Genomic DNA, 71,028 nt, shown 5'->3' with positions numbered 1-71,028 from the left:
GAGGAGACCTTCTGATTCTCTACAGCTCCCTGAAAGGAGGTTGGAGCCAAGTGGGGGTTGGTCTCTTCTCCAAAGGAACAAGCAACAGGGTGAGAGGAAATGGCCTCAGGTTGCAGCAGGGGAGGTTTAGATTGGAGATGAGGAACAATTTCTTCCTCAAAAGGGTGTCAAGACCTGGACCAAGCTGTCCCGGGCAGTGGTGGAGTCCTCGTTGCTGGAGGGGTTTCAAAGCCATGGAGATGTGGTGCTGAGGGCCATGGTTTAGTGGTGACCTGGCAGTGCTGGGGTCTGGGGGGGGGGATCTGAAAGGTCTCTTCCAACCAAAATCACTTTAATAATCTATTAGCAACAGGGATGTACCTTCAAAACAAGCAGATCCACAGCTGATGAGGTACAAGCAAAAGCCCAGATGGTGAAGCTGTGATCCCACTTTTCCATGTTTACCAGGACAAAGCACAATGTTGGAGCTTCAGCATCTCCCCAGCACCAACCAGCAGCTGCTGGGGAAGGTCACTGGGAACCAGTGGCTAGGATGCTGCAAGCCTTCAGCACTGGCAGCTTGTGGGAACTGCTGAATCTCCCTGGGAAGAAGATGAATTTTGGAAGAACTCTGCACACTTAAAGAATAATGCAACTGCCAGGCACTTAACAGAGCCCAGAGTAATGGAAGTGACAGCTGGAGCTTACCCAGGTAAAACTGCCAGAGCAGAGGCTCTGGGGACAGGAGAGCAGCTCCAGGATAAAGTAGGACACTTTCAGACCCGAATCTGTGAGGTCTTGCCCTGTGTGGGTGTGCAGAGGGAGTTGTGGCCCTGGAGATGGGGCAAGGAGGGGAGATAGGACCTCTCTCACCAGGCTGAAGCTCTGCAGCATTCACAGGTCAATGGCACTTGTGGGACCAGGCTGTGCCACCCTGTCCTTGCTTCCCACTCCATCACAGGCACTCCTGGTGATACATGGGTGATAAAAGATCCAGAAATATGCAGTTTTAGGCCACCAAAGTGGCAAAGCACCCTCCAGCAGGCAGCCTGCTACCCTAGACTAGCTCCTTGCTAACGACTGCAATTAAGATTAAAGTCAGAATTTTTGCAGCAAAAGCATTTTCACCTTAAAAATAAGAGAGAAGGGGGGGGGGGGGGGGAAGTGTGATGGAACAACCCTGCTCTCTTTCATCTTTACAGTGAGTTTTCCCCACTCTGCCTCTCCTCCAGTGCTGACCTCAGCTTCCTCCACATCCCAGTACATCAGGAGCCAGTTTCTCTCCAGCACCTCTTGCAGGGCACCTTATAAATTCCCACCCAAAGGCTCAGCACCAACACAGATCACTCACAAATGAAGGAAACAACAGCATCTGCCTGGGGGTTAAATAAAGCCCCAAGTGTCATGGGGCTGCAGATCGTCCTCTGCCAGCCTCAGCTGAGCCCCCCAGCCCTGCAGGTTCTCCATGAGGTCCCTCCTGTCCTGGGTAACAGCTGAGATGTGTTATCCTCCTTGATGGGATCTTGGTGAGGGCTGGGCACAGCCTTGGGTTTGCATCCTCAGCTGCACAAAACTCCTGTCCCTTTCCCTGGGCTTCCCTCACCAGTGGGGAGATGGCTTAAATCCCTCTGGGTGCAAGGTCAGTGCTGAGCATGGTCCCTGCTGGGCATGGGAGAGGGTTTGCAAGGAGAAGCTACAAGAGGCTCAAAGCTCCCAAAAGCAGAGGTGTGTCAGCAGATTCCCATTTATCTCACACTCCTCTCTGGAGAAATAGTGGAAATGTGGAATTCAGTGTGACCCTCTGCCTCCTGCAAAACAGCCACCCTGCTGCTGTCCCAGGCTGGGGTGCTGCAGGGCAAAGGTGCCCACAAAGAGCATCCTGCAGCTTAAAGCCAGCATGAGAACTGGGAGCTGCCCAGTCCCAGCCAGCCAAGCATCCATGTGGCAACCATTACCACACACACAGAGAGAGACAGACAGACTCACAGACAGGCTCACACACAGACATTCTGTTCTCTCCCCTGCCAGCCTCCTGCCCTTCTAGCTCCTAACCAACCCCACATGCTAACCAGCAGGCAGAGGCAGCCTGCCTGCCCCTGCTTTGCCAAAAGGAGCCCAGCTTGAGCCCTCCCAGCCAAAGGACTGCTCAGCCTCTCCCTGCTCTGTTGTGTGACCCAATTCTCAGGGACAAACATCCAAAAGCTGCTCTCTGGACCCTGGGAGCAGCCCTTGTGAGCTCCCACTCTGCCAGGACAGGGTTGGAGGCTGCAGTGGTGCAGCCAGGCAGCGTGTGGGGTGGTTTTGTGAGCAGAGCCAGCAGTGCTGGTTGCAATTAGCACAGCACAGCCCTTCCCATTACAAGGTCTTGCCTCTGGCCCTCAGCAAACTTCAAAGCCCTTGGCTGGAGTTTGTTGGCACCTGGTGAATTTTAACCCCTCCTCTCCAAGAGCCTCGTTGGAGAGGACTCTGCTGGTGGGGCTGAGGGCATGGAGCAGAGGTGAGGGGGCTGGATGCACAGACAGGAATCCAGGAAGTGAAATAGCAGCAGTTACAGAGCTTTGGTGGGCAGTTTCACCTAGAAAACACCAAGCTTTGCACAACCCACCCCAGGCTGCACATCTCCATGTACATTGCACCAGTATAGGGGTGGGGCTGACCTGCTGGGGAGCAGCTCTGCAGAGAAGCATCTGGGAGTGCTTCTGGGGGGTAGCAAGTTGCCTGTGAGCCAGCAATGTGCCCTCATGGCCAGAAAGGTCAATGGTCTCCTGGGAGGCATGAAGAAGAGTGTGGCCAGCAGGTCAAGGGAGGTTCTCCTCCCCTTCTGCTCTGCCTTGCTGGTGTCCTGGGTCCAGTTCTGGGTTCTTCAATTCAAGAAAGACAGAGAACTGCTGGAGAGAGGTCCAGGGGAGGCTATAAAGATGCTGAAGGGGTTGGACCATCTCTGTGAGGAGGAAAGGCTGAGAGCCCTGGGGCAGCTTAGCCTAGAGAAGAGCAGCCTGAGAGGGGATCTGAGCAATGCTCAGCAAGAGCTAAAGGGTGGGAAAGGAGCTGGAAGCCTTCTGCTGTGAGGCCAGGCTGAGGGGTTGGGTTGCTCAGCCTGGAGAAGAGAAGGCTCCAGGAAGACTTTCTGGTGGCCTTTCAATGCTTAAAGGGGGACAGACTTTTGAGCAGGTCCTCCTGTGACAGGACAAGGAGTGCTGGCTTGAAAGTAGAAGAGGGAGATTCAGACTGGAGAGAAGAATTTTTTTCCATTGAGGGTGGCGAGACCCTGTCCCAGGTTGCCCAGAGAGGTGGGAGAGGCTCCATCCCTGGAACCATTCCAGGTCAGGTTGTTTGGGCCTCTGAGCAACCTGCTCTAGCTGCAGATGGCCCATGGCAGGGAGGTTGCAAGTAGATGCCCTTTAAGGTCCCTTTCAACACAAGCCATTCTGTGATTCTATGATTCAAAGGTCTCAAGACCTGCTGTTGACTCATGGAGGAGGCTCTCCAGACCTCTGATCCTCTTCAGCTTCCTAATCCCCATCAGTGATGTTTTTCCTGGAGATATTTATGGCTCTTTCATGTTGCTTTCCATGTCCCACTGAATATTGCATGTGCTGTTGTTCCCCAAGGACCAATAGTCTGAAGAAAGCTGAATCTTTGCAGGCTTTTCTCGAGCTGCTAAGTGGCACCTCTCCTCTTGCCCAGCATGATTATAGCACTGCATTTACCACTGATTATATTTGCAGGCACTTTGGGGTGTGATTATTAGCTGAAACTTGTCAAGGAGTCAAGCCCAAGGAGCATCTCTGGGGGCTGCAGTTGGAAAGCCAAAGCAGCTTCTCTCCTTCTCTCAGGGGCAGGTGTTGGAGGCTCAGTGGAGCTGGATGGTGGCAGGGATCTAAGCCACCCTTGAAGGGGTCTGAGCCATCTGACCCATTTTTTTCCCCATCCCCACTGTCATGGGATATTTAGGTGAGATCCTGACCCAGACATGGACAACAAGAAGCAAACCCAAGCACAAATCCAGGCTGGCCCTGCAGAGAAGGACTTGGGGGTGCTGGTGGATGGAAAGCTGGACATGAGCTGGCACTGAACGCTGCCAGCCTGGAGCCAGCCTGTCCTAGGCTCATTCCCAGCAGTGTGGGCAGCAGGGGCAGGGAGGGGATCTGCTGTGCTCTGCTGAGACCCCACCTGCAGTGTTTGTGCCAGCTCTGGAGTCCTCAGCAGATAGAGGGGGCCAGAGTGGGGCTGGCAGGGCTGGAAGCCCTCTGCTGTAAGACCAGGCTGAGAGAGTTGGGTTGTTCAGCCTGGAGAAGAGAAGGCTCCAGGGAGACCTTCTGGTGGCCTTTCAGGACTTAAAGGGAATGATCAGAGAGCTGGGGACAGACTTTTAAGCAGGATCTGTTGTGACAGGACAAGGGGTGATGGTTTGAACTGCAAGAGGGAGATTCAGACTGGAGAGAAGGGAGAAATGTTTCATGCTGAGGGTGAGAGCCTGTCCCAGGTTGCTCAGAGAGGTGGGAGATGCCCTGCCCATGGAACCAGTCCAGGTGAGGTTGGCTGGGGCTGTGAGCAACCTGCTCTGGTTGCAGATGGCCCTGCTGACTGCTGGGGGGTTGGACTGGATGACATTTAAAGGTCCTCTCCCACCCAAACTGGTCTGGGATTCTGTGATCCTGAGCAAGTACTAGAAGCTAAAAACAGGGTGAAAAAAAGGCAAGAAACAGGCAGGAAAGGAGATGTGCAGGTCCAAAGGGAAGTTGGGGAAGCTGTGCCATGACACAGGGGCCTTGCAAAGCTTCATTCCATACAAAGTGCTTACAGAGATCATTATCCTGATTTATGGAGATCCAAACTCACACCAGAGGAACTTAGGAACTTATTAAAGAGTAGCCAGAGAAGAGCCTTGGCCTCGACTTCCACCCAGAGAGAAGAAATTCCTGGGAAGAAGCAGTTATGTCCCAAGAGGGAACTTGGCTGCTGGAGTGCTGCTTTCCTCTATGAGCTGCTTAATCTTCCTAGAAATGATGGGAAATTTGGGATGATTTTCTGGAGAACAGGGAAATGAATCAGCTCACAATCCCTGGAGCTCTCCCAAGGCAGCAGCCTGAGCTCTTTCAGCTTCTCCAGGAGCCAGAAGAGGTCCCAGGGGAAGGGATCAGCTGAGGAGCAATGGGTTTTGACACCACATTAAGCAGAAGACTTGGATTTGGTCTCCAAGTGACTGTGTCTAGATGAAAAGCAGGGGATAAAAAAGGAGGAGGTGCCTTGTGGGAGAGTAATTCACCAACCCTGCTAACAGGGGCAGGGCTCTAACAGGCAGGGAAATAATTAACACTCTGCCAAGGGCTCAAGTGGTGATTTTATGAGGCCTGCTGAAGCCAAGCTCCCATAGGAGCATCAGACTGGGGTTGTTTTTTTTCATCCTTTTGGGACTATTTCCTGATCTCACATCCAACTATTGATTTTTCTTATCTGTGGATTTACACTGAGCTGCCTGAGCAGCACTGAATTAATTGACCCCTCCTGCCCTGTGAGGAAGGAGCTTCACCACACCCCACCTCTGGGACCACCTGAGCCTTGTGCTCACACCACCAGCCCCTGCAGCAGCTGAGGATGTTTCCCAGCTGATGGTTTCCTGAAGTTACTCAGCACTTGCTGAACATCTGAGGAGCTTTTCTAGGTTAATCATGCTGTGAGCCTGCACAGGCAGGTGTGCAGGGAGAGAGAGAAGACTCCTGACCTCTTACAGGAATTCCACAGGAGATAAATACCAGGAAACATCCCCCAGATCTCACCTGTGGGGATTCACCACCTTTGACCTCAGCTGTCCTCTGGGCTCTTCCAAGGAGCCACAAAGATGACCAGAGGGCTGGAGCACCTCTCCTATGAGGACAGGCTGAGAGCGTTGGGGTTGTTCAGCCTGGAAAAGAAAAGGCTCCAGGGAGACCTCAGAGCAGCATTCCAAGATCTGAAGGGGAGCTACAGGAAGGCTGGGGAGGGATTGTTTAGAAGGGCCTGTGGGGACAGGATGAGGAGCACTGGAGCAGGGCAGGTTTAGGTTGGACATCAGGAGGACGTTCTTCACAGTGAGAGTGGTGAAACACTGGAACAGGTTGCCCAGGGATGTGGTTGAGGCTCCATCCCTGGAGGCTGTCTAGCTGGAGGTGTCCCTGCTGCCTGCAGGGGGTTTGGATAAGATGACCTTCGAGGGTCCCTCCCCACCTGATGCAGTCTGTGACTCTGTGTGGGGCAAGTCACCCTTTGCAGAGCTGATCCCCAGTCAGCTGTGTAAGAGCAGCAGGATCCATTCACCTCCACACGTTCTCCCTTGACCAAGGAGCTGAGATGCCTCAGACAGTTGAAAGGAATCATCCTCTTGACATTGCCCTGGCCCACAGCAGACCACACAAAGCCTGTCCTGCCTTATTTCCCACTCCCCTGCACGTGCCCAGGGAGAAGGGATGCAAGCCTCCAGCACTCACATGTGGCAGGGCTGGGCTGGGGCTGGAGCTCCTGTCCTCACTTGCCCTCCAGCTGAGCAGTTGATGCTCTGTGCTGCAGCTACCAGCAGACAGGTCTACACCCACCTGGATGATGCTTCCTCCAGAAAATGGGCAAGAGCAGTGATGGTCCCTCAGGGTCCAAAGCTGTTTGGTTTCTGCCAGAGAGCAGAAGGCTGTGGTGAGGGTGAGGGAAGGTAAAGCCACATCTCTGCAGAGGATCTCTGCCACAGCAGGTCCTACCCTGAGGGATCAACAGAAGACTTTGTTTTCTTTAGCCCTTCCAGTAATTAATCAATTTTACTGCTAAACAAAGCTGCCTCTTTGAAGGGGAGGTCTCTATTTTAAACCTTGTTTCAGAGGAAGCAGGAGATGATCTTAACCAGATATCCTCTCAAAGGGATGCAGTTGCTACTGCTCTGGCTGAGGACTCTGGAAGATCAAATGGTGCTCTGAGAATTCACTTCACTACATCACATTGCCCTGGGAAGACACCATTTACCAAATTCCATCATCCAAAACCACATATTCCCAGCTTGTCCCATTGATGAACCTCACACAAACATCACCTTCATGTCTTCTTTACTATGAGGGTGGTGGAACACTGCAACAGGTTGCCCAGGGAGGTGGTTGAGGCCCCTTCCCTGGAGATATTCAAAGTGAGGCTTGATGAGGCCCTGGGCAGCCTGATCTAGTTGGGAATGTCCCTGCTGACTGTGGGGAGGTCAGACTGGATGAGCTTTGGAGGTCTCTTCCAGCCCAGCCCATTCTATGATTCAATCTGGGTGACAGAAGCCACTAGGGAGGAGGTGGGCAGCAGCACCTACCAGAAGCTCCCTCACCCCACCATAAAGGTTGGGATACTCCAATCACTTGGGTGTCAGTTAAACACAACACCTGAAATGATAGCCAAGGCTCATGGTTAGGAGGAAGTTTTTCCCCATGAGGGTGGTGAGACACTGACACAGGTTGCCCAGGGAGGTGGTGGAAGCCTCACCCCTGGAGGTTTTTGCAGCCAGGCTGGATGTGGCTGTGAGCAACCTGCTGTAGTGTGAGGTGTCCCTGCCCATGGCCCTGGATGATCCTTGAGGTCCCTTCCAACCCTGACAATTCTATGATCAACTCTTTCTGCCATGCCAAGAGCCTCCAGCTGGGGTGGATGATGTGTTTTGGGGTATTACCATGTTATGCTCCTCTTGGTCACCACCACAAGCTCTTTGTGGTTAGGAGTGGACAGGGATAACTTTGTCACCATCTGTGCTCAGGTCCAGCCCTTTGCTTTGCAGTTCTAGGGGCAAATCTCTATTTTTATCCCACCTGGAAGAAGGTTCCTTGGCTCCATGAGCAGAAGCTCCAATCCAAGTTTATGAAGGTTTTCCCTTTGTAGTAGATGTAGAGTCATTTTCCACATCCAGGCAGGACCAGAGAGAGGAAAAACAACCCAGGGAGAAACACAGGGAAGGTGCTGCTGAGCTGGGAAGACTAATTAGGTTAATTCTCTGAGCACGTAGTGCTGGCACAGAGTAAGAAGGAGGGGGGGAAAAAAAATCCATTTCCTGGGGAAAACAAGAAATAAATCCAAGTTTCAGTTGTTGTGTTTCTTCTGAACCTGTTTCTTCTGAGCTGCTTGCAAAGTTTTTCCCTGAAAACCAGAGAGCAAGACCTCCCTCAGCCCGCAGCCAGCAGCGGAGACGTGCCTGGGGAAAGGGAAATTTATATCTGAGCCCTTCTCTGGCCTTTCTCAATTCCACCTCTAAGAGAGATGAGCTCAAGACGGTGTGAAAGCCACCTAGAGACTCATTGAACAGTTGTGTGGTCCCACTTGGTAAGGCAGAGGATGTGCCAGAGCTTCCCTGCTGCCAGGGATGACACAGCCCAGAGCCTCCTGCCCTGCCTACCAGAGCGGAAAAGCTTCATTCCAGCGTCAGACTGCTGCATGAAGAGGAGGCTTCTAGGCAGCCCTGACCCACAGAGCTGCTGCCTCCCAGCACAGCCACAGCCCCAGGCATGGAAGCCAGCTGAGTCTGGAACTACCTCAGAATCATTAAAGTTGGAAAAGACCTCCAAGATCATTGAGTCCAACCATAGCCCAGCTACCACGACCACTAAACTCTATCCTGAAGCACCATATCTACAGCTTCTAGAACAGCTCCAGGTGACTCCACCACCTCCCTGGGCAGCCTCTTCCAGTGCCTGACCACTCCTTCTGAAAAGACATTTTTCCTAATATCCAACTCTTTGTTTGGTGGTTTTTTTTTTTTGTTAGTTGGTTTAGAGGGTTTTGTTTGTTTAGGGTTTTTTTTGTTTGTTTGGAATTTTTTTGTTTGTTTGGAGGGTTTTGCTTGGTTTTTTATTTGTTTGGGGTTTGTTTGTTTGGGGGGTTTTACTTGGGGTTTTTTATTTGTTTGGGGTTTTGTTTGTTTGTTTGGAGGGTTTTGCTTGGTTTTTTATTTGTTTGGGGTTTTTGTTTGTTTGTTTGGGGGGTTTTACTTGGGGTTTTTTTTGTTTGGGATTTTTTGTTTGTTTGGGGGGTTTTGCTTGGGGTTTTTTGTTTGTTTGGGGGGTTTTGCTTGGGGTTTTTTGTTTGTTTGGGGGGTTTTGCTTGGGTTTTTTTTTGTTTGTTTGGGGTTTTGTTTGTTTGTTTGGGGTTTTTTTTGTTTGTTTGGGTGATTTTCTGGTTTTGTTTTGTAACACTTAGGTAACCTGAGACAACTCAAGCACAGAGCTGAAAGAGAGATCGGACAACACTTTGTGGGTGGAAAAGCTTCTTAAATGAACATTGCTGCAAAAAGCCATTCTGGCCCCAAAGGACCCACCACTGGTGACATGTGGGGACATAAGCCTGGAAGTGTTGAAAGCCAGCTTGGGTGAGAGCTTGAGCAACCTGGGCTAGTGAGAGGTGTCCCTGCCCATGCCAGGGGGTTGGGACTGGATGATCTTTCAGGTCCCTTCCAACACAACCCAGTCTATGATTCTATGTTCAGACTGACCCTGGTGAAAGCACAACCCTGGATTTAAGGACAAATCATACTGCAAATGCAACACCCACACAACTGAGGGCACTGGTGCCATGCTCTGGGATGGGAGCTGGTAGGGAAAGGGTTTGTTGGGGGGATGCCAGAGGCCCCCCTATGCCAGCACCTCAGGGCTGTAGCATGGACACTCTTCTTGGACAAGACTTCAGTGTGTTTCTCAGAGGAACAGCTGGAAACGTTCCAGCAGCAAATGTATCCATCTCCAAAAGGGAAAAAATATATCTTGCTTACATTAACAGTGTCTGGGTGGTGAATAATGCAGAGAGGAGAGAGCATCGTGGGGTAATTCATAAACTGAGCTGTGCTCCGTGGCAAGGATGTAAGAAAGCACCAGGGAAGTGGCAGTGCAGCTGCTTTGCTGAACCCTCCGAAGCAGATAAGGAGGAGAGGATGGGTGGTCACTTGTTTTATCGTGCAGGAGAAGCGCTGCACAGGGTGGAGATGATGCTCCTCCTCCTCCCCCTTGCTGGCTCTACCCTCATCAGACACATTTGCTCCTTTGGCAAACGTTCACACCAGCGTTAATGAGAACAAAAGAGCTGCTCAAAGGGGAGCTGGAATCTCTGTGCAAGTCACCCAGACCCCCATGAGCAGGGCAGGTCACAACTTCCCTGACGGGAAACCAGCAAAGAAAGGCAACAAGTGAAGGTTCCTCTACATACCTCACTGCAGAGCTGGGGATCGCTGTCCTCCACGGGGCACAGCTGCTGGAGGGGAGGAGCAGATCGAGGAGGATGAGCAACATGAGGTGGAAGAGGTCTTTTCTGGAGGTCCAGGCTAGGTGCTTCACCCACCTGCTTCAATGGAGGGTGTGCAGAAGCAAGCCTGAAGTTACAGCTTCCAAGCTCAGTGTAACTGGAAGGGTCTGCTGAGCCTCTGGGACAGGCAAAGTGTAAGGAATTTTGCTCCGGTGGCTTGAGCTGGGCTGAGGGGTGATGAGAGATGATGCTGAAGAATGATGCAATGAAGCAATGCAGGGGATATGTCCCTTCCACCACAGGTTGTCTTCACCTTAAATCAGAGACCCCCAACCCCACAAGTGGGTGTGCAAGACTCTCTGGACGCTTGTGCAAGGGCCTTGGCACAAGGAAGGAATCAGCCCTGAGGAGGAGCATGGTCAGAGCTGACCACAGAACAACTCCAGCATCCAAAAAAATAAACAGGAGGTTTTTCCTGGCCAAGGAGAAATATGACTTGGGACAAAAAAATTCCCTCTGCCTGAGCAGAATAATCTGCAAATGTAATCAGCCATTTGGGTGATTAATGCACCCTGCACTGCTGAGGCTTCTCCATCAACATCTTGGTTCAAAAAAAAAAAAAAAAAAAAAAAAAAAAAAAAAAAAAAACCAACAAAAAACCAACCAAAAAAATCCTTCTGCAGAGAAAGGCAGCTCTCACAAGTGGAAGGACACATGAGCAGCACACAGCCCCGAGGGACTCAGCAGAGCAAGCAAGAAGTGATGTTCCCCAGCGTGCCAGGAGCACCCCAGCTCACCAGGCTGGGAGCTGATCATGGTAACAACAGCAAACAGCTCCTGGGTTTAAATAGAAGCAAAAAAACCTTGGAAGGGAAAAACCAATGAGAGCCAATGTTTACCCTGATGATGGGAGAGTTTTGAAACAATGGCTGGGAGCCAGCTCACCAACATTTTTAGTTTAAAGCTTTGCTAACCTCAGGCACTGAAGGCGATCTGCAGCCTGGCGTCCTCCTGCCCAGCTCTCGGTGGTGTGCTGCAGGTTGCAGCTTCAGCTCCTCGCTCTGTGAGGATCACAGAATGGTGGTGGTAGGAAGGGACCTCTGGAGATCATCCAGTCCAAGCCCCCTGCTAAAGCAGGCCACCCACAGCAGCTTGCCCAGGATCACAATGTCCAGGTGGGGTTGGAATCCCTCCAGAGAAGGAGACTCCCCAGTCTCTCTGGAGAGGCTGCTTGAGAACTCCAGCACCCTCACAGCAAAGAGATTTCTCTCTGAGTTTTAAGTGAAAACTCCTGGGTTTGATTTGTGCCCATTGTTCCCTAGCCTACCCCTGGCCAGCACTGAAAACCACCCACCCCCATGACCTCCACCCTATAGAGGAAAGATTCCCAGCACCTGGTTTGGGGGGAAAATCAGCTGGAGGGCACAGCCCACAGCGTTCTGTAATTTATCAGCTAATTACAACTAGGGCAGATGCAAAGGACCAGGTGAGTTAATGAAAATGGTGATAGGGACACCATGAAGCCCAGCAGGCCACTAAGGAAAGGTAAAGAGACACAAAGACTCCAAAATGAGGACAGGCTGAGAGAGTTGGAGTTGTTAAGCCTGGAGAAGGATCCAGACAGACCTTCTGGTGGCCTTTCAGGACTTAAAGGGGATGATCAGACAGCTGGGGACAGACTTCTGAGCAGGGCCTGTTGCGACAGGACAACGGGGATGGTTTGAAGCTGAAAGAGGAAGATTCAGACTGGAGAGAAGGGAGAGATTTTTAGCACTGAGGGTGGTGAGAGCCTGTGCAAGGTAGCCCGGAGAAGTGGGAGATGCCCCATCCCTGATCCCAGGTCAGGCTGTTTGGAGCAACCTGCTCCAGTTGCAGCTGTCCCTGCTGACTGCAGGGGGGTTGGACTGGATGAGCTTTAAAGGATCCTTCCCACCAAAACCATTGTGTGTCTCTGTGAGAATGCAGCTTTACCACAGATTCACGCTGCTAACACTGTTTGCTAGCTTTAAACACTCGGATGTGGAAGCTGCTCTTGGAAGACAGCAGAGTCCTGGGATTGGCTGCAATAGGAAACCATTAGGGATTACCTGCAGGGAGCCTACAGGAAAGCTGGGGTGGGACTTTTTGCAAGGGCTTGGAGTGATAGGGTAGGGGAAGAGGGGAGATTTAGACTGCATTTTAGGAAGAAATTCTTGACAGTGAGAGTGGTGAGACAGTGGAAGAGGTTGCCCATGGATGCCCCCTCCCTGGGGGTGTTCAAGACCAGGTTGGATGAAGCCTTGAGCAGTCTGGTCCAGTGGGAAGTGTCCCTGTCCATGGCAGGGTGGTTGGAACTAAATTATCTCTAAGGTCCCTTCCAACCCAAACCATTCTATGGTTCTATGACTAATGTCAGCAGCAGAGGACAGCCTGGAATCAGGGCATCAGGTACAGCCTCAGTGGATGATGCTGGCCAAGGCTGCTGCTGTCCTGTGTCCAAACCATGGAAAGCTCTGCCTGATGAAAGAGATGAAGGAAGAAAACACTGCCTGCTTCTGACTGCCAGCGTCAGGGGGAGGAAAAGAAGAGGACAAACCTCTATGCTGACCAACCCACCCCCCTGACAACCCTTCAGGGCTGGGAGCACACACAGTGGGGTCAGCCCCAAGCCTAGAAAGCAGCAGCCAGGTTGGAACTTATATTACTTTTATTCACATTTCCAGAAGGAAGCATCAGTGGAGCACAACGTCACGGCCAGTGTCAAAACCCTCCAGCATTTGTTTGGCTTAGAGCAGGCAAACATCTCTGAGGCTGGACCCAGGGGATGGGAGCACGTTCCTGTTCCATCCACGTGTTCCCAGTTCAAGTAAAGAGGAATTTCAGAAGTAAGCCAGCTCCTCACATGACTAGGAGGATGTCAGAAACTTTAAAGCTTTCTGTGGGATAAATCCCTAAGCAGGGCATGAAAGCAGCAAGCAGGAAATCTTCTCCAGCTGAACTAGCTTATCCCCCAGGCTGGATGGTTCAGGGCTTTAGGGTTTTTTTGTTTGTTTTGGGTTTCTTCCCCCTTCCCTTGGGTTGTAGTTTTGTTATCAGTGGTGCCAAACCCTTCTCTCCACCTCTAATGCGATTCATTACCCAGAGCAGAAATTTGCTGCTCCTGGATTACAAACTGAGCACTGGTGATGCCACTGAGACATTTTTAAACAGGAGAATTTCCACCCAGTAGGAAAGGAGGAAATTTGTGATCCTTTTGGATTTCAAACCCATGGATACAGGAACAACACCACCACAAATACCCAGGAGTAAAGATCAGTTTCAGCTGAGAACTGAGACTTCCCCACCACAGCTTAGATTTACCTAAGTGACTCCTGGGCTCTCTTTGGCCAACGCCTGACTTCTGCCACCATTCAGCAGACAACAAAAGCCTCCCAAACCCAGGTGGCATTAACCAGTTTCAGCTCTGCTCACCACACAGCTACAACTTTTGGCTTTCTGCTTCAAAGTGCATGTTTCAAATTACAACAACAAGGCATCAGACAATCAAAGGCATTTGCAGCTCAGCCCAAGGCAAAGGCAGAGGCTGGCAGCAGGGACACGGCCCCGAGCCGTCTGCGACTGCAGCGCTCCCGATGCCAGCACAACCACCTCAGCCAGCAAGGAACTCCTGAGTTATGGGGCTAGAGCTGAGCTAGCTGCTTGAGCTGGGTTTTGTGTCTTCTAAATTTTAGGGAGCTGTATAAGTGAGGCTGGTGAAGACACTGGCAATGCTTCTGCAGACACTGGCAATGCTTCTGCCCCTGCCTGGCAGTGCAGCCGCTGGGTTTTGGCGACTGCAGCTATATTTGGGAAAGGAGTTGCTAATAGATGTGTGCACATTCTTGCTTGCTCTGCAAAGACAATTATTGGGTTGCAAAAAAAGGCACAAGAAGCACATTCCTCCTCCTTCCAGCCCTAAAAAGGTTCCTCCTTCCTCCTTGCTGAGAGCACTACACTCTGTCACTGAACACCCTCCAAGTACGCATTTTCAGCTCTGATCCAGCTGGCTTGGAAGCCTCAAGGATTAAAGATTTCTGTTTGAATAATTTCAGTGACTAGAATCTCACTGCTTGTTTCTCTGATTCTCTTCATCCTCTATCTATATATAGTAAAAGAAGATGAAATAATCTCCTATGTTGCTTTATTGCTGGAGGTGATCTGCTGTCCCCCAACTCACTCTCCCAAAGGAGGGAGGAGAAACAGAAAATCTGGCAGGACCTGCTTGCTAGAAACAAGAGCAAAGTAAAACTACCCTCACCCCACCTGGCTGGGTGTCACAGCAGGGGACACTGGAGCAAAGAAGGACTCAGGGTTATTTAGCATAATACTGAAAAGCCAGGAACAAAACAGTCCAGCCAAGGATCCTCTGCTCCAGTTGTCAGGATCCGATTTAGCTTTGCCTAGAAGGCAACTTGTGTCAGAGGCCAGAACATGCCACTGCTGATTCCACTCTGTACACTGACACTGGAGGTGCAGAGGCAAAAAGGAACCTGACTCTTTGGTGAACATCCTGGTTAGCCTACCACAATGTATTGCAATAAATTAAATTCATACCTTAATTCATACCTTCAGTCCTTAACACTGCATTAAATAGTCTCCTGCAGCTGCCTGGCTGATGTTTAATGTCTCAGCTATTAAATATCTCCCCCCACCCCCAACCCTATCTCCTCTCTGTGGAAGGCTTCAACTCCTCAACACCTTATACAAAAACACAATGCCTGGAGACAAATTGCTCTGTACATGAATGCAGGGCAGAATGGACATCAGCAGTGTGGATTCTGCTCTATTGACAACTTTAAGGAGCTTACTGCCTTAGGCAAGTCACAGAGAGCTCCTCAGCAGCTGGAAGGCTGGACAAAGAACATGGAGTGATGAGGGAAGGAAGGCCAAGGATGTTCCTTGTGTCACTGCACAGTCATGGACAGTGTGTTTGTTCTGTTCCCAACTGCTCCTGGAGGAGCTGCAGGGCTGGGGCTGCAGCAACAGCACTGGTGACAAAGATGCCAACCAGGAAGGAGCTTGAGGTCCCCACAGATGGGTCACACCTCATCATGCAGCACCTAGAGGCTGATGGCAGCCCTCCCCTCTAGCAGCACTGGGTACACACACTCAGGGTTCACACACACAGGGTTCAGCCTGGCAGCTCTGAAGGAAGGGGGGAAAAGGCTTCCCTAGCTCAGCTGCTTCTAGCTACACTCCAGAAAGCCAAACAGTCATCAGGGAGAGTGGCCAGGGGAAGAGTTATGAGCTAGCCAGCTGCCAGGCATGGACGGGAACACTAAGCACAGCCTCAGCAGGGCTTCCACTGGGAGAGGAGGGCTCTGGAATAAGGGTGTGGAAATCCCCCAGCCAGGGCATGGCAGCCCCAAATGCATGTGCATGAAATGGTGCTCTGAAACATTCCTGCTCCCCTCCGGCCAGGAGAGCACAGGCTGCATGCACAGGAATGCAGCCGAAAGCTTTGCTTCCTCCCTGACACAGCTCAGCTCTCTTTGAGCATTCTTAGCTTGTTTTGCTGTCTGCTCAGACCCAGCTCCCCTCCAGTCTCACTCCCCTGCGTGCTCTGCCTGCCTGGCCACTAGAGAGACAGAGGAGCCCTGCTGTGACAGCTCACTGACCCTAGGGTAGCACCGACCAAAGCCCACCTGGAGCCTGACAAGGCCAAAGCACTGAAGTGTTCATGAGTTTTGACTGCTTAAAAAGCAAAGCCAAACTGTTTCTAGGAGCTGTGGCTGTAGCTGCAGGCAGGTGCTGGCCACTGCTGGGGCTCCAACTCAACTTGGCTGGCAGGGAAGAGGACAAGAACAAATCCACCAAACTCCCAAGTGCTCCTGATTGTGCCATTTTGCCATAAGGTGCTCCTGGTCCAGCTGCACAAAAGCACTGATGGGAGAATTACAGCTAAAAGAAATATCTCAATGCCCTGGGGGAGACATCTTCATGAGAGATCTTTGCCCACCCATAGCTTATCTACACAGTTTGTTTCCTGCTCTCTGGTGACACACATGAGAACATTTTGCAGGACACAAGCCATTGATGATGGAAACCATTTGCCTGTGCCATCCTTCTGCTGTGGTATCAGCAGCCCAGTAGCCAAAGGCATAAGGACCAGTAGGAGAAGCTGGAGTTGGAAATCAGTCCTGCAAAGGTCTTGAGTCACAGCGTGGAAGGACACAGGTGAGTTGCTCTGAAGTGCATCTTTTTCCTCCTTCCTTACACAGAGAGGATAAATTACCAGTGCTGGTGATCAGTCAGTCTCTCTTTCAGGCACTATCATTGCACACACAGCAGTACTCAAAGCTTTCCTCTTGCCATTGCAGCTCCACCAATGTTACACCCTGGATTCCCCTTAGAACTGGAGGTTTCTTCTAGATCTCCAAAAGAGATTGATATAGCAAACCCAAATTACAAAATATAATAATAATAATAATAATAATATCCTCTTCTTGGAAGTGAAGCTGCGCTGAATTCCAGACTGTGGCAGGAGTTTTTCATGGCCTCAAAATACTTTTATTAAGTCCTACTTAAAAAGAAAAAAAACCTCAACATCTATCCGAGTCCTACTCTGTCGGTGTTGGAATGCTCTCAGTTGAAGACCTGCCAGTTCCTCCTGGGCTCTGCCAAAGGGCTCTTCTCAGTTGTCTTCTGCAGCCTTGAACATGAGGATGGCATTGTAGATCTTCAAGGCAGGACCCAGCTTGATACCAAGTATTTTAACTAAGTCACTCTGGTTCAGGAGCAGGAAGGCTTCACCATCGATCTGCTAAAGGTTGGAAACACAACATAGGAGGCAGGTTAGGAGACAGGCAGGATCCTCACTGCTGGTGCTTGGCTTAAACAAGGCACTTGGAACTGAGGAATCCAAGTACAAACACAAGTCTGAAACCTTCTGCTTTTCCCACCCCTATATGAACTCCCTCCCAGCCATGCTGCTTTCCAAGAGTCTTTGACCTCATCCACAGACTGCATTGGAAGGGACCCCCCAAGGTCATCTTGTCCAAGCCCCTGCAGTGAGCAGGGACATCCCCCTCTAGATCAGCAGCCCTTTTCCTCTAAGTAGAGAAGCCTGAGTGTGGGCAAGGCTTATGGAGAGACCATGGGGAAGATGCTTGTTCATCAGATGTTCTGTTCCCTGTAACTGCTCTAAAAAGCCAACAACTCTGTCACAAATCCTACAGCCTGTGCACACTCTGTGGCCAGAAATTAGATCAGAAAGTCCAGAACATGAGTCTTCAGGAGGCAGCTATCCAAGAATTAATAGATTACACTGATGTAGGATGACTAGCAACATAGAATCATCATCCCCTGGTGCAGTCACACTGCTATTGCAGAGACTCTTCAGACCCTCTTAAAGCTGCTCCAGCTAAAACTTAAAGCCCAGCACCCTTTTTCTTCTCTTTTTTTTTGGGTCAGCTCTGCTAAAAACCTTACAGGTGAGAAAAATTCCTGAGATGTGAACTTCTGGCTGCTCTCCCAACTAGGAGATGCTATGTCCACAGACAGCAAGCCTCTGTTTAAAGGAGAAACAGGAGGTGCTTGTGAAATTGGTGTCAATGACACTAAATCAGTGTTGATAAAGATGTGCAGGGCAGTGTCAGGAGGACACAGCCAGGCTCTGCTCAGCGATGTCCAATGATAGGACAAGGGGCACCAGCTGCAAGATGGAGCAGAGGAGGGTCCACAGGAAATTAAGGAAAAGCTTTTCTCTGAGAGAGTGACAGAGCCCTGGAACAGGCTGCCCAGAGAGGCTGTGGAGTCTCCTTCTGTGGGGACATTCAAACCTCACCTGGATGCATTGCTGTGTGACCTGCCTGAGGTGATGCTGCTCTGGCAGGGGGGTTGGACTGGGTGACCTTTTGAGGTCCCTTCCAACACCTGACATCCTGTGATTGTGTGAAATGAACTTGCTCAGCACATGGTAAAAGAGATCATGTGCTATATAAGCCAAGACATACAGAAACAATTTATCTATCTGGACTGACACTCTCTTAATCCATCAGCAAGGAGAGAACTCAATTCGATTCAAAGTAGGCAAGGGAGAAAGCTACTACCTGGTGAACATACAAGATGCTCTAGGTTGCAGTGAGTGAAATTGTAACATGTCCTTTTAAGAAGTTAAATTTTTCCTTGGCTTGACAAGAACATCCACACAGACATAAAAAAATATAAACCCCAAAGGCTGCAGGGAAGAAGCCAAAGATGAATGGACACAGACAAATAGTTTGTGTCTCCCTAAGTGATTCCACTGAAGCCCATTTGCAGAGACTGACAATGATCAGGGGGCTGGAGCATCTCTCTTCCAATCATGGGCTGTGGGAGTTGGGGTTGTTCAGCTTGGAGAAGAGAAGACCCAAGGGAGACCTAATAGTAGCCTCCAGTATCTGAAGGGGGCTACAGGAAGGTTGCAGAGGGACTGTTTGCAAAGGCCTGCAGTGATAGGATGAGGGGCAATGGTTTGAAATTAGAGTAGATTTAGATTTAGGAACAAGTTCTGCACCATGAAGGTGGCTGAACACTGGAACAGGTTGCCCAGGGAGGTAGTTGAGGCCCCTTGCCTGGAGATATTCAAGGTCAGGCTTGACAAGGCTCTGAGCAGCCTGATCTAGTGGAGGATGTCCCTGCCCACCACAGGACTGGATGACCTTTGGAGGTCCCTTCCAACCCAAACCATTCTGTGATTCTATGTTCACCAGAGCAGCAGACAACACAGGGCACTCAACTCAGCCAGAGTAACAATTCCTCTGGTTCTGTTGCCTTCCCAGCTAGAACTTGTTTGGTGGAAGAGGAAATGCTGAATAAACCTGAGCAAACATGTAATAATTAAAGCAAAGAGCTGGCAGCCAGGAGATTGGGTTTCCCCTTCTCTAACCTCAAAGGGTCTGTTTGGTAAGCTACTCAACCTCCCAGTATGTACCCTGGAAATGACAGCAGTGCTCCCAGTCCACAGAGGGCCACACAACATCCTTGCATCTTATTCAGGAGTCCTCACTACTGCAATGGGCACATTCAAAACAGCTTCAACCACATGGACTGCTGCTTAAATTCAGCAACACAGACTTGAGAGCAGCAGAATACTGCTACAGAGTTGAGAGCAGCAGCAAACTGCTGGAAAGCAGCCCTGCATTTCCAAATGCTATTGTGTCCAACGTTATTACTGTGATTCATTTTCACTGCATTGCCTCAAAGATGCTTATTTTAAACAGACCTTCTCCAAACTGGACCTTAGAAACAGGCAGAGGATCACTGCCTGCACTTCATTATTAATTTCTTTGTTCCATCTTTTTTGGATGGGTTTTTAAAAATCCTGTGCACAATTTGTTCTCTTCATTCCTAATGTAAGCAGTGACTTGTCCTGCTCCCCACCCCCTGCAGCAAGAGAAGTCTGTAAGGGATTTATTTATCCTAAACACAAGTACTCAGAGGGCTGATGACAAGCTAAGGGGCAGCATGGGTGGAGCTCAGCAGTCCTGTCACTCACACCTCAATTCTGGCCAAAGCCAAACTGCTAAAAGGGTTTTCATTCCAAACTGACACTTTGGTTTGAGCATAAATCTGAAAAACAACCCAAGCCCTTCTCAGCTGGTGTAAGAAATCATCTATTGGGGCTGCAGAAGGTCAGCTATTGAAACAGAACATGGCCAGGGTGCTCTCTGAACCAGAATGCAGCCACTCTGTGCAGGACCTGCTTGAATTGTGGCTAGAAGGAAGCAAATCCACTGTGAATGGTTGGCTTTGCTATTTACAGCTTGCCTCCCAAACTCTCACCTCTGAAAAATCTTCACTAGAAATCAGGATGCAGCTTTTACTCTCAGCTACACTGGCAGATTGGCTCATTTGGATAAGTTTCACTGTTCTCACTCTATTCCATGAAACAGCAGTGCACTGGACTTACATCAACTGCTCTGGTCACAAGCCTCCATTTTTTTCATTTTTATTTTCATAGAATTGTTTGGGTTCAAAAGGGCCTGAAATATCATCTATTTCCAACCACCTGCCATAGGCAAGGACATTTCCTACCAGACCAGATTGCTCAAGGCTGTCCACCCTGGCCCTGAGCACTTGGAGCCTCCACAGCTTCTCTGGGCAACCTGTTCCAGTGCCTCACCACCCTCATGGGGAAGAATTTCTTCCTAATGTCTAAAATAAGCCTCTTCCAGTTTGAAGCCATTGCCCTTTGTTTTATCACTCCAAGCCCTTGTTAGAAGTCCCTCCCCAGCTCTCCTGTAGCCCTCTTCAAATACTGGAAGGCTGCTTGAAGGTCTCCCTGCAGCCTTCTCTTCTCCAGGCTGAACAGCCCCAACTTGCTCAGCCTGTCCTCACAGCAGAAGGATTCCAGCACTCTGACTAACTTTGTGGCCTCCTCTGAACCCACTCTAACAATTCCATGTCCTTCTTGTGTTGGGGGGCTCAAGGTGGACCCAGCATTGCAGGTGGGGTCCCAGCAGTGTGGAGCAGAAGGGCAGAATCCCCTCCCTTCACCTATTTTGTCTGTGTGTTCTTTAAAACACAGGAAAACAAACTACAGCTACATAAATCCCATCAAGTGCATCACAGCCTGATTCATCCTGAAAGGCAGCCAGCTCTGGGGAGCAGTCATCTATCACAAACCTGCCCTTTACAGTCACCACCATGTGCAGAGCCTTGCCTTGGTCTAAACCAGACAATCACTCATGGGCTGTGCTCTGCTGATGCTGTGGAAGCCTTTGTTTCACTGCTAAATTGAATTACTTTCAATTTAACTCCAAAACAGAGAGAATTGGGCTTTATTTTCCTCTTTTGCCCCTGTGTGTTTTAGGAGTTTGACCTTGAGTTAGTGCTGATTTTGGAATGTCCTAAGGTTCTGGTTAAGGGAGGCACCACTGCACTGCACATGAGGTCCTTGTAGATTCCTGCCATCAGAGCTGTAGATGACAGAGGGGGAGGGATGTCTGTGTGAATTAATCAGGGGCTAATGAAGAGCCTTCAAGTCATGCCTGCAAAATAACTGGAAGCTGAAGCACTCAACAGGGACTAAGTGTCTATGATCCAGGCAAAGAGGTGTGCTAAAAACCAGGACAGCCACATCCTGTTCCTGCTGAGGCTTCTCAGTAGCCATAGGTTCACCCTAATCCTAACCCCCACACAGTCCAGCCCAGCACATGGCCATGCTGACAGCACACAGGGGCAAGGCTCCCCTCCTGCTCTCACCTCACCCATGGGGGAAAAGCCAGCAATTCCTGGGAAACCCTAGGAGTGCCAGCCTCACCAAGAGAAGCAGGCATCTGTGCTCATCAGAGGGAGCAGATGAGATCCTCACTGCACCATTCCAACAGGACATCTTTAGAAGGATGCCAAACCCACTGCACAACAGTCCAAGACAGGATGTCAAGCATAAGCTCAGTGATTGGAACTGCAGGGGAAATTTAAAGCAGCAGAATGCAATTAGCCGTGCTGGAATTCAGCTCCATGCTGAAGCTGCCTCCTAAATGCCACACATAGGCTCCTTAATGCCAAATGCCAGCCTGGCTCTGCTCTCTGTACTGTAACTCCAGAGTCATGGGGCCCAAGGCCACCTCACTGCCATGGGACCTGCCAGGGGCAGGGCACAGGGTTGGGGCAGGGCACAAGGTTGGGGCAGGCTGGACTTACCTCCTCCCTGAAAACAGAGGCATGCTCTTTGCAGCCAGGTAAACGCTGGATAAAGCTGACCACCTGGAATGGCAGAAAGATGGAAATGGGACAATTAAAATGGGACAGCAGCAAGCAAAAAGGGCTGATCTCTGTATGGGAGTTCTACAGAGAGTCACAGAATGCATTGGGTTGGAAGGGACCCTCAAAGGTCATCTTGTTCAACTCCCCTGCAGTGAACAGGGACATCCCCAGCTAGATCAGGTTGCTCAAGGCCACATGAAGTTTGACCTTGAATGTCTCCAGGGATGGGGCCTCCACTACATCTCCCTGAGCAGCCTGGTCCAGTATTTCACTACTCTCATAGTAAAGACCTTCCTGCTAATGTCCAACCTAAATCTACCCTGCTCCAGTTTCAAACCATTGCCCCTTGACCTGTCACCACAGGCCCTCTGAAGAAGTCCCTCCCCAGTTCTCCTGTAGCCCTCTTCAAATACTGGAAGGCTGCTTGAAGGTCTCCCTGCAGCCTTCTCTTCTCCAGGCTGAACAGCCCCCACTCTCTCAGCCTGTCCTCACAGCAGAAGGGTTCCAGCTCTCTGACCATCTTTGTGTCCTCCTCTGAACCCACTTTAACACTTCCAGGCCCTTCTTGTGTTGGGGGCTCAAGCTGGACACAGCACTCCAGGTGAGGTCTCACCAGAGCAGAGGGGCAGAATCATCTCTCTGTTTTCATGAAGATCTAGACCTGAATCAAGTTGCACCACCAGAGGTTTAGGTTGGACATTAGAAGAAACTTCCTCATTGAAAGGGTTCTCAAAGACTTGAACAGGCTGCCCAAGGAGGTTCAATCCCCATCCCTGGAGGAGTTTCAAAGAGGCAGAGATGTGGTGCTGAAGGACATGGTTTGGCCCCAGCCTTGGTAGAGTTAAGAGAATGGTTGGACTCAAAGGCCTTTTTCAATCAAAACAATTCTCTGAGTCTCTGCCTTTAAGAGGCAGAATAAACCAAAGGAGCACTGCTGGTTTAGCGACACACTGACGGCAGGGGAGCTGGGAAGGGAAGGAGTCTGGGGTTTATTTAACCCCTGGTGGGTGCAGAGGACCCAGGGAACCAGGAGGACTAGAGGTCATTTTTACATTTCACATTAGGGGAAAAAAAAAAAAAAAAACAAAAACCAAAAAACCTTTCTGAGCAGGAAATCTTAACATTTGGAATCATCTCCCCAGAGCCATGCAAGCAGCCCTGGGATCCCATTATGTAACTGTGAGTAGCGTGAGGAGCAGTCCCGAACTGGAGCACTGGAGGATGACTTAATGTGCATTGTCTTCTCCAGCTGTAGCTTCACCGGCTCAGAGAAGATTTGTATATTGAGGCATAATCAGATCAAACATCTCGTGCTAATTGGATGCTCCCTTGCAGGAGCAGCTCTTGTTTCACAAGGCACATTGCTCTGAGTTAGAACAGATGTGACATTTCTTCCATGAGGAGGGGTCACGAGCTTCCCTGCGACTCAGCGTTGGCAGGCGCCCTTCTAAATCATGTCACTGCATCTCCAGCTGATCCCACCACTTGACTAATATTCATCCCCTTCCCCCTGCTCCAGCCACGCAGGAAGAGCTCTCAGTTTGCCCTCTGGTTCTGCTCTACCCTGGCAGAAGCTGATTTTTGGTAAAGGATTCCCTTGGTTTGTTATGTAAGCTGCAAGCAGAGCATCCCTCTTGTCTGTTGCCCCTTTTCTCATCCGGCAGGGACAGCTCCATTTTAAAGGGAATCCCTAAAATCCACAGCTCCATCAGGCAGTGACTCCAAATTTTCTTCTGCAACTCCTATTCTAAACAGATAACAAAATACTTGCCTTTGGAACCCCACCCCCACCTCCTCGTAATTAAAGCACAAACGAAATTCCTTCTGCAGGGTCTGCTGTCTTCCAGAATGGAGTCAGTTGGACCCCTCAGGACAAGCTGATAAGGGCTCTTTAGTGTCTGTGGTTTGGAGAGGCTGCTGGAAATCTCCAGGGAATGATCTGAGCTTGCCTTGCTCCTCTGTCCTTCCATGCACTACTGCTGCTGGCTACTGTCACCAGCACCGAGTGACAGGCCTTTGATCTGTTCCAGATGCCATTTGTAGAGACATTGCAAGCATCCTGTACCACAGAAGTGGCCTTTTAAACAAACAGGAGTCCTGGGGCTTGCCAGAAATGGAAAAAAGGGGGAGAGAGAGGAAGCAAGAGGAGAGAGAATACAGCAGAGAAGGTCCCCAGGATGTGAGCCAGGCCTGTGCTCCATCGAGCTGCAGCAACCTGCCAGGCCCATCACTGCAGCTGGAGGAGAGTCCCCAAACCAAGATGTGGCAGTTGAGGAACAAGAGAGCATCAGGTGTACAAGGCCAAAATACACTGGGCTGGAAGAAACCAACACAGCCCCACAATGGTGGCAGTGAAGCCCTAAACCAAGAGAAAGGTCAAGCTGGACAGGGCTCTGAGTAACCTGCTCCAGTTGCAGATGACTCTGCTCACTGAAGGGGGATGGGACTAGATGAGCTTTAAGCTCCCTTCCAATCCAAAGCAATCTATGACTTGATGAAAGGACGAGGCCAGGGGGGCTCCAGAGGAGGATGAGAGAGGTATCAACAGGTTAGGAGCAGAGAGGGATTGAGCAGATCAAGGCATTCCCTGTGAGGAGGTGAACACCTGCCTGCCCTTCCTGCTGGTAACAACCTCAGTGCCCACGGAGCTGCTTGGTGGGAGCATCTCACACCACGACTGCATACTAATAAAGGGCTGAAAAGAGAGCTTGATGTCACTCTGGGAACACCTTAGAAACTCCACACAACACACATGGAAGGTGATGCTGCAGTTCCAGCTGTGTGGTGTACTGAAACTGCTGGAACTTTTTGGTGCAGTTAGGAGGTAGCCTCATGCAGCACCCCATTAATATCAAGCTGTAGCAGAACTAACACCTCCTGAGACTATACAGAGTGGAGCTGGAGTTAACTGGGGTTTAGCAACAGACCAGCAATTAGCACAAGAACAGGGAAGTGCCCATGCAGAACTTTCCCAGAACACCTTCTGTGTCTGGATTAACCAACCCAGGCTTACGGTTTGACTTCCTGGTCAAAACCACCCCAAACCATTACTGACTTTGTGTGTTCACCCTAAGCAAAAAAACCCAAGAGGATAGGATGAGAGGAAAAGGCCTCAAGGTGCACCAGTGGAGGTTTAGGTTGGAGATTAGAAGAAACTTCTTCAGTGAAAGGGTTCTCAAAGACTTGTAACAGGCTTCCCAGGGAGGTCTTTGAATCCCCATCCCTGGAGGTGTTTCAAAGCTGCAGAGAAGTGGTGCTGAGGGTCATGGTTCAGCACCAGCCTTGACAGAGTTAGAGAATGGTTGGAGTCAGTGATCTTAAAGCTCTTTTCCAACCAAAATGATTCTGTGGCAGCCACCCCCCTTCAAGGTATTAGCACCCAAGTGCAGGATTAACTAAGGACCAGCACATATTCATGTTCTTGTGTGACTCAACATCCTTCCCTAGCTCTGAAAACACGACTGGAAGCTTTCAATAAACAACAAAGCTGCACTCATGTAACTGCTCTACTTGAGTGTTCAGTGTTACCAAGAATTTCTTAGCTGGAGGGCCCCTAAACATTGCTGCTGCTCTACCACTTCAGCTCTTTGCAACCAACAGAGAATTAAAGCAACATTTTTTTTTCCTTAATGTGGGTTTTTCTAAAATAAAACCAGTTCTGCACTCTGAAACCAAAGGAGAATTTTAAACCCCCCCCTACTGCTCTTGTTTCAGATCAGCAGAAAGGCCTCCTTTGTGCAGCAGAGTTCAAAGCACAACCAAAGGCAAATGTTTGCCCTGTAGGAAGATGCTAGGAGCACGAATGCCGACAGACCAAACCTACTTTGGACTGAGTAAAACACCAAGGCCTGCTGCTTTATCCTTCCAGACTTGCAGCTACATTTCACTGCACATCCTGCCCCTGCAAGTGCTCACAGAGAGGCCTAATCAATTCCTAGGGGAATTCCTGATGATGGTAATTTGCACAACCAGAGCCACTCGCTTTACTGAAATTCAAGCCCCGAGCTCTAATGACTTTGGCCAGTCCATCGTGGTGCCCAGACTGATCTCTTTAATGTGCCACTCACACTCCTATGGGCAGCCAAAACTTCACCAAGCTGCAGCACAGAGCACAGCTCAATGTATTCTGGGTTTGGAACTGCTATAGCCAGAGCTCTGCACTCATGGCCTGTGCTCCCTGCTTACCTTCAGCAATTATCAAACCAATACCTCAGTTAAATTTACCCAGCAGTCACTTTAAAGGTCAACTGCAAAGGACAAATTTTATTTGGCTTGTATCCTGCCTCTGTTCTTCCATGAGCCAGCCTCCATATTTTATCCAAAATAAAGAGATTCTGATTTTCATGTCAGAGGATTAAGTGCTTCTGCCTTTAATGAGTTCCTAAAAGGCCTTTTGGAAAAATCATTGGAAGCTTTTTCTGAAGAAGGATCCAAACAGCAAATCAAATCTTTCAGAGGGATTTTTTTTTTTTTTTAACCTTCCTTGCTATGAATTTAATTCAAATTCATTTTGATTACCTGAAAAGAACAAAAAAAACCCCAAACCACCAAAATACCAAAAAACAAACCAAATCAAAATAAGAAGGATAATGATGATGATAATAATGACGATGATGATGATGATAAAATGATGATGATAATGATGATAATGATAATAATGATAATGATAATAATGATAATGATGATAATGATGATAATGATGATGATGATAATGATGATAATGATGATAATGATGATAATGATAATAATGATAATAATGATAATAATGATAATGATAATGATAATTATAATGATAATGATGATAATGATAATAATGATAATGATAATAATGATGATAATGATAATAATGATGATAATGATAATAATGATAATAATGATAACAATTATAATAATGATGACAATAATAATGATGATAATAACTATGATAATAATAATTAAATGAATAAATTAATTTAAAAATGGTCCCATTTTCAACCCAGCAACCCTAATGGCTCTATCCCCTTCACCACTGCTGGGGTTCCTGTCTCCTGGGGCACTGCAATCCCACCAGTCTCCAAGCAGCTCTCTGGCAGGAAGAGCAAAGTCAAGACTGGATTTATGTGATGCAAGAGGCACTCAGGCAGAATGCACTTTGGAAAAGTCTCTGAAGATGCTCTGTGCCTCATGAAGAACAACACTTCTCCCTGCTTTGCAGTTTACCTCCAACCTTGCAAGCACATCACAGCACATTTCTCTGGAACAAAACGGCCTGCGATTAAGCGCCGGGATCCAAGCTGTCACCACTTCCCCAGAGGAGACACAAATATTATTTATGCCCAAGGCATTGAGGCAAAAACCAACTACTCAGCACACAAAAGAGCTCAACTTTTTTACATGCCACCTAATTACAGGAGACAACTCAAGAGCTAGGACTGCAGAGACACATCCCCAGCCATGCAGCTACTGCTGTCAGAAACCAGGTCAGGCTGTGGGCAGTTTTATTCCAGGGGAAGCAGGCAGAGAGAGGCAGGAGGAGTGGGCACGCACAGAGCAGTGTGGAATTATCTGCAATGTAAAAGTGAATCAGCAGCAAAGTCAGAGCAGAGGGGGAGGGAGATTGGAGAGAAAGGGATCAGCTGTCAGAAGCAAGATTCAGGCCGGGGGACTAAAAGATCAAGGGGTAAACAAAGTACAAGAGGGAATCTGATTCAGGGGAAGAAAAGTAATCTATGGACACCAGAGGGTTAATAGGGATCCTTCCCTTCCCTTACAAAGGGACTTGAGCAGAACTTCCAGCTGAGTCAGCTATGGCATATGCAAAACAAACAGAAGAGCATTGCCTAGGAAAGGGAAGAAAATAAAGATGTCTTCCAATTGCCACTCCAGAAGTGGAGGGCTCTGCTATTCCCACACCCCAAGAAAAGAGGGAACAGATAACTCACCTCTTCCACAGTCCATTTGGCCACATGTTTGGTTGTGAGGCCTGAGACCTCTGGCAAGATCTTGCAGTGCTTCTCCCAGTTGAGATGGAGGCGGTGGGTCGAGTTAGATGCCAGAGAAGGCATGAAAATGGACTGGTGAAGGGCCTGCTGGAGATCCACACCAGGGTCTGGAAAGGAAAGCAAAAGGAGTCAAAGAGAAGCTCCAAGCAGGAGCAAGCACAACAAAGCAGGAATAAGGGTCACAGGCTGGAGGGATAAGCAAAGTCAGGGTGAGCAGACAGCCAGACACAGCTACTGCATGGCAGACTGAGCTCTCAGGGTGCTCTTCCCACTCTCCCAAGAAGGAGAAAGCAAAATAATAGATAAGATAAGATTGCCAGGCTGGCTTTCTCCTAGCTTCTTCCCTGGAAAATGATGTCATGCTGCTAACAGAAGATGTTTGCAGCATTTTATTGACAAGGTGGAGGAGTTCTGGTAACAGCATCTTCGGCTGGAAGCTAATGGCATGGTTCCAGCTGCCAGCTGTAGCCAGCCTGTGAAGAGCCCTGTGTGTGCCAGCTCCCCAGGAGGCTCCCAGGCCAGGAGAGCTCCACATTACCTGCAGACATCAACTCCCTCCTCATGTGACAAGTGATGGAAGCTTTAAAAATCAAGGCAAAGGAAGGCAGAAATCACCCCTCCCTGATGAGCTCACTGGAGGAGTGCAGAGTCATGGTCCTACAGGGACTTGCCTGGTTATACAACAGGAAGCAAAGCAGAGGGTGGAAACAAGATGGGAAACATTCCTCTGGTTTACAGCACTTACCGTGTGCTGCCCCCTCACCCCCAGCCTGCCAGGCTGCCTGCAGGGTGTGCACCATCCTGGGGCTGCACAGAACTCCCATTTTATCCCTGCTTTCAGAAAGGCTCAGCGTGCCCAGCACCGCTCCCCTCTGCTGGGTTTGCTCAGTGCTAGTAGGCTGGTGTGTGAGGATCTGTGGGGTGTGCCAGTCACTGTGTAAAGCACCAAGGAAAGCAGCATTCTATTACTATTTATATTACTACATGTAGTAATTGCAGTCTGATTTGCCTGCTCCCTAGCAGTCAAGGGGAAAGCAGAGCTGGAGGTAAAGCCTTATCTAGTGAAAGGCCACACTGCTGTCCCCAGCTGTGTCACCTTACCTCACCTCCACCCCCATAAAGCACCTGAGACAGCATCAAATACAGACTTCTATCACTATATGAGGCCAAAAAAGGGAGGATTTTAGGAGTAAGAACTGCTGAACTCAGGAGCTGATGGTCCTTGTGACAACAGGGCACAGAACACTGCCCTGGGGAAGGCTGTCAGATGGCCTTGTCCCCACCTCCTGGTGTGGGAGGTCCTGTTTGTGCCCAAGGTTTTACATACTGCTGGGGGGATTCTGCTTCTGTCACAGACTGTCTCCTTCTCTTCACCAAGTCTGAATCCTCAGGGGTAAGAGTCCAAACCAGGACCTAAACAAATTACTTCCCCATTGAGACAGGAGCTGGGCCCTAATAGTTTCCATGTCAATGGGATGAAGGCTCTGGGTAATCAGGAAATTAGAAGTCAGTGGATTACTGCAGAATCCCCCTTCACTGCTTCCAGCTCTCTGTTTAAGGTGAATGTGAAAGGGAGAGCAGACAGCTCTTCCTGCCAGCTGCAACTGCAGCCCCTAGTTGGCTCTGACTGCAAAAGTCAGCACTAGGTAAAAACGAGTATCTAAAAAAAAAAAAAAAAAAATAGAATCAAAGCAGCCAGCCACCTGTCCCACTTTGTGCCTGCTTAGCTATTTCTGATTGGAGACTTATTACCATGTTAAATCCTCCTAAAAGCCTGGTCAGCTCAGTTCTCTGAAATGGCTTTTTATAGTAAATCTGAAAGTTAAGCATATGGTTTGCTAAAGTGATAGGAGAAAGCTTCTCTTGAAGCTTAACCTGTCACATACCAGGAAAAAAAAAAACCAACATAAAGCAATCCCCCCCCCATAGGCATTGTTTTTCCATTGAATTTGTCATTTTCTTTGTCATCCTTAAGAGAACCTTAAAAGTCACCAGCCAAAATGATTCACATTTGGTTTCTCAACACCTGTTGGGTGTAAAGAAAGAGGATGATGGAACTTAAACAATCTGGCAGGTTTGGAGGAACTGTCCCCTGACACCTCTGCTGGCTCTGCCAGCAGGACAGAACTAAAACCCCTTCTCACTTCTGAAAGGCACACAGAGGCAGCAGAGATGGTACAGGACTGACTTCTCACTTAATAAAGACAAAGCTTCACACTACAAAGTATTAAACCTTTCATTTCTAAGTAATTTCACCCTTCCTCTCCATTTTACAGGTAGAAAACCACTAGCATCACTTCCATCCTGTGTGTTCTCTTGACTGTGAACTCAAAGACAAGAAAGTTGTCAGGCCTGAAACACTGCTGGTGGCTGGGGTATGCTGCACAAACAGGCACACACACAGACAAAGAAAGAAAAAGTAACCAACCTTGCCTATTCCTCTCCTCTTTCACCATCTCTAAGGTTAGATAGGTACGTGAGCATCCAAACCTGAAAGCAGCAATTGCAAAACATCTCAGAGGACACAAAATTGACAGAATTTCTCCCCTGTACCAAGATTAATGGGACTCAGAGGAACAAAAAAAAGGCTTTCTCCTCTTAAACAGTAGCACTCCTCAATCTCTCAGTTCTCTCTCTAAGCTAAGGACCATGCTGTTAAATTCATGGCTAGGACTCAGATTTGAATTTACTGAAGGGAAGAGAGGGGCAGAGGGGGCAGAGGGGGCAGAGGGGGCAGAGGGGGCAGAGGGGGAAGAGGGGGAAGAGGGGGAAGAGGGGGAAGAGGGGGAAGAGGGGGAAGAGGGGGCAGAGGGGGCAGAGGGGGCAGAGGGGGCAGAGGGGGAAGAGGGGGAAGAGGGGGAAGAGGGGGAAGAGGGGGAAGAGGGGGAAGAGGGGGAAGAGGGGGAAGAGGGGGAAGAGGGGGAAGAGGGGGAAGAGGGGGAAGGGGGAAGAGGGGGAAGGGGGAAGAGGGGGAAGAGGGGGCAGAGGGGGAAGAGGGGGAAGAGGGGGCAGAGGGGGAAGAGGGGGCAGAGGGGGAAGAGGGGGAAGAGGGGTGGTCCAGAGCAAGGGGGAGAGGGGGAGAAGGAGGGTCCAGAGCAGGAAGGAGATAGAGAGGGTCCAAAGCAATAGGAAGAAAAGGGGGAGATTTACTCTCTGCTGGAAACCTCTGCTCAGACTGGGCTGTTCTAAGCCATGATTTAGATCTTTTTCAGCCCTGCCTCTGTACCCCAAGAACCAGCACTGTTAGTGCATGAGCAGACAGCGCAAAAATCTGATTTACTTCTGTCGCTTTGCTTTGGGGTCCGCAGAGGAATCCTCCTCTGCCCAGCTCCTCTTGCAGCTCTTTTCAGACTGTTCTGGCAGGCTCTGAACGCTGCTTTGACACGACTCTTCACTGTCTTGGGTAGGTTTGCTGGAAAGAGATAAAAGATATTAGCTGAGCTGACATCCTCTGGTCCCTTCTCCTCCAGGAGAGCAAAGCTGGCTGCTCCCTGGAAGTCAGAGCAACAGCTACCATCTAGTGGCAGAAGCTTTCCTCTCATCCCCCATCACCACCAGCACACTACAAAGTGTTTTTTCCCTCTTCAGTGTGGATTGAGAGAGATTATCTGTCATAAATCAGCCCCTGTGGACTGAGGCTCTGATTCCAGCAGCTACAACAAGCCCACTGAAGCATGCATTGGGGTGAAGTCAAGAGATTTAAGATTTTTGAATCTTGGTAACTCCAGATAACATTTAAGAGGCTCCACGACTGAGTTTGACCTTAAAATGAGCAGCTCCATGACTAAGTTTGAAGCCTAAATTGAGCTACCCAGCTGTCCAAGGAAGGACAAACAGTAGAGTGTTACCAGATTTGCATATTGAGTTCAGGCCTCCTACTATCAGGAAATGAAATACTTAAAAGAAGAGAAATATCTTAGAATTTCAAAGGGCCATTTATTGTGGGAGAACCCCAAAGCTCCTCAGAGAGCTTTATAGCAACACTGCCACGGAATGCAATCAATTCTGGTCTTAAAATTAGGAAATGGAGATGCCTGCACATTTCTGGGATGGAAGGAGGCAAATTTAGGCCATGTACACTTGGGAGGAGAAAGAAATATTCTTTTTTTCTGGCCAAATGTATCTTGCAAATGTTAAAAATCTAAGCCAACAAATGAAATTTAAAATATTTATAAGCCTTCACATAGAAGGAACTGGGGTTCCTGGGGTAGCCTGGAGAAAAAGAGGCTGAGGGGAGACCTTCTGGCTCTCTATAACTCCCTGATAGAAGGCTGGGCCAGAAGAGAGTTGGTCTCTTCTCCCAAGGAACAAACAACAGGACAAGAGGAAATGGTCTCAAGTTGCCCCAGGGGAGGTTTAGGCTGGACATGAGGAACAATTCCTTCCCCAGAAGGGTCGTCAAGGCCTGGAACAGGCTGCCCAGGGCAGTGGTGGAATCCTTATCCCTGGAGGGGTTTCAAAACTGTGTAGGTGTGGTGCTGAGGGACATGGATTAGTGGTGACCTGGCAGTGCTGGGTTAATGGTTGGACTGGATGAGCTTAAAGGTCTCTTCCAACCAAAAGGATTCTGTGCTTTTATACATAAAAAAAAAAAACAAAGTACTGCTGGAGTTTGCCCCAGTGAGGCAGGATTTGTACAGACTGAAGATGACACTCACAAAAGCCTTCACATCCAGCTCTGTCCCATGACACATTTTAACTGCCTTCTGCATTCACAGAATCATTTCAGTTGGAAAAGACCTTTAAGATCTTCAGGTTAAGAACTAACACAATGTTTGCATCAATGCTACTGAATTCCAAGATTTTCATGCAAGAAAATACCTGAAGAAGCTCAACTTGTTTGCCAAGTGCCACACAGAGTCAGTCACTCTGCCTACCAGTGTAACACAGTCAGCTCTGGGGTGGTTGCAGTTACAATTTAATACTGCAAAATAACTTGGGCTGACAGTTTTAGGACAGGAAATGAAGGAAAAGAATCTATTTTGAATGGAAACAGCAAGGAAAAATTTATGGAGACAGAATGCAATTTCCTTGGAATGTGACCAGAGCAGCAGGATTAAGGAACCAAGAAACCTCTTAAGGCATCTGAGGGTATAAAAGTGCATTGCTCTGTGAGAAGAGCGTCTGGGGCAGGGGTCAATAACACAGACAGATAAACTCAATGCTCTGCTGCTCCTCTGCCAAGTCCTGTGGTTCTCAGCCCTGTCAAATGGTTTTGCTCCTCCAGAAAAGGGTTCAGCTCACCAAGATTTTGGGGAGTCCCGCTGAGAACTGTCTCCTGCTCCCAGCTTGTATGGGGTAGAAGTCTCCAGGCTCCTGTCTCTCTGCATGCTGTTGCTAGGGGAAAGTCTGTCCCCAGCCAGGCGGTCCTGTAACTGGTTTTCTTTGTTGAGGTTCACATCAGAATAAGGGCAGCCTACTAACCTGTGTTCAGGAAAAAAAAAAAGAGAGAGAGAGAGAGAACAATGCATGGTTTGAAGTCATAGAGACCTACCAGCCTCAGGTAGACACATCCCTACAGAAGCCCAGAAAAAGTGAGACCAGAAACACTCAAGGAGATGTTATCACTCAGTGTTAGGTGTGGGAAAGCAGGGCACTACGTGGCAGAATTAGAAACCAAAGTCATGGTTTTAAAGAGTCACCTCAGGGAACAAGAAGAGCTCCTCCTCTGTAACCTGCTAGTCTGAATACTATTTCCTGAAACAAGGGAGTTCTGCAATTTTGCCTCTGAAAAATTCAAAGCTCTCACCTACATTATGTGTGACTGGGGACAGACTCATGTGAATGGTGCCCAGGGACAGGACAAGGGGCAGGAGGCACAAACTAGAAACCCAGGAGGAGAAACTTGTTTGGTGTGAGGATGCTGGAGCCCTGGAGAAGGCTGCCCAGAGAGGTTGTGGAGTCTCCTTCTGTGAAGGGATTTCCAAACCCACCTGGCCATTGTGATCCTGGGCAAGCTGCTGTGGGTGCCCCTGATTTAGCTGTAGGGTTAGACTGGATGATCTCCAGAGGTACCTTTCACCCCTACCTTTTTTTGATATATATTTTCAGACATCCCACCTGAAGTTGCTTTCTTTCTCTTTAAAATAGTTGAATTGAGAAAAGCCTTCTTTTCCCAAGAGCACGTAAGAAATCAAAAGGCAGAGCACAAAACACGAGCTAGGCCTCTTCACTCTTAAACAATCTACCTACACTCCCTCTCTGACTGTCTCCTGCATCCTGTTCCTGGGATTATTATTTCACCCCAGGAACACAATTCCTCCAGTAATTCTGGAATGCAGAAACTGGAGTGAGTTAATCCATGTGGGACTGCATTGGTATAAACAGAATTTCTGATGATTAGACACAAGAGGGAGCTGCAATTGCATCTATAACTATCTCCAGAATAAACACTGAGATGATTTCAGTGCAGTGCAGGTTCTTGTGGCTGCATTCTTATTATGGACAGCAGCCAGACTCTCAGAGGCAGAGCAGAAGCCCTCCAAGGAGGTCTGCTCTACATACGTGTAATGTGTTCCATATCGGGGTCCCTTGACATGGCCAATTCCATGGCAGCCTGGGGTAGGGCAGGCTGCTTGTCCTGGCTCCACTTGATGGACAGCACCTGGAAAGCAGGAAGAAAAACGAAACATTTGTAAAAGGCTGCTTGCATTTGAAGAGCAGACTGCATGGAGGAAATTATTCAACAGAACAATGTAATGTCATCTACTTTACCAAGTGGGACTTGCAAAATATGTCCAGTTTTTGCACACCAGCCTACTGGGTGGATATCAGGGCTGTCCACATCGATCCAGAAATCATAATTATGGTCCCAGCCATCAAAATGTATCTAAAAGAAGCACAGAGTCTCAGTGAGAGACACAGTTAAGGACATGACTCAGCTTTCATTTTAACGTCCCCCGTTGTTTCACCTTGCTCAGTTCGGGGCTGATTCATTCACTCCTTTCAGTCAGGCACAGTTATCACTGAATCCACAAATCCCAGCACAGTGAGGGTAGGAAGAGACCTCTGGGGATCATGCAGTCCAAGCCTCCTGCTAAAGCAGGGGCACCCACAGCAGCTGGCCCAGGATCACAATGGCCACCTGGATTTGGAATCTCTCCACAGAAGGAGACTCCACAACCTCTCTGGGAAGCCTGCTCCAGGCCTCCACCACCCTCACACCAAACAAGTTTCTCCTTATGGTCATAAGGAACCTCCTGGGTTCCAGTTTGTGCCCATTGCCCCTTGTCCTGTCCCTGGCACCACTGACAAGAGTCTGTCCCCAGCCTCTTACCTCCCACCCTTTAGCTCTTGCTGAGCATTGATCAGATCCCTCTCAGGCTGCTCTTTTCCAGGGTCAGCAGCCCCAGGGCTCTCAGCCTTCCCTCCTCAAAGGGACACTCCAGGTCCCTCAGCATCTTTGTGCTTGGGGCAATGATTTGTTTTCCTGATCCCTGCACCCATGTTTTACAGACCAATCAAGTCATCCTGACACAGTCAAATCAGAGGGCTCCAAGAGCACAGAGACCACAGGGTGATGCAGCATGCTCTGCACTCCAAAATAACTCTCTGCAAGCACAATTGCTTATTTCATTGTTTTGTTTTCTGAGGATCCCAAAACACCATTAAAAGCCAACAAATTTGGGAAGTTTTGCAATTAACAAGTCTGAATTTTCTGATGGGTGAAGAGAGCAGCAATAGCTGGCTCAGAGCCAGGTCAGGTTAACACAGGCCCACCACAGTTTAAAAGCTACTGGGTTGTCTGTCTATGTGACAAAGTTTCAAGTAAATGTATAAACTGAGCATCAGGCTACTAAATAATGGCAAAACTTGACTTCTGCTTGCAAACACAATGAGACCAAGAATCAGATGGCTAATGGGGAGCAAACCCTTTACTCCACCCACAGAATCATCCTTCAGGAAGGAGATCTGGGGCTGAGGAGCCTCCATCGTGCAGCCTGCTCTTTATCAGGCTCACACTTCCTTTCTCAGAAGCCAAAGCACAAGAGATTTTTCTGGCAATGTGTTTCTGTGAAAAGAATTACTTAAAATCCATTTATGTAACAAATTCACACTGGGGAACGAAGCCACTTCCCACATGCACCAGGGCTTAACTTGCTTTGGGTTTTCCTTTAAGTATGCCAGGAGAAAAAAAAAAAATAAACAGAAATCATCAGGTAGCTTCCCACCAGCAGAACATTCATGCTGCCTTCAGACAGAAGCTGCTAAGATGGAAGCTCAGCCTGTCAAAAATTACTTCAAAACAGTGACATTAAAACAGTGACTAACAATACCAGGCACTTCCAGCAGGACAAACCAGCAGAAATTATCTCCAGTGGGCAGGCCTGGGGGCTAGATCATCTTGCAGGGTGTTGGTTTGCTGCTCTTCATCCCAAATGGGTGGGTTTTTTTCCTGCACTGCCAGTGGCTGGCCCTCTCAGCACAAGAGCTCTGCACTGTGCAGCAAGGTCATACCTTAATGCGATGCTCGTCTTTGTCAATTACTGTTGCCACTCTTATCAAGATCGGATTCCTTCTGTCCACAGCCTCCAACTTCATATTAACTTGGAATCCGTGAGCTGGGCGCTGCGAGAGAGGAGTGCAAACAGAATGCTGAGAAGCCTGAGCCTTCAGAGCTGGTCACCTGCTCAGAATGAAATGTGCTGAAGTTTTCATCCACCACTCAGATGTCTTCGCAGCTTCACCACCTAATCTCACACAGCAGACTGCTCCCCAGGTTACCACCAGAGGATCCTAGAGGATTAAGCTGGCTGTTTGTCAGCAGCCCAAAACTACTCAAGAGGAACAGAATCATAGAATCAGAGAGTGGTCCAGGCTGGAAGGGACCTCCAAAGGTCATCCAGTCTGATCTCCCTGCAGTCAGCAGGGACACCTCCAACTAGACCAGGCTGCCCAGGGCCTCGTTGAGCCTCACCTTGAATATCTCCAGGTGAGGAAGTCTGAGCTTTCTCAGTGCTGAGGAGCACCCCACAGCCAGGGCAAGCAGCACCTCACCAACAGCAGAAAGGCTGGACACTATCAGTCTGACAGCAAGACTCCTGGACACAGCAGAGGCGATCTGCCATCTGACAAGGACAGTGGTCAGTGCACCACTGCCTGACACCTCAAACACAGCACCACCTGAGGTCTCCCTTCTCTGCACTATACATGACACCCCTCCTGGCAGCTGAGTATAACCTTCATTAAGCAGGTTACCAGCTACTTCTTAAGACAGCTGTGGTGCTGGGACTCAAGAGCAGCTCCAGCCATCGGTTTCCCATCTGCAGCTGCTGACTTGCCCTCCTTCTCAAACCTCAGTGATCAAATGACTCTGTTCCAGTCCAGACTGTCCTTTGAGCTGACACCTGCTCTTCCCAGCAGGTGAAAACAGATGAACACCTCTAAGTTCCAGACAGCATTTACAATTATTCCATTCACCTATAAGTTACTGACTGCAAATTCCTCCTCTGACCTCCTCAGCTAGGGGTTATGGAGTGCTGGATGCTCATTCAAAACGTGTCCTTCCTCACTTCTGCACACAAAGGTCAGGATTGTAGCAAGAGATGATAAATTGTGTCTTTGAAGAAGATCAGTTAATGGAAAAGATGATTAGAATCACTCATCCCTCACAATCTTCCTCACCCTTTCGCTGCCAGTAGCTGGGGGTGGGGGAGGAGGTTCACTTCTGAGCTAAGGGGATTACAGACTCCAAACCACAGGTTTCTCCTTGGTCTTTTCACCTGGACACAGACACTCACCCACAGGACACACTGGAAGCCAGACAATCCCAATTCCTTTTAGTTGTAAGAGCATCTTATTGAACCAGCCAACCTTGTCTGACTTGCTTGAGGAAGGAGCCTGAGCACTAGAGAACAAAATCCTGCTCAGGAGATGAGCAGGGATATTTGCTAAACCTTGCTGAAGGGCTGCTGCCTTTTTGGCAACAGCTTGTCACTGCTTTTGAAATGACAGCCCAAGACAATAGGCTGAAATAGTGATGCTGACAACCACACTGGCTCCTCCTGCCTTCCTGGGTGGTGGAGAAGGCAGAAATGCAGGCACCAGATCTGCTGTTTGTGCTGATGAGCAGCATCTCCAGACTACACAAGTGAGCTCTTGAAAACTGTCAAAAACTAATTCAGTGAGAAATGTGTGTGCTGGCTCTCAAGCCATATTTTTATGTACTGATTTCCTGTAATTGCTAGCTGGAATATAATAACAATAATAAAAGTAAAAAAAAAAAAAAAGAAATAAAAGAAGAAATCAATAGCTGTGCCATGTATTTGCACTTCAGACCAACCAAGCCAGAAGAATAACGAGGTTTGATCTTGAAAGACTTCTATTAACTGTTCCTATAGCAAATGCTTTCCCCCCCCCCCCCCCCCCTTCCTGTCTCATTTTTCAAACAGTCTTGGATGCTAATTTATATTCTGGAGTTTCATGAGAGCAAGAATTGGCCCTTCTGCTATGCTCTCAAAGCCAGATACCTGAAGGAGCAACTAAATAACTGCAGAGATGCAGGTGAAACAGGGAAAAGAGGCAGACAAGGCAGCTCCATTCCCCCACTTCACTGTGGAAGAGACCAAGCCAGGGAGTTGTCAGCATGGGAAAGGTTCCTGGTCTTGAGCAAAACCCTGCTGCCTTTGGAGAAACTTCTCAACATATTTTATACTCTGAAAATCTGAGGGAAGAATGCTGCAGTGAGAGATCACTGGAGACTCTGGACTGGGAGTTTTAAGTTGGTCCCACTTCCTTTTTTTTTTTTCTTTTTTTTTTTTGTGGTAAGATGAAGTTTTACTATTTCCAAATATATTTTTTCCAGAATTTTGTCTCTACAAAACAGCTTCTTTTGTTTCTCTATTGTGTGGAAGCCCAAATGTTACATTCTTTCACACTTGTGTTCTGAAGGTTCCCATTTTCCAGCACTGTTGGGATTTCTGAGCATGGCTCAGAAAAAGGCCAACTGGCCCCCCAACTGGGGACAATAGTTGTGTCCTGGTGAGAAGCTCCACTCATGATCCTGCATGCTAGCTCCATGATGCACTGTGTGAGTGAAGATGCTGTCTACCCAGCTCTGGAAAACCTTCACCCAAGGGATATTTTGGAGTTTAATTCTGCTGCAGGTAACTCCAGTTGGTGCCCAAAGAGTTCTCTAAAGAGGCAATCTCAGCCTCTTCCTATTTCCTGACACTCATCCTGCAACCTACAACAACTTCAAATGCACACCTGCTGAAATATAGCAATTATCTGGCTGGCTGCAGTGTGACCTCCCTTATCTGAGGTTTCCCTGATTGCTTTTCTTCCTCAGTCCCAAAGAGCTAACCAACAAAATACACAGGAGGGCAGCAGGTATTAACCTGCAGTGCTAACTTCATTGAGAGGAATCAAGGCAAGTGCCAAAGTTTAGCATGGTGAGGCAGCAACCTCAGTGGAAAAAGCTGCTAAGAAAAAGATCCCAAAAACTTTCAAAGTCTGGAGTCTAGTTAATGAAGTTATTTTAAAGGCTTTTTTTTCTGTTTCTGCTCACAGCAAGCTTCCTGATAAATGCACTGGACTCCAGTGTAAGACAGAAAAGCTCATGCTCCCAAGGTTGGGAGAACCACCTTCAAGATGACCTCACTCCATACAGAAGTTTGACAGAGATGTTCTATCATCTGCCAGAATAGTTATTGCTGTGGAGGGCACAGCTGCCTCCTCTCCAGAAGAGGTGAACATGTAAGTCCCTGCTAGGAGCTTCTCACTCTACCTTCTAACTCCAGCCTCATCAACCAGAGGAGGAAGGATCTGCACAACTGCCAGGTGAAAAGACTACAGAGAAATTTACAAAACTTCACCCAGAGGGGAGAGCTGACAGAGGAGCTGCTCATTCCCCTCAAACATACACACAGAGCCCACCTCTGCCTTCCTTCCCCACCAAATGTTCTCAGTTGCAGTGTGATATCCACTGCTGAGCCCCAGGAACGATCATAGAATGGTTTAGGTTGGAAGGGACCTCTAAGATCATCAACTCCAACCTCCCTGGCCATGGGCAGGGATGCCTCTCAACTAGACTCAGCTGCTCAAGGCCTCATCCAGAACCCAGGAGGACGCATCCTCCCTGAGCAAGCTACTCCAGAGCCTCACCACCCTCGTACTGAAGAACTTCTTCCTAAATCCAGTCTAATCTTCCTAAGATCCAGTCCAAATGTTTGGAAAGCCTGTTCAGCCACCATCAGTCCTGCTCCAATGGCAACTGTGAGATCTCCTTTGCCCATGCAGTGAGACCTTGAGCAGCAGACCAGCTCCTTCTCCCCTCCATGCCCTCTCTGAGCATGGTGCTGCCCTTCACACATCCCTCTGAAAGCTACAATTATCTGTGTGCACTAAAAGCTCTTGCCTTAAATCTGCTAATGGAGCAGTCAATGTTCAGTCAAAAACCCTTTCCAGGACAGCTGCTCATGGCATTTAGAAAAAAATCATATTGTAGTTTGCTGTGTGTTTTGTTTCAGCAGCAATGAGAGATGGTCTTAAAGTAAAAAAAAAAAACACCTTCACCCTCTTGACACAGGCATGGAGAATCACCATCCATTAAAGCATTGACCAAGAGAGGGCAGATAGGAACAAATCCCCTTGCCCTCCTGATCTAGGACAGTCAAAGAGATTCACTAACCAGTTTGAATGCTCTTGCTGGGGCTGCCTGGGAATTAGTTTCTTCCAGGTATTTCTCCCATGAGAAGGCATTGGAATGTATGTATCCTGGAAAAGCAGAGAATTACCGTTTAAGTGAGAAAATCCCACATTCATTGTTACCAACAAGAAAAGAGCAGCTATGGAACACGTGGTTGTGCTGGTAATGCCACACTAAGAAGGATGGCTGGGAAGGGGCTGTTTGCTCACACACACCACATAAAGCACACTGCAAGTTTCCCCAGCTGCTATACAGGGCTACAATCCTGACCTGAAAAACCTCACTCAGGAGTTCCTTGCTGCACAGCATGGTGTGGGTTGGAAGGGACCTCTGGAGATCATCCAGTCCAAACTCCCTGCTAAAGCAGAGCACCCACAGCAGCTTGCCCAGGATCATAATCACCAGTGGGGTTTGGAATCTCTCCACAGAAGGAGACTCCACAGCCTACTCAGGCAGTCTGCTCCAGGGCTCCAGCACCCTCACACCAAAGAATTTTCTCCTCCTCTTCAGATGGAACCTCCTGGGTTCCAGTCTGTGCCCATCACCCCTTGTCCTGTCACTGGGCACCACTGACAAGAGTCTGGCCCCAGCCTCTTGCCCCCTACCCTTCAGCTCCTGCTGAGCATTGCTCAGATCTCCTCTGGGGCTGCTCTTCTCCAGGCTCAAAAGTCCCAGGGCTCTCAGCCTTTCCTCCTCACAGAGATGATCCAGGCCCCTCAGCATCTTCAGAGCCTCTGATGGACTCTCTCCCTGCCCCCGCTGAGCTGGGGAGCCCAGAACTGGACACAATATTCCAGACATGATCTCACCAGGGCAGAGTAGAGAGGGAGAAGACCCCCCCTCAACCTGCTGACCCCACACTTCTTAATGTACCCCAGGAAACCCTTAGCCTTCTTGGCCATGAGGGCACATTGCTGGCTCATGGTGAACTTGTCAACTAGAAGAAAATTGTTTCTCTCTAGAAAGCTGCCAATTAAGAGCTAGTGAGAGGATCCTGAGATCTGCAGTGGCACCACTAAATGAATTCCCTATTTATTAACTATTCTATGCATGAGTGGCTGCAATTTTGTAGAAACTTCTCCTCTTCTGCTAACTCCTTACCCATAGCTGAGAAAAAACAGCATCCTGAAGATAAAAGGCTCCATTGCTGCAACCATCCTCTCAGACACCTACATGGGTGTGCTCCTCTAACAACAACAGGATGTCTCTCCCTGGCAGCTACATTTAAGAAGCTGCTCCACTTCTGGGTTTTTTGTTGTGTTTTTTTTTTTTTTCCCTTCCTGTCTCAGTATTTTTTAGCCTGAGTGTTGTTTCTTTTTGGCAGGAGGGGGTGATAACTAAACACACAGGACAGGCTGCAAATTGCTGCATATAAATCTCTCAGCAGAGCAATCAGGAGCTGATGGCAGATTCTGCTGGGGGAACAGGTAATGGTGGGATGAGGAGGGGAGCTCACACCACAGCCTTGCTGCACTGCCCAGGTGCAGGAGCAGGAACAGGAACAGGTGTGGTGCTGATGCTAAGAGTTTACAACCCTTCTACACCTGCAACCAAGGCACAGAGACTAATTCCTCCAGTGCAAAGGGATCTTGCAGTGCCACCCACTCTCCTGAACTCAATACACAGTAATCACAGGAGTTGTTGCTCCAGGGCTGTCAATCTAGCAAACAGCAGAGATCATGTCTCCATTTGGTTATTTTTAAGGTGAAGGAGAACTTCCAAGGCCAGAAAACAGCACTGATTTTCCTGTAGGTTCTCACTTTTCCATATGCCAACATTCTCTTCATTCACTGAACTGCAGTGCAGCAGAAAGAGATGTGGCTTTGGTTACTCTTTCATGTCCAGGATTCCATCTTACCATCTACAAAATCATCAAATGCACTGGGTTGGAAGAGACCTCCAGAAGTCATCTAGTCCAACCTCCCTTCAGAGACATCCTGACACAGGTAAATCCTGACACTTTCCTCTTTCCTCCAGCTCCCCTTAAAAAGAAACGCTGCAAATGCTTCCAAGCCCTCTCCCATCTAAAAATTTAATTCAATCACAAATTGCCAACCCCCACACTGCAGTTTTTGAAAGAGCTATGAAAGAAAATAAAAACACAGTGGCAACAAGTAGGAACAAGAAGATTGTTCAGTCAGTAAAGTACTGAATGGAACCTGTAACTCGCAAATCTCTAATTATGTGGCAGAAAAATCTTGCAGGTTTTCTGACTGAGGCAGGAAATAAGTCTCACTTTCAACATACCAGGTGGTGTTGTCAGTGGGGTTCCAGTTTCTTGGCAGTAGCCAACAGGACGGATATATGGGCTGCTGGCTTCACACCTGAATCAAAAGAGAGAAAGTTGGCACCAGTCAGTTTTCAAGCAAAAAGAAAAGCAGAATCTCACATGCTGGCTGATCTGCCTTTGCTGGCTTAGCAGATGCTTTCAGTGGGTGTGCTCATGGTGGAAAAGCCAAGCATTACCTTGTTAGAATTTCTAATGCCAAGTTTTCAAGGCGTTCCAAGCTGCCCCAAAAGAGAGGGAAATACAGAGAGAATGTCTGCTGCTTTAACCCAACAAAACACCCCTGACACATGGATTGTACCAACCACAGAGCAGCCTGGACATAGATCATCCACCTGAAAAGCAAAGAAACAAACCCCAAAGCCTCATCCCTAACTGAAACATTGTTACTGTGGAAGGAGAATTACTTTTAAGGTCTTGGCCAAGATCTGTGTCTTACCCATCTGGCTTAGCCAAAACCCAGAGGTGCTTTGCCTGGTTCCCAGTTCTATTATGTGTTTAGATCTTCTGAGTCCCTGACAGGCCAATCTGAGACAGCCCCTTTTATCACATCTGCTCTGAGGAAGGGACCAAAATAGTCTTTGAGGTGTAGGAAAAAACCTGTGTGTTCTCAGACAGCCTGTACTTTGAAGCTTTGTTTGCTTGTGTTTCCCATTAACATTTGCAAAATCCAAACAAAACACGGCGTGGAAACAAAGCCCCCCAGGCTGAAATGGCAAAGGAACAAGATGTAAAAGTCCTGCAAATGGCAACAGCAGTGTTCCAAACAAAGATCTGCATGATGGATTTATGGCAAAGAAAGAAAAGACTAACTTGTCACCAAACAGGTGCCTACTCTGAAAAAACACAGAGCACTTCCTGAACCAGTGCTACCTTGATAAGCATGTGCCTTGTGGTGGCTTTCACAGCCAACTTCAAAAGAAAACTGCTCTGTTCCAGGGGCAGGAAAACACAGATCAAAAAGGGAAAAATATTCCCTTGATTAATATTCCACCTGGCTGTAGGTGGGATGAAGATTCTCAGATGCAGAACCACCATAGTACAGGTCAGGACCTACAAGCCTAAATGCTGGCTATCATTGTTACTTCCCAAGGGCCTTAGCCAAACTCTGCTGAGGCAAATGGAAAAGTTTTTCACTGAATATCAGTACTGCCTGCTTCCAAAAGTAAGCATGCAGGGGACAATTCAGCACCCACTACCAGTCCTGGAGAAAAGACTGTTCCCAATTCCTGGTGGTGTCACTACTGGAGCTCAGTCTTCCTTCAGCTCTGCCAGAGCTGCCCTTTTTACAAGGGGTTGTTGGGATAGGACAAGGAGGAATGGCTTGGAGCTCGAGGGGGGCAGATTTAGACTGGAGATTAGGAAGAAATTCTTTCCAGTGCAGACACTGGAACAGACTGCCCAGGGAGGTCATGCTCCTTCCCTGAAGGTGTCCCTCATCAACCCAGGTTGGATGAGGCCTTGAGCAACCTGGACTAGTGGAAGGTGTCCCTGCCAACGACAGGGAGGTTGGAACTAAATGATATTTAAGGTCTCTTCCAACCCGAACATTCCCTGCCCTGATCCAAGTCAGTCAGCTGCACTACCTGCAACACTTCTCACCTTGAGTGCTTCATGGGCAGCTCAAGCTAACCCCACTGCTTTGCACTCAGACAGCAGGAGAAGCTTCTGGGCAACTGGTGGCTTGTGAAAAGCCAAAGGAATTATTCAGATGCTTGAAAGCTGATTTAAGACTCAGCTTTAGCAACTGCATTCAAAATATTAGAGACTGCCCTTAGTGGAAGAGTGAAATGAGGCAGAGTCTTCTTGCAGACATGAAAGCAGCATCTCTTTACCAGTAGTCGTAAGTCTCATCCCAGTTATCGAAGTGAATCAGCAGGCGGTTGTCCACCATGTCCGCGATGGTGGCCACACACAGCAGCGATGGATTCTTCTTATCCACTGCCTCTAGTTTCATCCCCAGACGAAACCCAGAGGGTGTTACAGGCTGAGGAACAGGACAGGGAAGGGAAGGGGAATCAGCCACCTTCGAGGTCAGGCCATTTAAATTGTCCTTATAAAATCATTTGTTACAGGTTGTAACCCCCAAACCCACAGACCCAAAGACACCACTGCTCCCTGCAAGAGGTCTACAGATGAAACAGCTGTGTGCAGCTATGGGACCCCAACACAAAAGAGACATGGACCTGCTGGAATGGGTCCAGAGGAGGGCCACAAAGATGACCAGAGGGCTGGAGCACCTCTCCTATGAGGACAGGCTGAGAGCGTTGGGGTTGTTCAGCCTGGAGAAGAGAAGGCTCTGGGGTGACCGTATAGCTACATTTCAATATCTGAAGGGGACCTGGAGGAAGGCTGGGGAAGGACTGTTTAGAAGGGCCTGTGGTGACAGGACAAGGGGCAGTGGTTTGAAACTGGAGGAAAGGAGATTTAGGCTGGACATTAGGAGGAAGTTCTGCACAGTGAGAGTGGTAAAATACTGGAACAGGCTGCCCAGGGATGTGGTTGAGGCTCCAACCCTGGAGACTTTCCAGATCAGACCTGATGTGGCCCTGGGCAGCCCGACCTAGCTGGAGGAGTCCCTGCTGATCGGTCAAGATGACCTTGGAGGGTCCCTTCCAACCTGATGCCATCTGTGAAACGTCCATGTGTTCTGGCAGTGACTGTCAATATTGCTGATTTCTAATATTTCTACTTATAACAATTCTAAAAAAATCTTTTATTCTCTAATAATTCTAAAGCATTTCTAAAAAACAGCTGAATAAGAGAACCTCCAGGTAGATAAACACCACTGCAGATGCAAAGGTTAAGCTGCAGATATGCTGCAGGGATGAGTATTGGCTGAGGGTTAAGTGTTAGCACTGCAGCTCCTGTCTTATTAGTGGCAAAATTTGGGAGTCTTGAGGGAAAACAGGCAACTCAGAAGCAGAGCAGAGCTGCACAGCTGGGCCCTGATCCTCCTGAAGTCAGTGCTGTGTCCATCTGCAGCATCAAATCCTCCAGATGATGGACTTTGTGTCACTCAAGTGACACAAAACAGGAGGGAGTGTTGGGCAGGAACTGAGGCTAACAACCAAAAAGAAAGCAATGGTGGGTGAAGGATGAAAAATGCTCAAGATCCATTGCTTCATAATGAATCCCAGGGCACACATGAGTTTGCTGCTGGAAACCAGACATTATTTTGGAAATGATTAAATTAGAGGAAAGTGACACAAATATCTTGACTGCAGGGACACAGCAAAACAGAGTGTTGCAATAGATTTAATAAATGGTGGAGTAAATCTTTTCCTCCACTATTAAGGAGGAAGGGAAATAGAAATTCTTTCTCTGCAAAGTCAGTGACTGGGGGAAGGAAGAAAAATTGTACATCTTAAAAATAATTCACAGCAGGAGACAGCTTGCATCTGATTGCACCCTGGTTGTACCTCTGATACAAGCATATTAAAACCACCTAAATATTCTGGTCAAAACTCACTTAGCATCAGACCTATTGGATACATCTTGGATTCTCTATCAACCACTTACAGTATTGAGGGTCTTAAAAAGGCTTTTTGGAGCTGCTTGAGCTTTGCAATTCTTCAAATAGGAAGTCCAATTAAATTCTCCCTCCTTAAAACCTAGAAAGAGATAAAAAGATTGCTTAACACAGCCCCAAGACATTCAGATTGGGGTTTCAGAATAGAAATTACCTAGGAGGAATATGAAGCTTGCATGCTAACTGCCCTTCTGCCATCCTCAGGGGTTAGACATTTCAGCTAGAACATCCCTCTGGCTTGCAGTATAACAGCCAATCACTAATCTCAGCCTTCAAATGTTTCTAGGAACTTGAATGTGGGAAAGAAGCAAGTTCTGAAATCCCAAAAGGCTCCTTGATTTACACTCTCATAAAAGAAAGAGCTTCTTATTTGAGTAACCATGTCAATCTTTGGGAATATCAAAAGGAAGCTGCTTTGTCCTTTTGTGAGTCACCACCTTAGTTACACCTCTTCCCTTTAGCCATCGAGTTTCACAGTGAAATCACAGCACAAATGAAACATGCAGAGGCAGGAACAACCAATTCTTAGCAGAATTGATGCTTCCCTGCACAACATTCTTTTTTTTTCCCCCTCCATACCTTTAGGAGGGAGCAGCTTATGACCTGTTTTTTCACACCAGCCTATGGGATGGATGTCTGAGGAATCAGCATTAACCCAGAAGTCGTAGCTGTCTGGGTAACCGTCGAAGTGTAACCGCATTCTGTACCCTTGCACCTGCAAGCAGAGAAGCTCTAATTATCATAAAGGCTCATAAAGAAGTTGAAGAAAAGCACTAATCAAATGTTCTTTCTGTATTTGGATGTATTTTGACCCTTAGACCTAACATTAGATGTCTTTTCCAACCAAAACCATTCTATGTATGGTGAGACACTGGAACGGGCTGCCCAGGGAGGTTGTGGATATCCCCTTCCTGGAGGTGTTGGATGAAGCCTTGAGCAATCTTATCTAGGGGAAGGTGTCCCTGCCCATGGTAAGGGGGGCTGGAATAGGGGATTGCTAAGGTCTCTTCTGACCTAAGGCATTCTGTGACCTCACAGGTCTCCCATCCCACACTCAGGCACATGCTCCTGCATGGCAATATCTGGAGTACAAGCGCAGTCTGAGAACATTTGTATCTACAGCAGATCAACACAGACTTTACAGAGCTGAAGAAGCATAAATGGATTTTGATTTGCTAGGATCTACTGAGCATGACTGTCTAATTCACTGTTTTTTTTTTTAATATTTACCCACTTTATGCAATTAATTGGTTTACTATTGAGAGTTACAACTCAAAGAATCATAGAATGGGTTGGGTTGGAAGCGTGTTTAAAGATCACCCAGTTCCAACCCTCTTGCCATGGGCAGGGACACTTTCCACTACACCAGACTGCTCAAGTCCTCATCCAACCTGGCCTTGAACAGCTCCAGGAAGGGGGCATCCACAACCTCCCTGGACCTGCTCCAGCATCTCACCACTGCACCATCTAACAATAACCTAACAGGAGGATTCCAGGAATAGATCTGTAACCACATAACACTATTCATTAAAGTACTATTATTCTTATGTTTCTACTCTTAATTGCAACAAATCCTACATGTACATGGGACTTTTGGGATCAAAGAGAGAAAGAGCAACTACCTCAGCCACTGTGAGAACACAGAATCGAGAGGCATGTTCAGGATCCAGCCCTTCCAATTTCATTCCAACTTTAAACCCATTTCGGCCTTGTGGGAATGACTGATACTGTGTGGAGGGGAAGAAGGAAACATTTGTTTTTAATTCCTGAAGACAAAAATCTGTTGCAGAGCAGTCATCAGATATACTTAAGGCTTCACATTTTCAACTCAGAGAAGAAAATTCAATCACTAAATGATTGCAGCTTTAGCAGCCAGGCGCAGGTACAGAGATCAATAAGGACATGATCACCCTGTTTCAGATTTACTTGTTATCCTAATTAATCTCTCAAAAGCACTGAACCAGGAGCCTGCTGCAATTAGCTACAAGCAAATTTCAGAGCAGATGCAGAAATGAGCTCTAATCTAACATAAAAGAATCCCCTTCACAGCCCCATCTAGGAGGGCTGGTAGAATCCAAGAGCCAGGAAAGCTAAAATCCCCCTGGCTGTGTCAGTTCAGGCTACCCCAAAAGGTACCTTCTCATCTTCAAATGGCAAAAGGGACAAGGCATGTTTGATCTGGAGCCACTTACACAGTTGCTCCAGAAAACAGTTGTGTTTTTCATTTATTTGCAGTCATAATCCAAATTAAACATCTGAAGTACAGTAAAGGCTTAAAAGAAACCTGAAGTGGAATTGCAAACGGCTCACTGCATCCTCTGCAGCTGCCTTACTTGCCTCCATCCCGCTCCATAGGGAGCTAACAGCCCTTGGCTTTGAGAAGCTCACTGAGAGCTCAACTTCTAATGTGGGCTGGTACTCTGGGCTGCAGAAGCAGCTTCAACAAGGCTAAACTCAGCCTCTCCCACCTTCAGTGCATCAGTCCACGAATGAACACAACTTCCAGCCGCCCTCGTAACAGCCACTTCTCACTGAGGCACTTGAACACCCGCACAGAGAGAAGGCACTTGCAGTTTTCTAGAGGAGGGCTGGAAGGGGAGCTGTACAACCACAGACATATGAAAGACATCAAGCTGTCCTTCTCCAACATTACTTGGAGCTTGCCTAAGAGCCCATTTATCCAGAGCTAGCCAAAGCAGACCAAACACACTCATTGTTTATTCCTGAGTGAGATTCAAGCAGCTTTCTTCACACCCCACTCTGGGATAGACTCGCAGGGCAGATGCTTGTCTCCACAGTTTTCCAGGGCTGGAAACAAACACGGAAGGGTTTTTACTTGTAACAAAATACTCATACAGGGAGCTGCTGGCTTGAGGGTATCTCCAATCCCACCTCCAGGCTTAGCAATTCTGGGATGGTGCCTGTGACAAACAGATCAAGTGAGTGGAAAAAGCTGCCAACCTCTCTGAACAGTTTTAGGGGAGCAGCTGGCATCCGTTCCGCCTCTAAGTAGGAAACCCAGTTCCATACCTTCTTCTTTCCAGGAACAGCTAAGCAATCAAAAACAAAGAGAAAAAAAATTGGAATGTTTCTTTCAGATGCCTCCTGCTCTGCCCTCTCTCTTCTCTTTCTCCTCCCACGTACACTGCCAAGGCTGTTTTGCTGTTGCACCCCAAAGGCGGCAGTGTTACCCAACGTTTGAGGGATGGTTTCAATTCCAGCACTAGGGAAACTGTGCCTCATTTCTCATTAAAAATAAATTGATTATATCACAGGGTCAAATGAATTGTGGCACCCGAATTGCTGGCAAGCTGCCCATGGAAAGTTGCCACTGTGAAGTTCGGATAAGATATAGTAACTTAAAATTGTGGAAATTAATTCCTTCTCTTGGTGTTTCACAGAGGAGGAAGGGGTTAGACAGAAACTAAAAGACAGCAGAAAGAGGCAGATAATTGCAGCTGAAATAAATCTAAAATAAAACTCATGAGAAACCAAGTGAACTCTGGTTCAGTTCACAATGTCTTGTTTTAATTTATACACACATATTTTTATAACCTGCTACCAGAGAGGGAGCTACCAGCATGGAGATGATGAACACAACAACTTGGGTAGGTGCTTGGAGAACGAACTCATAGGCCCACAGTCACACACAGAGAAAATGATGTTTTAAATGCACATTGAAAAATCTCCCCCCAGTTTTCATACTTGCCAGCTCCTTTGGCATAGACTACATTTAACCCACAGTCTGTAATCAATCACATATTGTTTATAACTTCTTTTCTATTAAGTATTTGTAGTCTGTGGCTATGAAGCTCTCCAAAAGGGAACATAAAAACAAAAAAAAAAAAAAGAAGAACATTCTTATTGTCTTCAGTGAGCTTTGGACCAGGCTGTCTCCTTCCAGATCCTCACCACTGTGCCCATCACACAGGCAAATCCAGGAGATCCTTACTAAATCATTTCAGCCTGGCTGCGGTAAGAGGGTTATGTACCTAATAAGCTGTTCTGAATGGGAAATGAGCTCTACTGTCCTTTCCTCTTCTGTTTACTATTATTCATTTTATAGTAGCTAGTAAAATAAATAAATAAATAAATAAATAAATAAAGTAAATCTATAAACATTAAAGAAAAGAGACTATGAGCTTAGCTCACCTTGTTTTATTGGCTTACTGTTTCTGCGGCTTTTCATATTATTTGATTTATTCTTCTCCTAGACACAGATAACGTTAAAAAAAAGTTTAGCAAGATTGGTTTCGGGTGGTTTTTTGTTTTGTTTCTTTTTTTTTTTTTCCTCCCTCTTTGATCATCTCACAATGCAGGTACAATAAGGATGTAACATGGAACTAACAGGACTATGAGCCAGCATTATTCTCTTTTGAATAACCCTGCGTGCACATTACTAGGGTACCTCACATACATAACTTTGATCCTGCAGTAGCCCAAAGTGGTTTTACAAATTATTTAATATATTTCTACTAAAGACCATTTAACTCTGGTTGCTGAAGAGCAGCACGGCCCCGGATTTCCATTACAATACACAGGAGTTGCTTTCTGCAATGCAGGATGTAGTGCTTTTACCAGCAACCTCACTGCAATGCTCCATCTTCCTTCTCCCTTCAGAGGGTCTCATGTCCCTCTATGCCAGTGAATGGATACAGAAAGTAACTTACAGAATCATTTCGGTTGGAAAAGACCTTTAAGATCACCAAGTCCAACCATTAACAAACCCTGAAGGAAGCAGAAGCTTTGAATGACTCCTGACACAGGTGAACAGCCCAAAAAATGGGGTGTCCCTGTGCCACACTCAAGCCAGATTGCCACATTTCTTCAATGTGGTTTGCAAACTCATGTTTAATTCACCCAGGATTGTCATTTCCCACAGCCTACCAAAAAAAGGGTAAAATCTGCAATGCAAAGTTGCCTGCCAAACACGCCCCAGCAGAGACAGGGGGGCAGTTTCAAACGAGGAGGAGGAGGAGCAGAAGGGGGAAGTGGCAGAATGCAAGTTCTTCTGAAAACATATGGACATTAAAACATCTTGTCCACACCACGGGGAGAAGGTGAGCAACAAAATGAGTTGAAGTGTTTGTGAGATCAGAAGTTTCAGCTTGCACTGCCAACCAACACTCTGAACTACAGAGGCACCTGCAGTACCTGACTCAATAAACCAGCTCAGGCCTGAGATGGTGCCACACATGGCAGTGGAGTGCAGCCTCCCACAAAAAAGGGCCCCTAAAGGGAGCAAGATGCTTAATGCAAGTCAAGGAAAGCTCAGGGCAGGTCCTTCTGTTCACCCACCATCAGCACAGGCTGCAGCAGAGCAGTGAGTGCATGTGCAGGTACTCATCAAGACACTGATCCTCAGCAGCACCAACCAGTGCTTGGCAGTGGTCAGATAAAGTCTTTTGGAGGATGAGTTTTAATGGCTGTGAAACACACCTGGTGCACAGGGCTGTAACTACACCTCTAAAGCTACAGTCTGAAGCCTTGGCTTCACAGGAATTATTCACCCTCATGACTCCTCAGACCTCAGCACAGATATTCCTATTACTGGTGTAATTGGGATCACACCCAGACCCATCTCACAGACACAAAACAACCTCCTTCAGCTCTGTTTGCACTGCACAGTGAAATCTGAGACACAGAATGGTCTCTGCTCCTCACAGTCCTCTGAAGAAAATACATGCAGCCTCATTTACCTCATCCTCATCTGCATTTTCCTCATCCTCAGACTCCAGAGGCAGCTTTCTCTTCTTTCTCAGACGTTTGGCAGGTCTGTCAGCCTCAATCACCTGACAGCCACTGCTGGGATTAACATTTCTATTTCCCTTGTTTCTGCAATCATCTGCTGAGTCTCTGGTATCACTAAACACCCAAAATTGAAAACAAAATCAAATTAAAAGTGCAGCAATATTCCTCTGGCATTCCAGTATCTCTGTACCTCTTTAGAGGAATGAGGGTGCGCAGGCTGAGAACCTAGGGAAGTGAATCATGTCTGCAGGACTTGCCAGATGTGTATCTTTTAAAAGCACTTCAAACTACCACCACAACTCTTGCTACCAGATCAGCTTGGGTGGGATATTAGTTTTGCCTTTTTACAACTCTAGAGGAAGCTAAGACATCATTCTGATCTGTAGGACAGGGAACTGAGGCATTGCCACAGACTGGGAAGGGGAATGAGGACAGAGCTGTTGAGATGAGCTCTCCTCTGTCAAGCATGGGAGCCTCATGAGTGACAGGAAGGTCACTCCAGTTCAAGAGGAACAGGGATCTACTGGAGAGGGTGCAAGAGAGGCTACAAAGATGCTGAGGGGCCCCGAGTGTCTCTGTGAGGAGGAAAAGCTGAAAGCCCTGGAGCTGCTGAGCCTGGAGAAGAGCAGCCCCAGAGTGGATCTGATCAATGCTCAGCAAGAGCTAAAGGGTGGGGGAGGTAAGAGAATGGGGTCAGACTCTTGTCAGTGGTACCCAGGGACAGGACAAGGGGCAATGGACATAAACTGGAACCCAGGAGGTGTTTGTGACCAGGAGGAGAAACTTCTTTGGTAGGAGAGTGCTGGAGCCCTGGAACAGGCTGCCCAGAGAGGTTGTGGAGTCTCCTTGCCTGGAGAGATTCCAAACCCACTTGGCCATTGTGATCCTGGGCCAGCTGCTGTGGGTGCCCTGCTTTAGGAAGGGTGTTGAACTGGATGATCCTTGTAACCCCACCACGTTGGGATTCTGTGTCACCAGAAGAGCTGTGCAGGTGGCTCTGCCTTAGCCACACCAGGCTAAGACGTGCTCCAAGGATTTCATTCTACCCACAGCAACACTTTTCTCTAACACAATGTTCTCTTCAAACATTTTTAAACACAGAACAGGAAGATTCAGGGTTTTTTTTTACCTGTCTCTGTGCTGCTGGGAGCCTGTCTGAGTACTGAACTTCCCATTCTGAAAGCAATCCATTTGCTCATAGATTTGGTAACTGCAGCAGGGCTCTTCCTGTATGGGCACTGCAGAAGCAAAGGAACAGACAACTATGAAATTACACTGTTAAGACACCTTTCATGCAATTAGTTCTGTCAAAGTCCTTTATAAACTTCCATGAAGTGACTCTCAGGATCTCATTGTGAGGGAAGTAATTACTCCCTGTGTGCTACCACATAATTAAAGAAAACCCCCTTTTATCTCTAATATTTTAATTTTGGAGAAGCCATGCCCCCTGCCAGAGAGATAAAGGAGGAGATGATCTCAAGGCTAAAATCAGGACACAGTTGAAAATCTTCTTCTTCTTCTTTATTCCCAGTAACACTCTGACTTGAAAGAGAAATGTCAAAAGACCCCATCTGTTTAGATACTTCTAATACAGTTGGTTATGGTTAAAACTTCTGCCTTTATAGGTACTTTATACATAGGAAAATCCTTCCTAAATCCAGCATATTATTGATGATAGAAGAGAAATAATCATTTCTGTACCTAGCAAGGGATATATACCCATTTTTCATCTCAAAGCAAGTATGAAAATGTGAGGAATAACTCCAATCTATCAGCTATGTTTATTTTTCCTCTGTGATCTGAGTTCATCCTAATGCAGATTAACTTATGGTTAATATTTTAGCACAACACAATTGTGCTGGTTTCATCCCCAGGCATTTACACCAGCCTGATGCACACTTTACTCAAGTAACCTGGCATGCAAAAGGTGCTAAGTCCTTCCATTCTGCCTTTAGTGGCACTGTCTGCATGCACTGGTTCGACCAATTCTGCTTTGAATGCATCATTAAACACTTCAAAAGGTAAGCACACACCACACCATGCAGAACACTGAGCTGTGAGTCACTTTGCTTCTTGTTTAAAGCCCATTTCCATCATCTCCTTCCCAGCACTTTACTCACTCTGCTGAGACACTGACATTTTTCATTCATCTCTGATTGCTCCCTGTAGCCTGCTATGGATGTCAGATGGTGCTGGCTGGAATTGGGCAGACAGGCTGCCTACGTGTTTGGTGCACACACGCCTGCCTCTGCCACAACTTCAGCCTCACCCTGTGCCACCAGGGACCAATGATTCCAGGCAGGGAAAAGATAAAACAGGGAAAACTCGAAAGAAGCAAAAGTGCTGGAACAGCTCTGCTCAGAAGTCAGAGTGATCTATCTATCAGGGAAACATTTTGATTGGGAAAGCCCTTCAAGATCATCCAGTTCAGCCAATCTCTAACTCTACCGAGGCTGGGGCCAAACCATGTCTCTCAGCACCACACTTCTGCCCTTTAGAAACACCTCCAGGGATGGGGATTCAACCACCTCCCGGGCAGCCTGTTCCAGTCTTTGAGAACCCTTTCAGTGAAGAAGTTTCTTCTAATGTCCAACCTAAACTTCCCCTGGTGCAACTCAAGGCTATTTCATCTCACCCTATCACTTGTTACCAGGGGGACAAGGTACTGACCACCACCTTGCTCCAACCTCCTTTCAGGGAACTGTAGAGAGCCAGAAGGTCTCATCTGGACTAAAAGGGTGTGAGAAATTCTCAGTGTTGAGGTGACCATATAGGAGCTGGTTCTTTGCCTGATGGATTGACATCTCCCCAGCTCATGCAGTCAAGGAGAACAATCCACAGTCAGCATGAGTATAAGTGGATGCCTGCAAGTGTAAGTGAATCTGCAGGGCTTAGAGTGAAATTGGAGATGAGAAAAGTCAGCAGGGAAGGCAGGTACAAAGTTTCCCTACCCAGAATCAGAAATAGTCCCATCTAAACCCTGGGAAAAGCCAACTGGCAGATGCTCATGAGGCAGGCAACATGATGAGAGCTCCCTCCCCAGAGAAAAAATTCCCCCCATGGGGATGCAGAAGCTCAGTGATGCAGCTCTGCCTTGCCAAGGGATCCAAAGACCTTAGCCAAAGAGCTAATGCCCTTTGAATTACTGCACCAGGATGCACTGGTGATGTTGAGGACAAGAAGACATGAGCAAGCTCCAGCTGTCCTGGGGTGGTTGTGTGTCCCAAGCTCATTCTCAAGTCTCCTGCCACCACCTTAGGTGAAGATTTTTTTCAGCACAAGACATCAGGGAAATCTATCCCCAGATGCTGGAGCACCTCCCTTATGGGGACAGTTGGGAGAGTTGCAAGAGTTGAGGCTGTTCAGCCTGGAGAAGACTCCAGGGAGACCTTAGAGCAGCCTTCCAGTGAAGTGTGACAGTGTGTGGCTGTGGCATAGAGAGCCCTTGATTCATAGATTCATCACCATTTCATAAAATGGTTTGGCCTGAAAGGCACCTTGAAGATCATCCAGTTCCAACCTCCAGGGCATTGGCAAGGACATCTTTCACTAAACTAGGCTGCTCAAGGCCTCACCCAACCTGGCCTTGAGCACCTCCAGGGAGAGAGCAACCAGGACCTCCCTGGGCAATCTGTTCCAGTGTCTCACCACCCTCTCTGTAAAGAATTTCTTAATCTCCAATCTAAATCTCCTGTCCTCAAGCTTTAATCCATTCCCCCTCATTCTGTCACTACAAGGCCTTATAAAAAGCCCCTTCCCAGCTTTCTTGTAGCCCCCTTCAGGTACTAGAAGGCTGCTCCAAGGTCTCCCTAGAGCCTTCTGTTCTCCAGGCTGAACACAGATTCCTAGAATGGTTTAGGTTGGAAGGGACCTTAAAGATCATGTAGCTCCCCAGCTCATTTCTGTAACCCCACTTTCCTTCCCCACCAGTGAGCATCACACGTGCACCAGGTACTGTTATGATTAGGCAGTGATTACATTAGCTCTAAACACTCCTTAGAGATCCAAAAGAAGACAGTGACTCACTCCACACAGTGCTCTGGGAGCACCAGGGTACTGAAACACTCATTATGACATAGACCTGTTTCTAGAAGCTGTTTCAGAAACTGTCTGTTCCCTTCCACAGCAACAGGCTCACCTTCCCAGGCAGCAGAAGTGTTGGCAGCAGCAGCAGCAGGAGCAAAGCTCTCGGATTTGGCATTTATTGAGAAGGTTGAAAGAGTTCTTATGGCTTCAGCTTCTTCTTCAGTGATGACTTCTAGCAGTCCAAACTCGTTTAAATAGAACTGCAGGGAAGAGAAGAAAGCAAGTGAATAAGCAATAGGAAAAGTGCTGGGAAAGGGGGACAGGAAGGAATAGGATTCCCTGAGGAGCAACTAGGTATGGGACAAGAGGAAATGGCTGAATAAATATTAAAAAGCATTAAAAACAAGTAACAATAAAAGCCAGGAACACCCAGCACAACTCTTCAAAATGTCACCAATAGGCCCCCAAAACACCCAACGATTCATCTTGTTGTCAGGGAAGGAAAGCAATGTTAACTCCACTTGCTCTGCATGTGCTCCCCTTACAAACCTCAGAGCTCAGAGCAGTGACTCAGAACAAGCACCCTCAGCAGAGCAGCTCTGCCCTGATGGTTCAAATTCATCACAGTTACATTTACTGCAGTTATGCCACACAGCAACTCCCCAAAAACCTCAGTGCAAGCTGGAATCACCCAGCTGTTGACAGAAAGGTCACATTCCAGTGAAGAATTTGTCCAACACATCCTCCAGCTGGTGCTGGCTGGTCTGGAACGCCCTCAGAGCATAGTGACAGCTGGGACTGCATCGACACAGACAGCATCTGGTGCTGCAAGAGGCCAAGTGGTTCTCAACCCTTCTTCAATGCCACTTGACAGTCTGGTGGGAAATGAACATCACAAAGGAGCTGAGGAATATGAGGACAGGCAGAAGAAGAGCAGACACTGAGGAGTATCTAGGTTTAATAAGCTTCTCCTTGCACAGCAGCACTTAGTAGTGAAAGACACAAGGGGGACCTGACTCAGAGACAGGAAAGAGTCTCAAGTCCAAACCAACCACTCCTGAACAGCACAGAAATGCACCTAGCAGAAGCCACAGGCAGCACAGGTGGGTGACATTTACCAGTACAGCCAGGAGGCACCACGTGTGAGCTCCCAGTCCCAGTTCCCCCAAGTTTTGACCCTTAAGAAACTCTCTGTCCACTGTTGGGGTAGGTGACCCATCCATGCTCTTCCCCAGTGCAGGACCTGCCTACCCTGCCTGCACACACATCACCTTCCTGCTGCAGGCCATCAGCACATTCAGGTGCAGAAGAGAAAACCCCTGGAGGCACACAGCCAAGGGCTCACACCATGGGTAGCTATGGAAAAGGAATGTTCTGGGGCAAACCACAAGAGACTCTCATCCTTTAAGTTGAAAGAATTTGCTTGGCTATGGAGGAACACTTCACTGGTCCAGACAACATTATTAGGTGTGCCATAGTGTCAGTGTGCACCTTTGGTTATTCCCAATCTGCAAAGGTGACTAAATTAAAAAAAAAAGGAAGAATTTTATAAATCATCTTTCTGATGAATCCAAAGATTACCGACTCCGGGATCTCCTTTACTGTTTGCAACACAGAGCTCCTGAACTCCAGAATGAAAGAGACAAGTCGAAGGTGGGCTGCATTTGCAAGCTCTGTCCCAAAGCTTTTACTCATGGCAATTGATTAGTTTGAGATCCTTCCTCAGCTGTTCACTCAAACTCCCTTTGCTTCACCTCTTAAGCAGGGCTCCCCACGACATTGAGAAGTTCCCTTCTTCCACTACTCCTGCATGCTTCCTGGGCTCAGCATCCTGCCTCCAGCACCAAATCAAAGCCTTATCCCAAATGTTATTCCTCCTCTTCCCTTTTTATCTGAAGCCTGTATTTCTTACAGCTTCAAATATGCTGGACTTGCTTCTACAAAGCTCACTTCTTCCTCTGCAGCTCTGAAGAAGCAGAGCATCATTTCTGCTTCAGCACAAAGAGAAACAATCCATGGCAGAGAAATGAGAGTTCCAAGTGGACTGAGTTTCCTGCAGGAGACCATTCAGTTCAGAGGAGAAACCTATCAATGTCCTCAAACAGCAGAGCAGCAGCACAACAGTGCAGCTCCCAGGGGTTCCTTGCCATGGCTGAGAACAGCTCAGCACCAGGAGCAGAAGGTCAGTGGAAGGAGCTTCTCCAGAGCTCCACGTGCCATTAAGCAGCAGAGCGAGCGGGAAGCAGAGCTGGCAGCTGGAGGAGGGGAAAGGTGCCAATGTCACTTTGCATCAGCAGATTAGTCTCTGGGGTAGTGACACTCCTGCATACCAATGACCACTTCTGATTCAGCCCAAACCAGTTGAGACAGCTGGCAGTTACTCCCTCCTCTGCCAATCTGATGGTGTACCTGCAGCCACACCAACTGCTGAAGACCACCCAGGCCCCAGGAAACACAAGTCTGCATTAGAAAACCACCAACACCTCTATTAGCATCCTGCAATCTGATGCTGATCCCTGGAAGCAACCTCCAGTTTCATCCTGAAATTCTTCAAGGCCACATCCCTCATTCCCAAATTCTGGCAATGTAGAACTGTGTTACTATCAGAACTGCACCTTCCTTTACAAGGAGTTCAACACAATATGTTTGCCAAGATGAAAGCCACACAAACCCTCCAGAAATTATCTGCCCTTCCTGAGAATTGTTTTAAAGGAGTTAAGGATAAATAACTCATTCTGCATGCAAGAACTGGAATACAGCAGGAAGAGACAAGGGAAAGAGAAGGACAAAACAGCAAAAACTAAACCAAAAAAATCACACACAAATAAACATACAAACAAACAAACCCCCAAGTAACTGTTAGGCATTTCTGCAGGGGTAAAAAAAAATAGTGTTTGGCATCTTAAGAATGAAGCAACTTCCTCTGCAGTCAGTTATGTTCCAACTAAACGTTGCTACCAGACTCATTCACCCTGGTATTTAGTGCTCCTATATGTGATCATCTAATATAAAACAATTCCCTGCTATTATTTAGTGTCTTACAGTCTAATAAATAACGTGGTACTGCAGTGATTCTCCACTATTACCAGGAATCAATAAAAGTGAAGCCATTTCTGCAAAGAAACATTACTCCTGCTTCACAGAATGCCAGTGTGCTGAGGGTTGGAAGGGACCTCTGGGGATTACCCAGTCCAACCTCCCTGCTAAAGCAGGGCACCTACAGCAGCTTGCCCAGGATCATGATGGCCAGGAGGGTTTGGAATCTCTCCAGACAAGGAGGCTCCACAGCCTACCCAGGCAGACTGCTCCTGCCTCCAGCACCAAAGAATTTTCTCCTCCTCTTCAGAGGAGGAAAACCCTCCTGGGTTCCAGTTTGTGCCCATTGCCCTCTGTCCTGTCACTAGGCACCACTGAGAAGAGTATGCCCCCCACCCTTTAGCTCTTGCTGAGCATTGAGAGGTTCCCCCTGGGGCTGCTCTTCTCCAGGCTCAACAGCCCCAGGGCTCTCAGCCTTTCCTCCTCACAGATACGTTCCAGGTCTCTCAGCATCTTTCTAGCCTTGGCTGGACTCTCTCCAGCAATTCCCTGAAGAACTTCAAGAGAAAACCTTTGTCTCTACATTGTTAAGCTCTTCTAAGAAGCAGAAGTGTAATGACTTTGATTAAACACAGAGCAGAAGTTAAGCCACTGCAAAATAACCATCCAAAGGACCTCCTTGAAAGTCAGTGGACCCAGTTCTGTGCCGGTTTTAGGAGAGTGGAAAGCACTGATCTCAGAACACTGCAAGCATGCAAGGAGTCCATCCACCTTCTCTTGACATTTGCTGGCAGAAGCATTTTCCTTGTAGCCTAAGTGAGGTCTGACAGCCCATGTAGAAAACTTCACTGCACAAAGGGACGAGGGGGAAGAGGGGAGGAAGGGAAAGACTTAATACCGGGAGAAGGTGGGGGTCCCGATTATGAACGCCTGCTGTGATACCAACAATCTGATTTTTCAGAGCTCTTAAGTCCCTTCAGCTCCAATTTGTTTCACTTGGAATTGATCTTTCCTTCCCTGTCCTGAGATTCAGAACTCTTGCAGCCCTGAGGGCAGTTTGATGTATTCATTTTCAGCCATCAGAAGAGCAATCCAACTGAAGTAACACTCAAAGGTAGCTTGGGAAACAGTTAAAGGACACCCGTCCTCCTCTAACACAGAACACCATGGTTGTGACCATCAGACCTTGGTTCTGATTTACATATTTGTCACCACCATGAATACAGGAGATACAGACAGCAGTCAAAAGCCAAAGCAAACAGCCACTGATGTGAAAAGAACCTAAAGACTCAGCCCCACAAATGGACAAAATTTGTCTTTCAGGAAAATGTCTTTCTCACGCCAGGCTGAAATAATTGTGCCTGAGTATGTTGCAGGGACATTGCTGAGAATGAGGGAGATCAGGCCAAGAACTTCTATTAGCAGAAAACAATTACATCAAATGCTTCCAGCCTTTAGAAGTCAATTGAGCAAGAAATGAGAGAGGGAGTTGCACCAGGCTTTCAGAAACATGACTAAAACTCCCCCAGCTCTGCAGTAACACCAACCCAGGTGGTTAAACCAAAGTGTTCTCCCTGCATAACTGTTCTTTGCAAACTACAGAATATATCACAAATATATCACAAAATGGATCAAAAATATTCACAGAACCACAGAATGGTAGGGTTTGGAAGGGACCTCCAGAGATCACCAAGTCCAACCTCCTTGTCAAGGCTGGTTTACCTAGAGAAGGTCACACAGGAACACATCCAGGCGGGTTTAGAATGTCTCCAGAGATGGAGACTCTACCACCTCTCTGAGCAGCTGTTCCAGTGCTCTACCACTCTTAAGTTAAACCTCCTCCTCATGTTTAGATGGAACTTCTTCTGTTCAAGTTTGTGCCCATTCCCAGATGTCCTGTCACTGGGCACCACTGGAAAAAGAGCCTGGTCCCATCTTTGTGACACCTGCTCTTTAAGTATTCGTAACCATCATTAATTCTTATCCTAGTTCATATATTTTTAGGGATGCTTCCCTAACCAGAGTATTCTGTGCTGCCAAAGGCATGGTGGGCACTCATGTTGTGTGCCCCTCCATTTCTTACTTGTAAGTCGCTACCAGGCAAGGTACCAATGCCGTCTTTCCACTCTAAGGCATTCACTAGCTCGGGGTCCGCTGTCGGGCTGCTGGCGGCTTCCTCCAACACATTCTCTTCCATCTCTCTGCTCTGCAATTGAGCTCTTTATTTAATTTTTTAGACAGAAAACTGGGGTGTGAAAACAAAACAAAAGGCACAGAATAAACAGGCCTGTTGCTTACATTTCACAAAGGGTTTTCAGAGCAATACCACTTTTATTAGATGGGGGGGTGGGGAATGCCACACTTGCTTTTTTTGCCCATGAGACTTCAGTAAACGTGAATAGGAAGAGCCTTAAGCTCTTTGAGGATGAAAAGGCAACCCACTAAATTGTCACAGTTATTTCACTTGTATGAGGTTTTTGCCAATTAAAGTTCCCTGCTAAGATTCTGGGGTCTCTGCATTCAGCAGGAGCTTTGGTTTGGAGATGAGGAGTACCAGGATTTCACATCACAGAAGTACAAATACCAGGGAATGAACACAGACACACAAAAGTGACAAATCTGGATAGCCAGAGTGGGGGAGCAGCAGCAGCTGTGGCCAGGTCCCTCTTTACTGCTCTAATATCAAGATTCTAGGCTAGAAATGCTGTAAAGCCCTTAAAATACTTAAAATGGGACTTATTGCTTTCGTGTCCTAGCAGACAAACTAATGGGCTCCATTAGAAGAGTCCTCTAAAAGCCATGCTGCTATTTGGGCTGCCCATATCCACTTACTCAACTCTCTCTGTGGTAGACATTAACCAAACACTGACCATAAATTAACTGCACTTCTCTGCCCTTTAAACCTGAATATTTTTAATCTAGGAACAAACCTGCTTGATTTAAAAGCAAAAGAAGATTCACAAGCTTCCCTTGAGCTGGCAGCTCTACTCATTTCTCCAGCAGTGGGCAAGGGCTGTTAACAGCCCAGCCCAACTGACAGGTCCAGCTGCATTCCTCTGGGAATGGGGCAAAACTGCCCGGGGTGGGGGTCTCTGCTTTGACATCCGAATGCTGGAGTGCAATAAGGTCACTCTGAATGTTTAAGTCAGGGTTCTTAACTCAGAGTAAGAGCTGCAGCATCCCGGGACCAGGCACTTCATCTGCCTTTGGCAGGTTGTTTTCCTGAGCACTGCAAAGTGCCTTCAGAAACAAGCCCAGGGCAGGTTTTTAACTGCTGAGTGCTTAAAACAGGGCACGTGAACACCCCTCCTCATCTGAAGCCTTTCACAAGCCTGAACTTCTGTCTACAGGCTGACACTTTAAATCAGCCAAGGACAAACTCCCAGATCTGACCCAGGATAAAACCTCATGTTGGAACATTTCTGCAGCTCTAATTCAAGCATTAGAGCTCTTTACAATTACCCTAATTGGGCCAAAAGCAGGGCAGATGTTTGTAAACTGTAATACCCAACAGCTCTGAGTATCTCAATCTAATCCCTGTCGGAGGAGTTCCTCCTTTTTTTCCCCCTCCCAAATATGCTTCTAGCTACTTACAGTCCTGCCTAATCGTGAAGATTAGTGGCACTCGGGCTCCGCAGAGCGAGTCGGGAGGGTGAGAACAGGAGCGGAAGCAAAGCGGAGCAGCAGCAGGCAAGCAGCCAGCTCAGCCTCCACCGGCTCTAACTGCCGCGGGGTGGGGACCGTACACAGGGCAGTGTCCATGGAGACAGACCTGCATCATCAGCACCTGTTACGGGGGGACCAGGGCTCGGACACCCCACTCAAGCAGCCTTCTGGAGGGTGGTTTGAACAACTGCAGCTGAAGGCTTACCATAGGTTAATATCTGCTGGAGCCTCAGACATCGAGAAACGCTTGTTTGGGGCCGTTTGAGTGCCAGTTTCAGCGAGGGCAAACCCACGGCTTTTAGATTGACAGATTGCATCGCGTTGGAAGGGACCCTCAAAGGCCATCTTGACCAACCCCCTACAGTCTGCAGGGACACCTCCAACTAGATCAGGCTGCCTAGGGCCACATCAAGTCTGATTCTGAATGTCTCCTGGGATAGGGTCTCAACCACATCTCTGAGAAAGCTGTTTCAGTGTTTTGCCACTCATTGTGCAGAACTTCCTCCTGATCTCCAACCTAATTCCACCCTGCTCCAGTTTCAAATCATTGCCCTTCATCCTCTCACTAGAAGCCCTTCTAAACAGCCCCTCCCCAGTCTTCCTGTAGGTCCCCCTTCAGTTATTTTAGATGTTGTTCTTTGCATTCAGGCTTTAAAAATAATGCAGCTCAAACAGCAAGAGCATTTTCAGAGCTCCCTTTGGGAGGAGGAGTTGGGAGATAGTTAGGCAGAAGTAATTGAGTTGTAGAATGTATTTAAAACTGGGCCAGGAAAACTGTCAAAAATCACAATGCAGAAGATAATCCTGCAGTAAGCAGAGGAGACCTGACACAATAATGGGTGACTTTCATCTCTGTGCTTTATAAATCCAGTAAAACTCCTGGAAAAATAAATTACATTTCTTATAATGCTCCCTTATCAGTAAAATCTACAATAAAATCAAGATAGCCCAATAAAAGGAAGCAGACTGCAATTAAAAAGGCAGCAGACACAAAACACTGTGAAGAGCCACAGCCAGGCACAAACACTCCCCATTTGTGATTGTTCTTCATCTTTAACTTCTCAAGACACAGAAGCATTAACGCAAGAGAAGACAGAGCAAAACTGAGATGAGTCATTCAGAGCCAAGCTGTAGATTTGGGTTTATGGAGATGTAAATGATGACCATGCTGGCAGAGATTCTTAGAATGGTTTCAGTTGGAAAGGACCATAAAGATCATCTTGTTCCATAACTCCTGCCATGGGCAGGGACACCTCCCACTAGTCCAGGTTGCTCAAGGCTTCATCCAGCCTGGCCTTGAACACCTCCAGGAAGGGGGCATCCACAACCTCCCTGGGCAACCTGTTCCAGTGTCTCACCACCCTCCCTGGAAAGAATTTCTTTCTAATATCCAGCCTAGATTATGTTTCATAATCAATATGCCACCACCCAGAGATCTGGGCTTTATGTTTTGATAGGGAATCCATGGACAGAGGTCAGGAATACTCAAGGTTTGATCCTTTTTCTGTCACTGAACCATGATGCAGCCCTGTAAAACTGCTTCAACTGTGGAAAAGCAGCTTTGGCTTTTAACATCCACCTTGGCTTAGACAGGAGATAAAAGAAAAATAAAGCAAGAAAAATGGTGAAATTCAAACAAACAAATAAAAGAGAAGCGTAAAGGGGTGGATGGGGATTCACTGGATTTCTCTATACACCACCAGACCTAACGGGAAGAGAAAGATTTCAACAGCAATCCCATTTCAGATGCTGCTGGGTTGATTTCCAATGACATGAGGATTTCAGTGTCTTTCCATGAGGGTAAATGTGAAAATCACAATGTCTCAGTAAACCCAAAGGCTGTAAGTCAAGTCACAACACTGAAGTTTGCAGCCCTTCTGGCTGAGCTTCCACGTACCAGGAGGCAAAATTCCATTCGAGAAGCAGCTGGCATGGAGGAAACCATCTGACACTGAGCTGTTCTGGGAACAAGGACTTACAAATCACCTTTTTTCCCCAAAACAGAATGGGAAGCCAAGCAAAGGCGGTCACTGCCTTCAGTGCAACAGACCTGCACTCAGAGCTGGCACTCAGAGCTCTCTGCACCCCCGGCTTCTTGGCAGGGTTGGCAGCAGTGTCTGACACCCAGCGCCTTCGATCTGCCACTCACTCCTGTGATGTTAGCAGAGAACCAAACTGCAATTTAAACAGAAACCAAAAAAAAAAAAAATCATCCCTTCTTGCAGGGCACAAGGAAACCGCTCTCAGGAACTGCTCTCAACACTTAGCAGTTCAGACACAAAAATCATTTGCCTGTCCTTTGCTATGATGATGACTGATGATGCTTTACCTACCCATCAAAACATATTACCTCAGGCAAGGAGTATTTTGCAAGGCTGAACTAATACCATTACCTACCCCCCCCCCAAAAAAAAAGACAACAAACCCAAACAGCCTCACCTCCAAGAACCTCATCAGTCAGGGACTGAAATGGACTATCAGAACCTGTAATGGAACCGTACCAGTGCCTCAAGAGAAAGTGTTAGCAGGCACTGGCTGTGAGGAAGACTTAAGTGCTTTCACTATGTCAGTGAAAGAAAAAAGAAAATTCAGAATTGAGGAATTCCAGGCTCCACTCATTGCATTTCCTACTATTTTTTGGTAATTACAAACAAGGAAATGTTGCTCTACAAAATTTGCAGGGGGAAGAAAAATGGTCTAGGAAAGGAGAGGGATGCCTTGGGCTAGAATGGAGGAAAAATGAATGCTTTTGTCTTAGGACTGTTAAAATCAACCACTCAGGAGTTTGCCACGTTCATTTGTACAATGCAGCCCTTGCAAGGTTACCCTACACACACATCAACGTATGGATCGTGCTCAGGTGGCATTGAGCTGAGACAAATCAGCAGGCACCGTGGCAATGAGACTGAAATCGATTTAGCAGATCAGAAGCAATGCTGTGAATCTGAAGCCTGCAGCTGAGCCTAGGACTAAGCCCAGCATCATCATCTGTGAACTGCTCTTGCTCTCCTGACATGGTTGCATCAAAAAGACAGACACACACGTGCACAGATTCATTTCAGCTGGCAAAAACAAAGCACCTGAACAGGCTCACTATGTGCCTGTTCTACACACAGCCCCCGTTCCCACTCCGCTGATGCCACTCCAGACAGCTTTCCTCACAGAGACATGGAAGAGCCAGGATGCAGCAAGTCAGCAGCATCACCTTGGATCATGAGGCTGAGTGCTGCCTCACTTCCAGTCTAACTACCCCCATCTGTGATGATACTCTGCTGCCTTTCTCTTTAGGTTTATGTGACATGGTGGAAGCATCCTTTCTCCTGTCCTGTCTGCTGCAGGAGCTGACTGAGGCTCTCAGTGCTATGCTGGAGAGCACCCTGACCTATTCCCAACAGAAGAGAGGCATGCAAAAGAAGACACAAAAACCTACTTCATGTCCAGATTTAATGCTTCTGTTTGCTACCTGAAAGCAAGGAACAGAAGCACATCTGACCTTCATGTTTATAGCTTTCACTGAAAGCATTTGGTATTGAGCTGCCTCTCCCCAGCTCCAGAGCACAGGTCTTGTGAGGAGCAGCTGAAGGAGCTGGGGTTGTTCAGCCTGGAGAAAAGGAGGCTGAGGGGAGGCCTTCTGGCTCTCTACATCTACCTGAAAGAAGGTTGGAGCCAAGTAGGGGTTGCTCTCTTCTCCCAAGAAACAAGTGATAGGACAGGAGGAATTGCCTCAAGTTGCCCCAGGGGAGGTTTAGGTTGGGCATGAACAACAATACCTTCCCAAAAGGGTTGTCAAAGCCTGGACCAGCCTGCCCAGAGCAGTGGTGGAGTCCCTGTCCCTGGAGGGGATTAAAAGCTGTGTAGATAGGGTACAGAGAGACTTAGTTTAGTGGTGACCTGGCAGTGCTGGGTTACTGGTTGGACTTGACAATTTGAGGCCTCTTCCAACCAAAATGATTCTCTGATTGCAAAGGCTCTGGGGAAGGCACCCAGCCACTGGCAAAGCCCTGTGCAAAGCCCACACTCAACAGGCTCAGCCAGAAGACCCAGGGACACCTCCTCAAGGCCTGACACCATGACAGTGCTAAGCCCCACCTCTAGGAACCATTTGTAACTGCTGTAGCACTTGCAGGTACTGATGAACCACACCGAAATCTCACACTATAAACCCCAAATGTGTTTAGAAGCAGCACTGCAAGAGTGACTCTCTAGCCTGATGCTGGGACTTTGTCTGTTTCTAAACCTGATCCCATTTCTACAACAACAGATGCAAGATACAAATACTTTCCATCGCTTGTAATCAGAACTCCCTTCGCTCAAAACTTAATGACCTGTAAGGAAGCTCTAAGGTCTGTGATTCAAGATAAAAGTTAATTTTGTGACAATATAAAAATTGCAGTGGTAAGAAGAAGAAAAAAAAAAAAACCAAACACAACACCAATGTGAATCTGATAATGGAACACTGAAAGTTTAGTCCCACCACTTCCATGTTTAACTAAGACACAAAGACTTATCTGCAATAAAATGTGGTTGTAAAGTGGAAGTAGTTAATGAAAACAATCAAGAGGAGCAGCCATTACCCATAATGTTTTGTTATCCTCCAACTTTTTTGACATCTTGAATGGCTGCATGTTGGGTGAGGGCTTCCAGACTCAGGTTTTAAAGGATGTCACATCTCTGTGCTTGTTGTTTTATTTGCTTTTGTTCTGAGGCATCTCAAATAGTGGGCTTAGTCTTGGTCCCTGCACTCCAAGAAGGACATTGAGGGGCTGGAATGTGTCCAGAGAAGGGCAATGAAGCTGGTGAAGGGTCTGGAGAACAGGGCTGGGGAGGGCCAGGTGAGGGAACTGGGATCGTTTAGTTGGGAGAAGAGGAGGCTGAGGGGAGACCTCATTACTCTCTGCAACTCCCTAAAAGGTTGGAGTGAGGTGGTGGTTGGTCTCTTCCCTCTAGTCGCAGGTGATAGAAGGAGAGGAAACAGCCCAAAATTGTTCCAGAGGAGGGTTAGGTTGGATATTAGGAACAATTTCTTTCCTGCAAGAGTGGTCAGGCATTGGAACAGGCTGCCCAGGGAGATGGTGGAGTCACCATCCCTGGAGGTGTTCAAGATACCTGTGGATATGGCACTTGGGGACATGGTTTAATGACTGTGGTGTTGGGCTGACAGCTGGACTCAACAACCTTAGAGGCCTTTCCCAACCAAACCAATTCTATGATTACATGAAGCCACTTTATTATGTTGGGATTTTTCTGAATATTCAGAATTTCCTGGAGAATAACAAAGTTTGGTTATCTCAGCTCCAAAAGACAAGTGTTAAGGGGACTAGTCTTAGGCTCTAAAACTACCAGTACCTACACCACAAGTTTTTCATGTGTCATACTGACACCAACAGCATTTGTTCCACACTGAATAATGCATGTCAAGTGTTTAGAAAGAAGAAAAAACCTGCACAGAATTGATGAAGCAGCCTTAGAAAAAAACAGAAGTAAGTGTTGGCTTGTCTTTCAGATCCATTTGATGCTGAAGCCAAGAGGCAGAAGCAGCCAGAGTGCCCAGATTCTGTGTACTTAATAGCGCAACAAAAATAGCAAATCAGATTTTTCTTCTGGTATTTGTTTTCTAAATAGCTGGGTAGAGTCTGCCATCAAATTGTTATTTGCAGATTTAGCATTACTACAGAATGAAGGAATTAAAGTCAAGTCTGGCACAGATGGCCATATAAAAAAACCTATCCAAACGTCTTTCAATTAAGCCTCAGAAGCCTTCTTTGTGTTAAATACAATGAGAAATTGCAAAAATACTGCTGTCCTTCTTGCAGAAAACATTAGGTCAGAAATGAATCTTCTTTAAAAAAAAAAAAATCATCTTGAGGCTGAAAAGTGAAGTGTTTAGAGAAGGAACTAATTAAACAAAAAGCTAGAGAAGTACTTTTGCAGATAATATTTTTAAAAAGCACAGCTTGCACACATAGATAAGCCACTTCCATCCCTCCTTTCCCATCAGAGGTTTCAGCAAGTACAGATGGACTGATAGCAGAGTCGTGGAAGGTGAGCAGGAGAAGAAAATGTACAAATTTGGTGAGCATTATTGTTGCTGTTGACCCCCAAAAAATGCACTCAGGTCTATGCTGAGTCCTATTTGATTTCCTAAAGGATTTTGTGCATGCTTCAGAGCTTCACTACAAGTGCCCAGTACTCCAATGCTTCTTTTGACTACACCACCCAACTTCTCCCCTTGAAAGGTTATAACCCACATTTCCAGCTAACTCTTCAAAACAAGACAAAAAAAAACCCTCACCCACAATCCACACAGCAGTACCAACATCTTCCAGTATTTCTAAACATCTTGTGATGTATGATACCAGGATAAACGACTTCATAGATTCATGGAATGGTTTGGGTTGGAAGAAACCTTAAAGCTCATCCAGTTCCAACCCCCTGCGAAGGGCAGGGACACCTTCCACCAGCCCAGGTCACTCAAGGCCTCATCCACCCTGGCCTTGAACACCAGGGAGGGGGCATCCACAACCTGCCTGGGCAACCTGTTCCAGTGCCTCCCCACCCTCACTCTAAACAGTTTCTTCCTAATCTCCAGTCTCAATCTCCCCTCTTCCAGCTCAAAGCCATTGAACTTCATCCTGTCACTCTAAACCCTTGTAAAAACTCCCTCCCCAGCTCTCCTGTAATCCCTTTCTGGATTGCTGCTGGAAGGCTGCTCTAAGGTCTCCCTGGAGCCTTCTCTTCTCCAGGCTGAACAGCCCCAGCTCTCTCAGCCTGTCCCCATAGGGGAGGTTCTCCAGCCCTCTGAGCATCCTCATGGCTTCTCTGGACCTTCTCCAGCAGTTCCCTGTCCTTCTTATGAGACCTCTGGCTCTGATATCCCTCTATCAACTTTACTACAGGAAGAGTTTCAAACCAGAGCTGCAATGCTGTGTCTCTCTAACACCCTGGTACCACCCCCAACCTTGCCATGCCTGTCCTCTCACCTGTGCAAGGAAGGGCAGCTGCAGACACTCTCCAGGGATTTCAGAGGCAATTCCTCCTCCACAACCTCTTCTGCAGTCAAGGGTAGAAGTACAGAAATCTGCACTTGGTTTTGATACAAGTGGATGACAGGAAAAGCACTGCTGTGCAGGTAAGAGCCTTGCACTGCTGGAAATCAGTTTAAAACCTCCACCTTTAAGGGACTGATCTTTTTGCCTGGGTATTTATTTTCAAACAGTGATGCAGTCCTATGCTCTCTCGATTGAGAAGCTGCATTATGCAAACTCTCATGTATTTTGCCTCAAAATGGACAAACCTCCAGCACCAACTGGGAAAGTGGAGTCCAGGCTACCATGCACAGGTGCGGACAGGACAGAGCACAGGCTCCCAGGTCCTGTGCCATGCTGTTGTCCCTCTCTAACCACAAAGAAATCCTCTGAGCACAGCACGGGGTAGAAAGCATCTCCTTAGAGCCCAAACACGGGCAGCAAAAGGTAAAACTACTGTAGCTCACCCTGTAAATTCACTGCAGCTATTTTCTCCCTGCTCTAGCCTCTCACCATTCATGTTCCAGCTTCTGAGGACAAAGCAGCATCGTGGAAACCACATACAAGGAAGCAGTCAAAAAATTCAAACAACCCAAACTACATGCAATGAGAAAAGAAAGGGCCACACAAACACATGGAGCAGCATGCAAGAGTCACCATGTGCTATTGAAAAGCCATTCTGATGCAGGTTGGAAGACACAGCACACCCCTGCAAGCCCCCCCACACTCCTGTTTTTACCAACCCCTCTGCAAAGAGAGATGAGCCACATAACTTTTAACAGTGGTGACTATTTCCAAGCCTGCAATTATCTGATGTGCCAACAGGAATCTCAGCTCTGCACCATCCTGCCACCAGCCACACAGCACCACGCGAGGAAGCTTTCATCTGCCTCACACCAGTCAAGAATGACCCCTGCCGCTGCTTGTTTTCAGGCTCCTTGCTTAAATCACATACTTTGTTTGGTTGAAAAGCTACAACATAAATACAGTTATCAAAACAAATCCTGTGTGGTTCATGACTACAGCTTCTACTTCTGTTTGCTCAGATCCAGCAGGCTTTTATCCCTTCAATTAACTGGATTCAATCAGCAATTAAAAACAAAACAAAACAAAAACACCAACACAACAAAACACCACAAAATAGGAGATGAGCCAAAAGAGACTAAAGG

The 71,028-nt window shown here is 47.6% G+C and overlaps 1 protein-coding gene across 1 annotated transcript; it reads right to left on the bottom strand.

The window, feature by feature from the left end:
* Positions 1–16,849: 16,849 nt before the first annotated feature.
* LOC128977593 (lethal(3)malignant brain tumor-like protein 4) lies at positions 16,850–61,365 on the bottom strand. Its single transcript, XM_054395181.1, has 21 exons — positions 61,252–61,365; positions 56,245–56,392; positions 53,236–53,344; positions 52,055–52,220; positions 50,508–50,565; positions 49,317–49,405; positions 47,978–48,082; positions 46,935–47,070; positions 46,346–46,437; positions 44,659–44,810; positions 42,784–42,860; positions 40,519–40,604; positions 36,345–36,455; positions 34,602–34,716; positions 34,392–34,491; positions 33,132–33,311; positions 31,168–31,299; positions 30,316–30,377; positions 27,828–27,994; positions 21,844–21,906; positions 16,850–16,978 (listed from the first exon to the last, which is right to left on the bottom strand). Exons 1-21 carry the CDS (start codon positions 61,363–61,365, stop codon positions 16,850–16,852), a joined length of 2,391 nt encoding a protein of 796 aa, XP_054251156.1.
* Between the last annotated feature and the right edge of the window lie 9,663 nt (positions 61,366–71,028).

Source organism: Indicator indicator, chromosome 33 (genome assembly GCF_027791375.1).
Source record: "Indicator indicator isolate 239-I01 chromosome 33, UM_Iind_1.1, whole genome shotgun sequence".
NCBI lineage: Eukaryota > Metazoa > Chordata > Aves > Piciformes > Indicatoridae > Indicator > Indicator indicator.
This window is presented reverse-complemented; position numbering and strand designations above follow the sequence as displayed.

Excerpts from the sequence above, each read along its gene's own strand:
- LOC128977593 (XM_054395181.1), bottom strand. The coding sequence starts at position 61,365 with ATGGAAGAGAATGTGTTGGAGGAAGCCGCCAGCAGCCCGACAGCGGAC. Across the intron at positions 48,083-49,316 it reads CCCTAAAACTGTTCAGAGAG|TATCAGTCATTCCCACAAGG; the intron begins GTTGGCAGCTTT and ends CCCTCCACACAG. Across the intron at positions 46,438-46,934 it reads TAAGCTGCTCCCTCCTAAAG|GTTTTAAGGAGGGAGAATTT; the intron begins GTATGGAGGGGG and ends ATCTCTTTCTAG.